This window comes from Ornithodoros turicata, chromosome 3, assembly GCF_037126465.1.
Source record: "Ornithodoros turicata isolate Travis chromosome 3, ASM3712646v1, whole genome shotgun sequence".
Classification (NCBI taxonomy): Eukaryota; Metazoa; Arthropoda; class Arachnida; order Ixodida; family Argasidae; genus Ornithodoros; species Ornithodoros turicata.
This window is the reverse complement of record NC_088203.1, coordinates 44,228,094-44,300,182: the sequence shown is the minus strand read 5'-3', so window position 1 is coordinate 44,300,182 and position 72,089 is coordinate 44,228,094. Positions and strand designations below refer to the sequence as shown.

Sequence of the window (72,089 nt, the reverse complement as noted above, 5' to 3'; positions counted from 1 at the left end):
GAGACGATGTTGGATGGTTGGTTGGCCCAATTCACGTCAATATTCGCCGGGCATCCAATGTCATAGTCTCCCCAGTGACGAGACGGACAGCTTTTGATGCCACGAAGCAATCGGGCCACCGCAATGGAAAGCTGCTTGTATATGTAGCGAACATTTGAATGATTGCGATTACGAAGGGGACGCTGAACCTCTTCAACATACTGGATAACGAGCTCAGTGTCGTTTGAATCAAGGTGTAGCACCATCACAATACGTGTCCACACCGGGGAAAGAACATCCACCTAACCTGCGCAAAAGTGTGAGTACTTTTCATTATTGGGGCTAACAAAGATCTATCAGTCCGTGTGGTCCAAATGCTATCACAGATTTCAGGATTGCCTAAATGGGCTAATTCTCATCCGCGTGACTTGGAACCTTGCGACCGCTTACGGCACACAAGAGGGAGAGAGAGAGTAAAAGAAAGACAAAATATAAGTTACCGAATCTAGACACTAAACTCAGGTGATGCACTGTTGATAAAAATAGACTTTGCTTATCATGATCTTAGAAACCATACTTTAACAGAATATTTATGTAATAACGTGAATATATGTATCGATTCTTTTCTCTTCACTCGTCTGCTTTCATGTTCATGTTTACAGGTAACTTCCTCAGCGGAGCCTGAGACCTCCGAAGTGAGACAGCATGATCACTGCAACCCACTATTCAGAGTAGACCGATGTTGTACAGCCTCCTTCCAGATTCCTCTGTGCAGCATTGTTTTGCCTACCATTTGGGCTTTGTGTGTCGTTGATACGTTCTTTTTTTTTTGTTATTTGATTTCAGTTTGCTTCATCATGTGCACAAATATGATATTGATGATGATGATGATGATTGCAGTTTTTATGGCGCATGAGCAACTAGACTATAATGCGCCAAAACAGTGATGTGTGTGGAAAGATAAAAGTAACTGTTCAATTAAAACCGAATTATCTCAGAATTCGAAGTGTAAACCACAGTAAAAGGGAAAGTCATTCACTTATAGGACATTTAGATAGCCGATATCTCTAAAAAAGTTTAAAATTCTCATGTAGGGTAAAAGCGGTTCATCCCCAAGCAATAGAGCGGGGTGAAAGGGCAGGTGATATTGATAAAATTCTTTAAAATGGCGACGACGGTGATTTTCGTGTAATGGACATGCGATTAGGATGTGCACCACAGAGAGTTGCTCACCACAGCAAGTGCATTGGGGAGGCTCCTCTCCACGGAGTAAAAAACCATGCGTGATGAAAGTATGACCGAGCCTTAATCGAGCTAAAATTACTTCATGGAAACGGTTTCCTAAATTGTTTGGTTGATTCCCTACGGTATCCTTCGTTAGGCGGAGTTTGTTGAGGTCCTGTTGGTTCCAGTGTTGCTGCCATTTACTATTTATCGTTCTTCTTAGGACCGCCACGAGGTCCTGAGAAGGAATATCGAATGGAGTCATGTTAAAAGAAATTGCAGCTGTAGCAGCTGCATCAGCACGTTCGTTGCCGGGTATGCCCACATGACTGGGTACCCAGCAAAAGTTTAAATGGAGATGTTTGCTGATTATTCTACTCGCAAGGCACTGCGCTCTCTGTACAAGAAGGTTCTTTGACATCTGTATGCTACATATGGCTTGTAGGGAACTAAGTGAGTCAGTGTAAATGACCGAAGAGTTGATGTGATGTTCTAAGATGTAATTGAGTGCTAAGATTACACCATAAACCTCAGCGTTAAAGATTGATAACATATTTGGTAGGCGGTGAGATGTTGTAGAAGCCTCCGTTATCATCGCACATGAAACTCCTGTACAGGTCTTCGACCCGTCTGTATAAAAGGCTACATGCTCTCCGAAACTTTGCTTCAGTGCCAGAAATTCCTGCTGTAGCACAACAGGCGGAGTATCCTGTTTCTTATATTTAGTTAATGAAGAGTTATGCTTTGGAATTGACTGCCACGGAGGAACTCTCCCGCTAGCTTTTACAACCTGACAACTATATTCAGAAAAACCATATGACTCAACCTCGTCTTGAATACGCATGCAAAGTGGTGAGACAACAGCAGGCTTATGAAGGAAAAGCCGTTCAAAACGAGTACCGTTGATACTCGGCAGAGCTGGGTGACATGGGTATCCCCTGACTTTTAATGCATAAGAAGATGCTAAATAGAATCTCCGTCGACTCAATGACCACTCGTTACATTCCACGTAGAGACTTTCCACTGGCGAGGTGCGGAATGCTCCCAGTACCAGTCTCAGACCCTGGTGGTGAATGGGGTCTAGACATCTCAGGACAGATTGACGTGCTGAGGCATAAACCACAGAGCCATAGTCAAGTTTGGAGCGAATGATTGATATGTAGATTCGGTGTAGAGTTGCTCTGTCTGCTCCCCACGACCTGTGCGACAGCACTTTCAGAAGATTTAAGGATTTCATGCATTTTGTTCTGAGGTATTTCATATGAGACGAGAAGGTGAGCTTTCTATCAAAAATGACACCTAAGAATTTGCACTCTGACTTGACTGATAAATCATATCCATTCATTTTCAACGTGGGTTCGGGTGTTATCCCCCTTACTCTGGAAAATGGAACACATACTGTTTTGTCTGGTGAGAATTTAAAACCATTTTCATTGGCCCATTTGCTTAACTTGTTTATGGTTAGCTGCAGCTGTCTTTCGCACCGACCAAGGTCAACGGAACTGCACGATATCTGAATATCATCCACGTACAAGGAATAGCTGACAGAAGGGGGGATGACCTTTGCAATGGAATTCATTTTAACGATAAAGAGTGTGACACTCAGCACAGAGCCTTGTGGGACACCGTTCTCCTGTATAAATGGGCGTGACAAGGCCGTGCCGAGTTGAACTCTGAATGTTCTCCCTTCCAGAAAGTCAGCGATGCAGCATAGCATGCGACCACGGATTCCAAAAGAGCACAGATCTCGCAAGATACCATAGCGCCATGCGGTATCATAAGCTTTTTCTAAGTCGAAAAAGACAGAGAGGCAGTGTTGCCTTCTGACAAACGATTCCCTAATAACTGTTTCCAGCCGCACGAGATGATCAGTAGTTGAGCACGCAGCCCGGAACCCGCACTGGTAACGGTCTAGACATTCGTTTTCCTCAAGGTAATAAACGAGACGATTGTTTATCACACGCTCAAAAGTTTTTCCAAGACAACTTGTGAGTGCTATGGGTCTGTAGCTTGATGGATTTGATGGATCTTTCCCTGGTTTTAAGAAGGGGATAATGGTTGCAACTTTCCAACGGGAAGGAAGGTGACCCTCTTTCCAAACGACGTTGAAGAATTGAAGAAGGCCCTCTAGTGATTCCGTTGACAGTCGACAGAGCATCGAATATGTGATGCGGTCTGGTCCAGGAGCTGTGGCTTTTGATGATGATAATGCTTTTAACAGTTCAGTTATCGTAAACGGCATATTATATGCATACTTGTCACCTGTTCCCTTTGGAATATTCTGTTTTTCAGCTTGTTTTTTGATTTTTAAGAACTCATTGCTATAGTGTGACGATCTTGAGATACTTTGGAAGTGTTCACCGAGCGCGTCTGCCTGTTGCTCTATGCCCTGACAGGGTGTACCATTTATTTGCAGTAATGGAACGGAGAAGCTTGCGTAATCACCCTTGATCTTATTGAGTCTGTCCCATACAACTTTGGAAGGTGTGTTATTGTTTAGGGATGATATAAAATTCCTTCACGATTCTCGCTTAGCTTGCCGTCGGGTCCAACGTGCTTTAGCCCGAGTTTTCTTAAATGTAAGTAAATTTGCTGCAGTCGGGTACCTTCGGAAGATTCCCCAAGCACGATTTTGTTCCTTGCGAGTCTTTTCACAATCACTAGTCCACCAAGGTTTAGGACGCCTGGGGACGAGACCAGTTGTTTGTGGAATGGACTTTCTAGCTGCATTTATGATGGTGCTTGTTACAACATCATTTGCATGCTCAACAGATAAAGATCCAAAGGATGACGGCACAAGATTAGCTTCTTTTTCGAATAAAGTCCAATCTGCCTGTGACAACTTCCATCGCGGTGGACGTGTCGTTAAACTAACTGAATTACCACGGAATTTTAGGACCACCGGGAAGTGGTCACTACCATATGGGTTCTCATCCACTTCCCAGTCTATGCACTGAAAGAGACATGGGCTACACAACGATATATCTATTGCCGAAAAGGTCTGTGTAGCTGCATTTACATAAGTTGGAGTGCCTGTATTTAGGAGGCAAAGAGAGGTATTAAGTAAGACGTCTTCTATAATCTTTCCTCGTCTGTCAGCTCTTGCACTGCCCCACAAAGGGTTGTGCGCATTGAGGTCACCTAGGATTAGAAACGGTGACGGCAGTTGGTTGCATAAATCTTCCAGTTCCCTCTTTTTCACTCTGATATTTGGAGGTAGGTACAAGGAGCAGACAGTGATGATTCTTTGGAAGGAAATCTGGACTGCCACAGCCTCCAGATCTGTTACCAGTGGAAAGCTTTTGGTAGGAAGGGATTTTGGTGTTAGTATAGCCACACCACCTGATGAACGAGTGGCATCTGTACGATCTTTCCTGAAGATATTGCAATGACGGATTGGGTTTTCGTGTTTCGTATTTAAGTGTGTCTCTTGCAAACAAAAACAGAGTGTGTCGTACCTGTCAAGAAGATTGTTAACATCATCTATGTTGGAAGTGAATCCCCGGCAATTCCACTGGAGAACTGACTGCCCCATAGCATATGTGTTACAAAGCAAATATACCAGGAAGTAGCAGCCCAGTAAGTGTCCTATTGTGTGATGATGTCTGATCATGTCTTTTTGGGTGCAGTTATTTTCTGCCTTGGAGCTTTCTTTCTGGCTTCTGCCAGCTCTTTGTCGGAAATATCAGGAAGTGAGCCGCTGGCAGACAAGCCAGCTTTATGCTTTCTTTGTGGTTGTGAGCTCAAACTGGCAAAGGACAGTTCAGAGCTCGAGTCCTCATCATTCCACTCCATGGAACCTTCCATGTGGGAATGTGAGGTGGTAGGCAGCACTGTAGGTGTGCTGCGCTGTGTGGGAGGAAAAATAGTGTCGGTTTGCTTTTCTTGTGAATTTGGTACTGATTCTATCTCAGTTTGAGTTGCACATGTTGCCATTTTGGGCTTTTCTTTTATTACGGAAGCGAACGATTTTTCAAAGATAAACGGAGATGCTTTCTTTCTTGCCTCAGGGTAGGTTAAGTTTTGTGTCACCTTGATGTGTAGCATTTCTTTTTCAATTCCATTCAATTCAATTCAATTTCCATTTCGGACATGATCGGGAGTATGCTGGGTGGTCCCCTGAGCAGTTAACACAGCTACAAGAACCCTTGCAATCATTTGTTTCATGCTGGGGTTGGCCACAGCGTGCACAGCAAGGTGAACCTCGACAGGCATCAGCCGCATGCCCGAATCTATTACACCTGAAGCAGCGCAAAGGATTTGGAATATACGGCCTAACTTCTGCTGAGAGGTATCCAATCTTAAGCTTCTCGGGGAGTGTAGGTTGATCAAATGTGACGACTAAGTTTCTAGTAGTGATGTACTCATTATTCTTGCGGATCTTTATCTTTCGCACATCAATGACCTCCTGTTCTTTTAGATTTTCCAAGATCTCTTCTGTTGGCACATCTATCAGTTCTGAAACTGATATAACTCCTCTGCAAGTATTTAGTGTTTTGTGCAACGAGGCTGCTATGGGTGTCCCCATCATTTCTTTGGCATTCAGTATGTAGTTGCAGTCTGCTTCTCATGGACATTTCACTAGTATGTCCCCAGATCTCATTTTCTTGATTTCTGTGATATGCTTTGAAAGTGATCTTATGGCCTTTTCGATAAAGAAAGGCGACATTTTTCCTAATGGTGTGCATTTTTCTTTTCCATCTTTGCTGGTAGATGTAAGAACAAGGTACTTTGGGCTGAAGCCCTTGGTTACAATTGAAAGGTCTTCGGTCCGCGGCCGTTTGGCGGTCGCGATCTTTGAGGAGTTTGAGTTTCTAACCATGCAGGTTTGATACACGGACATTCCTTGAAGTCGCCCACACTTCATGTCCATACATGTGGGAAGGTCCCGGAGTTGTTACAACCCATCAGCCGGGGCTTGACCAAAACCCCGACTGCCACCGTTCAAGGTTTCTACCCTTCACCTTAAATCCCCTCGGCACGGTACGGATAACACCTTGGGACTGGGGGCTGGGGTCCGTGGTGGCGCCACTCACTAAACATCCGCGTACGCTGATGCCCCCTGCGGGGAAATATGATATTGAGGGGGACATTTTATTGTTTACACCTACTACTATTGTTGGGCTTTACAGCGTTCCTATTCTGCACAGGATATCAACAACATCACTAAATACCCTTCCGTCCCTGTTTGCTCGAAGCCTTCGTCGCTGCCTCAGAGTTCCAAGAATGGCTGAAACATGGCAAGTAACGGCTGAAGCTGGTAAACTCCTGGTTGAGGTTCTATGTGAACACAAAAGCGCGCCAAATGAGCAAAAAGAAGGCTCTCGCCATTCTCAGAAAGCTGGACGCCTACATGCTACACCACCCGGTGAGAAGAAAGTTTAATAGAAGACGCATCATCGTGCTCAAGATCAACGACGTGTGGCAAATGGATCTCACCCCGCTTTTCAAAATACAAGAGGTTTAACGGTGGATACCGCTACAAACTCTTGGCGATCGATTCCCTTTCCCGCTTTCTGCGCATCCTCCCGCTAAAGAGGAAACACCGCGCCAAAATGAAAAGGGCCATGATAACACTTTTTCGAGGAGGTAACGCGCCTACACGCATCTTGTGCGACAGAGGAGGGTAGTTTTACAGCAAGATCGTGAAAGAGTACCTGACACGAAAGAAGGTCCACATGTATTCCACCTTCTCTCCTGTAATCAAGGCATCGCAGACGGAACGGGTCGTATGCGCATTACGCGACAGAATATTTCGCTATTTTAGAGTAACCAGAAAATACCACTTCGTTTCCGCGCTTCCCAAGATCGTGCGCGACTACAACTCCACCAAACACAGGACTTTGGGCATCAGCCCGTCCGAAGTCACGCCCGAAAACGAATTCTAGCTGTTCAATTAAATAAATGGGAAGCCCGTCCTACCCTCCGTAGAAAAGAAGCTCAAAGTAAGGGATAAAGTGGGGGTCCTACTACACAGAAAAGGTTTTCAAAAGAGCTCGGAAGATAGTTGGTCACCTCAGATTTTCACCTCCTCCCGCCTGAGAGACACTTGCCCTCCCGTCGTGATCTGGAAGAGTACTGGGGTAAGGAAGTGGATGAATCTTTCTACCCGAGGAGGTACTCGTCGTAACCCGAGACGCCAATCAGCCTTGGCCAGTAACGAAAGTGCTGAGAAAGAAGAAAGTGAACGGTCAGGGGTTCTCCTTGGTTCGCTGGTTCAGTTACGACAAAGAACAGACAGTTGGGTTCTGAGCAGCGACGTGGTTAAGATTGGGAAATGACATCAGACATCTACGTCCACCTCCTCTCGAACGCAACATGGATAAGTTTCCCTCGAAAAAACTCAACGCCTTCACGATAGCTTTCGATAGTCCGCTTCAGCTCTCGAATCGCTATAAAGTCGGTCTGATGGATCTCAGCATAAGCAACGATTTTTTATATATCGGGTATGAAACGCAAGATGCGAAAATCGAAGTTTCTTTCGAGGACACGGTCAGAGCTGGGAGAACTTTTCATGTCACCTCGGATCTCGAGAGGGATTTGGGACAAGCCCTTTCGGAATTTAACATTTCTTTCGCGTACAATAAATCGCGATACGACTTCGCCTTACCCGTGGACGTGAAAGCCGTGGAAGTGGACTCTCGGCTCGCACAGGCTCTCGGCGCCTCTCTAGCATCCCGCGAAGCAGGTCGTGCTGTGAAGCCTCCCAAATTGAGCGAACGCGAAGCCACATCAATCTTATGGAGCACGCTGCACCCGTCGCTTTCGGCGACGTCACTTTGAATTCGGAAACCACCTCCATATGTAACGCACTCAACAAGCAGACGCGCCAGCTGGATGCCTCGCTAGAATTCGCGGATAACGTATGCTCTCTGAAAATGCTGAAAGGGTTGTACGTGCCAGAACCCTTTGTAAAGCTGCTACAGCTCACACCCGCAGAGGGACACGGAGAAACGCTTCGCGTATCTGTTCCCGTAGTGCGCCAATTTTCTTTCACGATCAAGACGAAAACATTTCGATCTTTGCAAGTAGCATTTGCCTCCTTGCAATTATGCGATGCCGCAAGCACTTCTGGATGCGATTAACCAGCGTGTAGGTGAACGCGCGCGCTTCAGCTTTGACGGAACCGAACAGAAATGTAAAATTCAGCTTTCCGAGGGCACCACCACCTTAAGACTTTCCGAGTACCTGTCCGTGCTTTCGGGCTTCGTGGGCGTACCGTGCCCACGAAGAAGGATGCCACGAGTTCCGTCGAGGTACTCCCGGAACCCCCGTTCCACAACATAATCGTCTACACGGATGTTGTGGAACCCACGTACGTGGGGAGCGGGAAAAAAACGATACTAAAAATACTACCCTTTTATTACGAGAAAGACAAGCACGTCGTCACCTACACGTTAGATAACATCCAGTAGTTTAGCCTGTCTCAATTCGAAATCCCCTCAGTGACGAAACGGGAAGACGTTTGTTGTTGCGGTCCAAAGGTGGAACCAATTTTACACTGTATTTCAAATATGTACCGTAATTCCTCCAAAATAATTCCCGCGTACACGGGACCCCTTTTCCAACGAGGCGGCGGTGTGTTGAGCAACATATCCAAGTTTATCGTTCCCAACTGGCAACAAATAACACCGATCGGCAAGAAAACGTTGAACCGCTTGGCGCGGAATTTCGCCGACGGTGAAGGAATATCGCGTGCAGTAAAAAAGACGGCTATAGGAAAGGCGAGAGACGTGCTGGAATCCATGGAGGGCTCTGGAAACAACAATGGAAAGAAACGTCACAAAAGACAACAAAGGATGCCGAGACACGACGCACCTGCATATATCTTTGGTTCGCCGTGAAGGTCACACATTTACTGTGCGCTCCGTACATCATGACGTCAACGAAGACAAAAAACAGTCGCAACGGTCGCCGCTCTGTCTGAGGAGTGACGTGGTGATATTCGAACCCCCTTCCATTCAATACGGCGTGGAAGATATTTCGTACCAACTCTTTTATCCAGTCAACGGGGTAAATAATACAGTGATCGAATTTTCTATTCAAAATTTGCAAAGGGCACACTTGGATCTCTTCAGCAGCTTCGTGTCCTTGACCGCGCGCATTGTTCGCGACGACGGTGAAGAAATGGACGAGAAAGATGGCGTTTTCCCAATAAACCATCTGTGGAGCGGCATATTTAAGACGGTCACCGTTTACGCGAACAACAAGCTCGTCCGTTCCAACGAGTTCTACGCCTACAGGAGTATTTTGGACGTCGAGCTTCATTCCACGTCCATGGTTCAAGAGACCGTGCACGCGGCTGGACCCTTTGTCGAGGACGACGAACATTTAAAAAACGATTACGACGTCTCGTCTCGCGGTCCGAAGCAACGTTACGAAGGGACGAAGGGTGGTCTTTAACCTGGTCGGACATATAAATACCGACCTGTTTCAACAGCCGCGCCTGATGGTGGCTGCCGACGAAATTCGCGTCATTTTCCTGTTAAACAACGACGAACTTAAACTGATATCGGCCCCAAACGACAAGAAAACGTAAAATTACGAGGTGGACATCAAAGAGATGACGTTACACTTGAAAAAGGTGACGCTGGCACCTTCCCTGTTGTTGGAATACGGGTGACGGCTTCAGACCACGCCGGCCATCTACGTCTTATGCGGATTGGAAACCAAAGTGCAGAGTTTGAGTGCTGGCAGCTTGGACGCTCACTTTGAAAACGTTTACCCCGAAAGGGTGCCTTCCAAATAATGCGTCGTCCTGCTCGCCACATCCGACTTTCTCGACGACATCCAATCGAACCCTTACAAATTCCGCCATTACGATCGGTCGCATTCGATGCTCTCCGTGGACGGCCAGCAAGTGCGAGCCGAGTACGACTTTAAGAACGACGTCGTCAAAATTCCCTACATTAACTTCTTGCAGGAAGTGGGTGAAAAACATTTCAAGTACAGCTACGACCGAGTCAAAAGGAACGGGTTCCTTCTCTATTTCAACTTGGACGTGGACAAGTGTTCTTCTCCTTGGCATTTGAATAAGTGGCGAAAAGGAAACGTTCGCCTGCAATTACGCTTCGCTAAAGCCCTTCCACACGCAGTTACCGTCTTCTTGATATCCGAGTGTCCCAAGCCCATGTGCGTCGACAAGGACTGTACAGTCACCTTCCTATAGAACAAATGTACGAGAGCGAAATCTTGGTACTCGTGTCCCAGAACCCTCTCACTTCCTCCATGCTGAGAGGCATTTGCACTTCCGACGAAGCCTACGTTTTACGCAAACCCGGCTATTTAATCATCTATACGGAACAGCGAAGAAAGCGCGGCCAGCACTGGGTGCTCCACCTAAAAAACTAACACGGGACTGCCGTCTTTTTCGACAGTTACGAACTTCCCCCCATCGAAGCAAACCTTCGAAGGACCTTACTAGTGGACGAGTATAACGACAAGTGTGTTCAATCGCCTTTTTCGCCTTACTGCGAGCTTTTTCGTATCTACGTAGCCGCGCAGATGTCGAAACGCTATAGCTTGAAAAATTGTGTATCTATGTTTTCCTGTTACCTCGAAGAGAATGACGAAACAATAAAACGTCTCCTCGTGAGCGAAGTCGTTTCGTAAAATAGTCTATTTATTTTTCTGCGACATACACAAGACGCTTGCGAGACGATCTTCCAACGTGCTGACCCGACGCTCGTCGCCGGTCACTGTGACGTCGAGGGATGTGTGGAGAAGCCAGTAGTGATGGACGATGGGTCGGTCGAAACCCGCGTTGATGGGACACAGGTCAACTGCCTCTGCTCGTCTATGCTTTTCCAACAGCTCGAGCTTGTAATCTATGAAACGCTCCATTTTCTTTGTAATCTTCCCACTGACGGTGAACAGACGAGCGAAAGGCACCCTCGCAGATATCGCCGTGAATACAATCGTGTAATCGTAGCAAGTCTTGATACATTCGCGTTTGCACAAAGGTTGCAAACCTCCGCTCGGGCATCATGACTCAGACGGAATGAGAGTATATACACAACCTCTTTTTATTTCTCGTGAGAGGTTATACATGAGTTAGCCTCCACCTTTGGTTTCATAGCCGGGAAAACAGCCCAAATACGGACGAAGGCTCGAGTCTAGCTAATGGCTGGGATTTCTCGACCAGAGTCCACCGCAATGACATGTAGTCAGCTGATAGCCGATTCGCAAAAAGAAGGTCCTCGGAGGAGGCTTGAAGGTTAGGACCAGGGGTAGATCTCCCGTCAGTAGCCATTCGTAATCTGCATGAAACGAGTGTGAGAAACATGTGTTTTTATCCCAAACACCCCAGGTGAAAAAATAAAGTGGAATCCCAAGTGGGATATAGTGGAACCACTTGAACAACAAAGTGGGTCAAAGTGGAACCACTTTGCCAGTAAAGTGGTTTAAGGTGAAGCCACTTGGTCAGCAAAGTGGTTTGAAACGGAACCATTATCTCTCAAAAGTGGAAGTCAGAGTGGGTTAGCCAGAGCCATTGTGGGCTAAACTGGAACCACTTGCTCCGCAAAGTGGTTCGAAATAGGACCATTTTCTGGCTAAATTCTGTTCACTCCGAAGTCAAAGTGGGTTTTGCCAGAGCCTCGTGGGTTAAACTGGAACCACTTTCAAAATCAGAGTGAGTTAGACAGGATCCGCTTCGGGTATCACATGAGGAACACTAAACACGAAAGCATGCACGAAAGGAAAGGCAATCCAATCCAATTCAATCCAATCCAATACATGTCATCGTTTGAACTTCGTTGAACGATTTCAAAGTTGCGTCGGTTGGATATAGCAATACAATGGGGTTACTGAAAGTGCCCAGCATTATATTCCAAGTTCAGCGTTCTTCAGGCGCATATTGGAGGTGAAACTCAATGCCCCGCCTCGCACGAAACCACCATCGCCGCTGACATCACCCGATTGCAAGTTGCAACAGAACAAGCGTTCCACGCTGCTCGCTCGGATGGAGAACAAAGGAGAATGTGATTTCTGCGTCGTGAGCTGCTTCTGCTAATTTCCATCTCGATTTTGTTGACTTCGCTTCTTGGAAGGGTAAGCCAGTGGACCAACTTACAGTTCGAACATGATTAATATGTGACTGAACTTTTTCTTGAACATTTCAGATTGGGCTTTCTTCATGCTACACTTCAACATTGGATCTCGAAATGTCCCGAGATTCATATCGTACCGGGTCACCTTAAGAAACGCGGTCTGCAGCTAGTCATGTTGTCTGTCCATTGTGTGATACCTTGTGACATTGAAACATTTGTATACGTGTGAAACACTTCCCGACAGTGAGCGCGAGATGTTTTCCATTATCGTGTCAACCTGGATGCCACTTTCAAGGTATGTATTTTCGTAATAAAATATGTGTTGCTCAATACCTCATTGTGTGTGTGTGTTTTATGCACGTCGCGAATGTGTGAGACTGTTTCAGTTTGGACTTCGCTGGTGGCACGATTCCCTTGTCCATGTCAGGTTGGAAGATTGAAATGAGAACTGACAATGTTTGACGTTTGTCAGATCTCGTTCGTACGTGCGCGGTACTTCATATTTTATCAAGTTCGCCGTACCTCTTGAATCATGATTTTTTTTTAATTTACCTGATGTTCGCGTGGTACGTAACCGTTACTGGGCGTAGAGTGTCAGCTGGAAACTGAAGTGGGCTCACTAGCAAGTGGTTCTGCAAGTGGAACCATTTGCAAATAGGTCCCAATGTGGAAAAGCATATGTAAGTGGTTTCCAAAGTGGAACCACTACCAAGTTGTTTCCAAAGTGGAACGGCTTCCAAGTGGATTTTAAAGTGGACAACTTCCAAGTGGTTTCTCTCTCTGGGTATTTGTTTCATAAACAACTTGCAAGTGGTTCCACTTGCAGATATTTTCCACCTGGGACACACACACACATACAATCTTCTTCAATGATAGAGTGACACTGATCGTCCATCTTCTCCACCTTCCTTCAATAGTCGAAGTCCTTCGCAACGTACGTCAAACGGAACCGTCCGACAGCCGAGAAACGGGCGTATCAATCGGTCCGTCCAATGTTTTTGCTCTGAGAAAATGTGACCGGTTATAGAACGTATTAAAAATAATGAAGAAACATACCTTTAGACCACAATCCACAGCAGTTGGTGCAGAAAAAGTGGGCGCTGCCGAAATATCCCGAAATACGTGAGACCGGAAAAAAAAACGACTTCACGCGCAGCAAAAGTGTTGTAAACTGGAAACGAAACTCTTCAAACACTTCGACGATGATGACGACATGGGTATTACTTACGAGGATCTACCAAGCTGAGCATGATGGCACGAGAATGGTGATCAAACGTTCGCTTCGACATTTATTGTAAAGCGTTTCCTCTCTCTCTCTGTGACGTATTTGAACGTGTTTGGACATGTTAAGACGTGTTTGCACGTGTTTTCACGTCTTTAGACACGCGCAGATGCGCGAATCGTCGAAGCTGTCCCTGGACATACTAGTCCCTCTCTCTCACTCACTACCGTGTTTGGACATGTGTGGACGTGTTTGAACATGATTGGACGTGTTTATACACGAACCCCGCAATAGGAAAACGTCATGCAGCAGAGTCTAGTGGTTAGTGTATCGCGTTCAGTGTGGGAGGTCCGAATCACACTCTGGGCCTTCTTGTCTGGGACGGCTACACAGGATGTGCCAGCAGTTCCTCTCTCTCTCTCTTTGTAGGGGATCACTCTGGTTTTCACTTCGCAAAATAAACTTTGAGAATAAACTCCTCGAAATAAATCACGAAAAAATCCACGGTGTAAAGATAAAGCCGTAAAGCTCAACTTTTGCGATACAAACGTTTCAGGTTCAAACTTTCAAAATAAATCGTCTCTGATTGGTCGACAGGCACGACAGCCTCAGAGTAGCGAAGGCTTTTGGCTCCCGCGTCTCAAAATAGTTCCCCGCAGGGTGAGGCTTTTTGCGGTGGGCTGGGAACGTGATTACCGAGTCTCGACGAATCGTTTACTGTATTCTCCGCCGGCTATCAGGATTCTGTTGACACTGCAGTTAATGATTTGTTCTGCTGCTCGCCTGTCAACCCTGTCAAATTTGAGTATGTCGAACTCTGAATTCGTGTCGTGTCACCAAATGAGTTCCCGATGTTGGTTCCAGCTATGGTGGACACCTGCTATATTATGAACATTGTCGCGAACATTGCCATTCTCCTGCAGCTGCCTTGGTTGTGAAGTCGTAGAGTTGAAAAGTGACGATCGACGAAAAAGCCTGATTCCGATACGGTGTGGACGTGTTGTGTTTGTGTGTGTTCCAGCCTCAGAACCGTAGAATCGTGAAATCGGAACCTGCCTGTGGTTTTCCTTGTGAGCTTACGTTCTGATAAACGCAGGGAACAGGTACTGGACAGACTCTCGAAATGCGTTTCTACAAATAAGCTGCATATGAATGTGAAGAAATTGTGTGTTTGTTTGCAAGAAAAAAACTATTTTCTCTCGGATGAATAACTTGAGTCAGCAGAGGTGCCCTAATTTTTTGTAACCAGCATATACGGTAGTCTCAAAGTGTAACGAAATAAGATTTTAATTTCAGGAACATCCACATTAATCCGCGCACCTTCCTAGACAACGATTTGTCATGCAAAAGCTGCAAAAGATGTATCTAGACATAATACTTCGAACACTTTGTTTTCACTGGTCTTTGAATACCCTGGAACCTAAGAATGCCATTTTCTTAAATATTATGAAATTTTCTCACAGAAATTTTTGCATCTTTCTTATTCACGTGGATATACAGTGCAAATACTGGTTATCAAATGTCGGAACCGAAGAAAACCAAGCGCGATAAGTAACTGAAATCAGAAGTGCGAGAAATGAATGGCACCCTCTGTTGTATTTGTTTGCCTTCCTTTCTCTCCTATGATCTTCCTACTCAGAAATCCCGAAGTACGTTTATTAGCAGGTCACTCTTTATGCAAAGCACCCACGCCAAGAACAGGTCTAAAATTTACGGTACCAGCTACTTCATTGTATGGAACCCTCGTACCTATTTTACCAGCTTATAAATATTGTGCGGAAGTATGAAATCACTGTAAACCTTGCATCCTGCGCGACATTACATTAAATGTGCTGCTTGCAGTTCTGCAGCGTTGTTTCTTCCTCACGTTCAAGTGAAAAGGCAAAAAGAACGCTCCGAGAGTTACTCTCAGACAACCATTATTTTGGGGCCATGTCCTCGCACTAAATGGTCACGAGCATACTTTTGAAAACAATAGCGGCACATAGGGAGACCGACGTTGCATTTGCACCGACCTTCTATTTCCAATAATTAAACCAAACCTAATTAGTACATCCACTTCGGATGTTGTCATCCCTTATAACTGCAAAAATATGATCTCTCTAGGAATAAAAAAATCAGTCCATGGACACGCTATATGCGCCGCACCTTCTAGAAATTAACCAGTGCTTGCTGAAAATATACTCGTATTTGTGTCTTATGTGATGTATGACCCACATTTTCTTTTTGACCAGCTATGCCAGTGTGAGAGCTCCTACGCCAGACTAGCTAATCTCTTTGTCCTCCATGCGGTCACATATATGTTACACTACAAGGAAGCTAGCTGGTACCACAGTACCGAACAAATGAATTAACATGAACACAATCACATAGCAGAGTGAATAACAACCACCATTATTGACTTAGTTTGCTTGGTCGACGGCCACTGAAGGTGGCATATTTCTTTCCTGAGATTTTTTTTATTGGTTTGTTCCAGCTAAAGACAGAGGCCATACACTGAGCGGCAGGGCATAAAACCCTCCATAAGCAAAACTTTGCCTCTTTGGCTTTGACAAGCGTGGCTTTGCCTCCACAAGCATGACTTTGACATAATTGCTTTATGCATAATGTAAAAACCCCCGAGACTAGGGAACACGAAGGGACAGACACAACACGAACAGGTTTTTTACATTATGCATCATCTTCACCAGCTCGCTTGCTTCCTAGCCATTTTTTCATTATAATTGCTTTGTCCCGTGATAAAAGGTACTATGACTGTGTTCGCAGTATCATTTAAAACGTTGGCACCTATAGGGCTAGATTGCAGCCCCCTATAGTGTGCAGATATTCTGATGCCTGCAGAGCTGTAAGCTGTTCTTCCGGGTGAAAAAAAGCTATAAGACTGCATACGTTGAGGCTCACTGCCAAAGAGATACGGTTGGAGAAGAAATTACTGGACATAAAGCACAGTGAGGCATGCTCCACCCAGGCCACAAGGAAGTACAATTAATTTGAGCCACCTTCTGTTAATGCAGCAAAAACACCTGTTTCCACTGAAAGAAAGACTGTGGGCTTTTTTTCTGTTGTGGTTGAAGGGCACACGAGATGATAATAAATTGTTTCCAAAAGCTGTTACGTCGCATTCTGACATGATCTGAGCCAATATGGTCAGCTGATGCTATAAGATCTACAGAAAACACATGCCAGCAGATTCTGAACATGCTATAGGAGAGGGTATGCCCTTGAAATGAAGAGATTTGTTCACTTTCCAGATGACTTCAGGTAGGTGAAAACAATCATAAATGTTAACAAAGCTGTTATGAAGCAGCGACTGCTATTAATCTGTAGAGCTGGGCAGAAGAGTTGAATGCAGAATTTGTTCAAAGTGTGCTATAGCGTCATACAGATGGGATATGAATGAGCTGACGAAACATCTTTCTTGCGTAAGAACAAATACACCTGTAGGTTCCCAAAGTGGAAAACCAGAGCTTCGATTTTTGCAGGAGAGAGCCACAAAGGCATCTTTTATTTTTTTTTTTGCTTCCTATAGATGGCCTCAACTGACAGACAAGCTGCGGCACAATATGGTGACAATTTTTTTTTTGTTTTGAAGAAAAATAAACCTGTAGATTTTCTATATGTTGCAGGAGAGGACTAGTTATACAAATAAGGGAAGATTTCTTTTAGACGACCTATATGTGAATATACTATCTGAAAAAAAGTAGATTTTTGCAAGTGCTTGATATTCTCAAACACATGGTTAAACAATGAATATAGATCGGCTTGATATTTTTATGTGAAGCTAGCTAATCACAAGCAATCAGTTACAAGCATAAATAATCTGGGACTCCTTCAAGAATGCTAATTTGTCAGAAATTTATTGTAAACTTGACCCCAAATGTGCTCCGTTCTTGAGTTCTCACCACGTCACCAGATTTATTCTCGTTCTACATACCCTTTGGGATGGCAGACCCGTGCTTCCCCTCTAACACCAGGCAAGGAAAGCGCACAAATGATGTAGATGTAAATGACAGAAGGAAGCTCGTAAGGGACAACTTCATATTTCGGCACAGTTTAATGCGCCCCATTGTTCAAGAAAACAAAATGATGATTTACATTCGATACATGCATCGTCTAAAAAATGCACGCAATTTTTTTCAGTGATATTTAAGAGAGTCAAGCTACATCTCTGGCTGCTTTTGGCTGAAATAGCCCAGGTTGACAGTTACACAAGCTGATGTATGTCAGCATTGAAAATATAAAGGAAAAAAGGCAATTTAAAATTCCTCACTCAATTTACTACTTTTCATAGCTTACACCTTGACAGGTGTTTTTTATCCTAAAATGGTTTCATTGGCAAAATCAACGAGAATGACCGTCATCACATTAACAAGTTTCAACTGTATACCAAGTAATAACAAACATGTGCTTACTTTTTCTGCAATCAAGATGTGAATTACATCGTTGACTTGCAGGCTTCAGTGAAAAATCACTGCTTGTGATGTCAGTGCTGAGTGAGTACGGCACTGCTAGTGACGCAACATGTGATTCCATGACTTTCACCCCACCCCACGTTATTTTGTGAGCAATTAGCATCATAATCAATCAGCTTGCATCATGCACTTATGAAGGGTAATTTCACGTGTGCCGATAAGCATACTGTAGTGCTAATTTACAATGTAGTTTGTGGCTTTGGAGCACACTCATGTTCAGTATGCCATGTGAACTAGAGGAGCATTTTCTGCCATAAACATTAGATGAGCGAAGACCCCAAAAAATGTAAGCACTGTTTACGTGCATTTGACAACCTGTATTTTCATTACTGAGAGGCTCTCTTCGTAGCTAGAGGGTAAGGGTGCTGGCAATGTGGCATACGTTCATAAGATGTAGAACCAGAGACACAGAAAAAAAAATGACAGCATATCATGATCTCAATCATGTCATTGTGTCCGTGTTTCTGTCTCCTGTTCTGCATTTGTTAATCTTTTAGAGTAGTTGCTGGATTTTAGCCTAACAGCAGGGGTCACCAATTAGAGCACATCCAGAACACGCAAGGCATACATGTCCTCATTCTCCGCACTCCTCATTTAAGTAACGTTGAAGAAGTAACCATGCGAAGAAACAATACAACAGTGAAGCTGGCTTCAGTACACTACAACATGTCACATGTAACAATATACACTATGCCTCAGTGTTTCCGAAACCGTGTGTCAGGACCCCCATTGAGGCCGCGATAGCCCAAACGGGGCCCAAGAGAGAGCAAATGAAGTGAGCGCAATATGCCACAAAACCAAGGAAACTATCTTTCTACGACTGCATTATATTGAAGTTGTTTTACAAAAATGCAAGTTTACTTCAGCGCACAATCAGTCGGGAAACAAGCTAACTCGCAGCAATGCTTTCAATCAAGTGTGTCGCAGTATTCCTCACTGTATCATGACGAGACCGTGGACCTACATCAGACGCCACTTGCGCACACTAGTATAACATTCATATTTATTGATTGATTGATTTCGAGAACACCAAGGGTCCGGAGGACATTACATGGGGGGTGGGAACTGGAGCGTAAGATACATTTACAGCAACTTGATAGAAACAAACAAGCAAGCAAAAAAGAACAACACAATTAGCAGTAGGTAAACAGGAAAATAAAGAAAGGACGACAGTACAAACTTATATGAAAACAAGTACTAAAGCGTGAAACAGGGAGTTCGTTCACATAAGTACAGATACTTAACAAGGATAGGAGGATAGAGAGGTAGCAAGCGAGCTGGTGGTATAGATCCATATCTTAAAAACCCGAGACTAGGGGACAAAAAAAAACGACAAACACAGACAATGTCTCAAACACAGCTGAAAGTTTACTTAACAGCACAAACATATAAGGGTTCAAGTGGGTGAGAATGAAGGGTGAGGAGAACGTAAGAACGTCCCCAAAACCAAAGGGAAGGTCAGGGAAGGCTTGCTGACACAGTTCCCAGCAGAGATAATGGACAGCGTTTCCTTCATAAGCCTTTTGTTGAGGTCACTTTCACTGGACATCACAAAGGTTTCATGCCATCTGGCCGCACAACCTCTACAGACTTGTAGGTGTTTTACCAATTCGGAAGAACAATCGTTATTTTTTACTTTGAGGGCATGCTCCCGCAATCGATCATTTAGGCAGCGTTTACTTTGGCCGATTTGAGACCTTGTCTGTGTTTGTCGTTTTTGTGTCCCCTAGTCTCGGGTTTTTAAGTTATGGGTTAACAAATATGATACGGGGGAGGTGAAAATTTTCATAGCAACTGACATACAAGCGTGGTGGTCTTGTGCGTGGAGAGAAGTGAGAGAGGGTGTTACAAAATACTGTATGCTCGATAATAGTTGTGAGAGGGGATGGGAGGTTGTTCCATTCGACGGCAGTTGAACAAAAGAATGATCTGGATAATGCATTGGTATTACAATGAAAGCGTGTGACCTCATTAGCGTGGTCGATGCGAGGAAAAATGGCACTCGGGCAGGTGATGGGCGATTGGTGCGGTGGCAAGATGAAAAAGAACCAATGGGAGAGGGCTAACTTGGCAGGACGGCGAAGATGTTCGAGTGAGTCGAGATTAATATTTGATTTTGATGCAGTTACAGAGGTATCGAATTAGTAGTCGTTGGAAATGAAACGGGCAGCCCGATTCTGGATGGCTGCTATGGCGTCGCAGAGATGCTTTTGGGGAGGGTCCCAAATAGGTGATGCATATTCCAGCTTGCTTCGTACAAGAGCCGTGAAGGTTAAGAGCTTAAGATGGAGGCCGCCAACCTGAGGGTGCGTCTAACAAAGCCTAGGGCGTGAGAAGCGTTAGTCATTATGTGGTTGATGTGCTCGTTCCAAGTTAGGTTGGAGGGGAAAGATGGATTCCAAGATATTTGTAAGAATCTGCTCGGGTTAATGTGATATCACTTAGAATGTTGGGGAAGGGAGGAAGACAGGAGACCAGTCTTCAAGAAAACGACAAAATGAGACACTTTGCAATGATCAGAGGCATTTGCCACTCATTGCACCAACGCCGGATTTGTTAAAGGTCGCTTTGTAAGGTTAGTTGGTCAGAAGGAGAGAGGATTTGCCTGTACACTACACAGTCGTCAGCAAAGAGACGAATCGTGGAAGATATGCCTTAAGGAAGGTCATTTATATAGATAAGGAAAAGGAGGGGGTCGAGGACTGAACCCTGAGGGACACCAGAAAGCACAGGTACATTTGGGGATAGGTGGTTATTGCAAGTAACAAATAACGTACAATTAGTCAGAAGTTGAGCTATCCAACGGACGACATACGGGTCGAGGTTAAACAGATAGAGTTTGCACAGAAGCTTAGAGTGCGGCACCATATCGAAGGCTTTGCGAAAGTCTAAGAAAGCGGCGTCAGTCTGATGATTATGGTCCGCGTGGAGAAAGATGTCTTGAACAAAACTGGCTACTTGAGTTTCACACGAAAAGAGCTTTCGAAACCCGTGCTGCAGAGATAGAAGAAGCATTTTTCTTCAAGGTACTTAACTACGTTGGACTATGCGTTCGAGAATTTTACATACTATAGAAGTGAGTGAAATGGGGTGGTAGTTATTAACGATGTGGCAGCTGCCTTATTTGTGAATAGGGACAATCTTCCGTCCAGTCCTGCGGTAAAGCAGAATCTTGGAGTGACTGAGTAAATATGCAACATAGAATCTTGCTGGAAATAGATCTCGTGTTGTATAGAACCTTCGGGTTAATAGATTCCGGACGAGCGCTTGACGACAGCTTAAGTGACCCAATGATTTTACAAATGCCATGAGTGCTGATATGCATGGGGACCATAGGTGAGAAGGCGCCCAAGCAGTACAATGTACTGAAAGTCGAGTGCAATAGGGGTGGACGGGTAGGTGGAAGGCCTTGAACAGGCTCGTGAAGGTTAAGAACATTGATAAGATACATACCGTCCACCCCTATTGCACTCGACTTTCAGTACATTATGCTGCTTGGGCGGTTACTGATAATGGAGTTTGGGTGTACCCGTTATCGGTGTTGAAAACGGATGAAAACAAGGAAGCGAAAGCGTTGGCGCAGTCGTTGTCGGCGGGTGTCAGTTAGACTGATAAGGTGGGATTTTGGCGGAGATAAAATTTTTCAAAATTGTTTTGGTTTATTCGTCAAGAGAGCCGGGAGGTCGATGGTAAAGAACTTATGTTTCACTTCCTTGATCGAGCGCCTGTATTCCCGTTCACAGTAGTAAAATTTAGCCCATGATACGTCGTCCCCAAGACGCTTTGCCTTCCTGAATATTGTGTGTGTCATAAGATTTCACTCTTATCTTTGGAACATCGTACTCGGTAAGGTAGTTTACGTTGTCACGAAAGAGGGACCAGTTATCCTCAATGGAGTGAGACGAGGTTCCATGAAAGGAATTTTCATACAGAGCTTCAAGACCCTCGTTGATGGCTTGGAAGTTAGCTCGAGCGTAGTCGTATATGGTTTTATCGCTGAATTTATGTACATTTGGACGATTTGAAGAGATATCTTAGAAAATGGCCTTGTGGTTACTGAGACCATCAGTGACATGCAAAGAAGTGATGTGCTCAGGATGGGAGGTTAAAAGGACCGAAAAGTGAATATAAACGTATCGAAACTTTATGTTCAGCGAAAAGCTTGAACCTTCAAAAGTTCAAATATCCAAGAACTCCGCTGAAATCGCTGTAGTGTTTCTGTAATCGAATTTTCCGTGATCGCATGTCCAGGGACATAGTAGGAAACCGAGCAGTCTGTCAACAATTGCATCGCCCCGCGCCATCTGTCGAGGACGCATGTAATACGCGCGCTTCCGGTCGCTAATCTGGCGAAAACGAAAATGGCCTTAGCATTTGTGACCACTTTCTACGTCGAGAATGTCGAACTTCTTGAACATGAGTGCACTGGAATTCCGCATTCGAGAACTATCGCCCACACAACTTCTGTTCGTGCGATAGCGTGCTGGAAAGTGTGTTCTTCGCAGCAGAAGATTCCTTTTCCAGAGATTTACCGGAGTCACATTCGTCCTCACTAGTAGCTCACCGCGCCGTGAAGACGGACTGGTTTGTGAAATTTACATGTATCAGGGAGAAACACTTGTGTAAGCCGAAACAAGGGCTGTTTTTTCGTAGTGCAGGTGTTCATGTGGGAAATGCAAACGGACGGATACCACGGACCAGTGTTTTTGCTGCCGAGAGGTAGAGAATGCATGTAAAAAGCAGAGACAATTGCATCACAACTAACGAATATTTCGAAATACTGTGCCTGGACACCGAAGTACTGCAAGTGCCTTTTACATAGATCCGAGAGACTGAAGAGCACGGCAACATACGCGGAAGTACCGTGTGGTCTTTAGCGCTACTTGAATGACAAACCCTTATTTCTGCAGGAAATTCCGTCATATCACCTGTCGGCTATTCACAAGGAGGATATGGGGTGCTCTGAGAAAGTACAATAGAAAGTATTCTTCCCGCGTGCGTCGTACATGCTATCGAATCTTTCATCTGTATGATGTCAGCAAATTTTCATTTCTCATTTTTTTCTCATTGCTTTTTCTTTGCAGTCACCACAGCATATTATAATTATTAGTTTGTTCCTAGAGCGTTAAGTAACCTGGGGGCATATCTGTATTGATAGATTATACTCGTGTTGTATATATGAGAAGTAAATAAGATAATTTTCATCAGTCTCACTCAGCTGAACTGTGTTCATAACCTTTTAATATACTTCTTATTAACCAGATTTCCAAATGCCAATTAATATTTGAACCGAGATTAGGATTTAACACTTCATTAACTCTGTTTTGCTAAAAGGAGTACTTTTAACTGATTCATTATCATGTCACCAACTAACATTCGTAAAGAAGGACTTCAGGGCTGACTTCAAGTATTGCAACCCTTAATCTGGGTTCAAGGTTAACCATACAGCGTTGGTGTCGGCAATAATACTGCAAATGGCTAAATAATGTATTGTCTAAGTTCTCTGTTACCGTAATCGAGATGTACTTTTGTAAAGTACTTTTGACAGCCCTGCAAATTGAAAGTGGCTTCAGTGTACACGACAAACGCATCGTAACATTTAATTTAAATATAATGTAAGAGCAGAAGCAACATTTTGTCACAACTCTATAGCCTTCTTTTTTTATTGTCCAGGATTTAGGAAACAGAGCAGGACTTCCTGCCCTCTGATGTTTTGACATGCCTGATAGAGTTGTAAAACCTGCAACAAAATAAACAAGAGAAGAATAAACAGTTTTGTCTTTCCCTTTTAACAAGAAAGTTATATTTTACCATTTGTGCACTTTTGTATTCTGTGTTTATGAAAAGATTACAGGAACAATAATGCTTCAGATAGATCCAACCATGACCTGTCATTTTGATGAAGATGAGAACTTTTCTTCACGTGTGCTAAGCGGGACAAAAGAAATGTACAATGAAGGTTGAACAAAAACAGCAAATCTACGTTGACTAAACTTTTATATATGTGGATGTCACCACATGTAGTTAACATCCAAAAGTAGGACCAGACAAGGTTGTTTGGTTGTTGTTGGTAGGTTGTTGGCATGTGATGTGCTATACCGTTATAGGACATCAATATAGATGAGTGGCAAACACAGTAGACAAGCGTGATGTCTGCAAACTCTCAATTGAAGATTTATTCAACACAAGAAGAAACTGAAAGCATGAGTAGAAAAAGGCAGTACCAATGCAGTGCATGGAGAACAACATTAATCTCTGAGAAGGTAGGATCGGGAGAGCAATAAAGAGAACTGACAGTTGTGTCCAAGATAGGGGAACTCTGCAAATTTAGGACCAATATGACGTGGTAACCTTGCATGGCTCACTGCAGCTGTGACACACTTTGAAAAATTCCAGTAGTGGGACTTCAAAGACAATGAACTTCCGCTGTTTCACTGGGAATTCAAGTGTTGAGGATGCATCTCTAGAAAATTAATTAGCGTTCCTTAGTTTACCTCAACAGGAAGTATTCCTCTACCCTTCAAAGAATATAGTAGTTCTCATCGGTTTCTTCTCCTACTGTTGACGTCATACTAATGTTCTGCACCTGTCCAAAGACCCCCAAAATGTCACAAAGTCTGCAACACGTAAAAGATCTAGTGCTTCCATCTGTGGACTTTGCATACCTGTTTTTTCAGCTATTTCTGCCATGTCAACTTGAGTGCCTGGGTCACACACACACGAAGCAGTCTTGCGCCACTTCAACACTGGAAGGCCCCTAAAATTAAATTTGATGATGTTGACAATGTTCAGCACGGGACAAGTAGGATAACATAAGTTAAATGGAATACGCCATCGCTATATTATAATTTATACATGTGTGACACCTCTACATACCTAAGACGTTGTGTTGAACTCGTCACCTCGGTGAAGCAGAATCACTGGTTACCGAACGGCAGTTTGCTTCGGACGTCTTCGGAATTCGCCTTCTGCGGCATCTTCGTAGTCATCGGCGGCAAATGAGCTCAGCACACAGGGCACGACTGCTGTATCTAACCGCCGAGTGCTTCGAACCATATTCGTTTTCGCGCACTGTCCTGAGGAATCTTGTGCTAGAACACGCTCGTCGTCGAAGATGAACGAAGACCATTTTCGCATCCCCGAACACCAAAACTACACGAGGCATATGCAGGTCTCTTTAATACGAGACACAGCAGCCACACATTCACTTCCATTCTCTGTTTCGCGCGACCAACACGACCACCCACGAAGTAGACAATAAACGCGATACACACAGATGGCCTTGCAGATGGCGCGGCGCATCGTAGCTTGTAGCGGCGAAGTAGCTGAATGCTTTATTAATGCTTTATTAATGTAGAAACTATGGAAGCGAGCGTCATTTTTAAAATAGCATTTAGCTGTAAGATAATGTGCGTCAACTTTGTTCTCTACAAAATTAACTCTCACGTGGTAAAGGTTGACCTATCCCTGGGAGCCCTGGACCCGAAACCCAAGTTGCTCTTTTTCACCGTTTGTTGGCGGCGCCGTCCATGTTCCGGCAATCTTCAAAATATTTATACGTACAAAAATATGGCGAATTGAGAAGTAATGCTTTCTGTGTGTTATCAAACAATGACGTTGTGCACGACAGTGGGCAAAAATATGCGGATTATTTTTCACTTTTTGGTCCCTTTAAAACCAAGTCAAGGATTGACTGCGTGGCATAAGTTATTCCTGTAGGATGTGGAACGACACGCGATAGATTAAATGTAAGGCATAAATCCACAAACAGTCTCTCTTGTGAACTCCGGGAAAGATTGCAGTGGGGCAAGTTCCAATTTATTGACCGTATATGTATCAGCGTACATTGAAGCAATATATTACTGTATATGTATCAGGGCAGATTTCAAGCTTCCTGAACGCGCACAGACGGTGATCTCAGTTGTCTCGCGACGTAACAGGCGGAGAAAGACACCGGCTGTCACACACACAGCCATCCCGAAGGCTATGCCCATCTTTGTTGATGCACCCACGAATCCACAGGAAGACTGCCGAACATCTCCCGCTCTTATTAAGTACCTGTAGCTTGAACTACAAACAGTCTGGTGCACACTCCACAAAACGAGAACAGCCGATTGCTGATTTCATGGGCGCGGCCATGCGAGCCGAGAAGGACAGTTCAACAGAGGAGCAATTTTAGGTAAGTTCGAACGTGGCGCCAGTCGTTGGTGCAACGATTTCCAGAGTGAACCGAGCTCGATCAGCTCAGATAACGCTTTCTTCATTCTTTCTTTTTAATATTATTTATTATTATTTGTGATTAATTTCCAATTCTAATTCCAATTCCAGCTCAACCGCTCAGCGCGCTGACACTAGTGCAACGTAGAGTCAATAAATCTCTCGCTTCCCTAAGGAGAAGTGTACTTGAAGTATATTCGTGTTTTGTGATTCCTTTGTCCCTCTCTACGTTCCAGAAACATACGGTTTCTGAGCCAAGACACTATAGTTGCGAGCAGTGGCGTAGCCACGGAGGGGCTAGGAGGGGCTGGAGCCCCCCTACCTGCCACGGACCGATCCACACAAATAGTGCAAATCCGAGAACCTAATATATGTGGGGGGGGGGGCAATGTGACGATCGCGAAAGGTCTTGCAGTTCATGGCGTCTATCTAAGAAGCAGTCTTCAGTGGTTTTCAAAGTATGAGCTTTTCAAAATACTTTCAGTCTCGTGACACCACCTCATTCGTCATGGCAGCCCACACATGTAATCGTATTGCGAACGTCTAAATCAAATATTTTCGTTCGTTTTTTTTTAATCCTCAGTTTGCAGTGTGCACAAGTATGTGTGTGTTGTCGACACAGGATCAGCGGGGGGGGGCGAGTTTTCGTACCGAGCCCCCCCCCCCCTACCTTGGTGGTCTGGCTACGCCACTGGTTGCGAGCGCAGTTGACATACAGAAGTATCCCGTATCGCGAAGATCACCACCCCAAACGTGGTTGCCACGGTTTCGGTTTTGGCTCATTTGCATGTCAAAATTCAGGGATGGATATTTTAATACACGTATGTGTTTCAAATTTTTTAAATGTGGTGTGGATTTTAACTAGGACAGTCTCCCATATCGATATCTGGCTTTTGTTCAAGACGTCCTTATTAGAGTTATTTAATGAATTTGATTGATTAGTCATCCTTATTAGTCATTATAGTATTTCTTGGAAAAGATACACGCCGGTAGAACTCAACTGTGAAAATGACGTGCTCTCGTGACTTTTTTATAAAAATTTGTCCAACCTTAAACACACACACACAAAAAAAAACCGGGTGCCACAAACGCATACTTCGTGGTCGTAGCCATTTTTAATAGATATTTTTTTAAAATAAAACAACTAGGACTACGTGTACATTAGTTTCGCACTTACGCGTATGCGAGTGGAGGAAAACCTTATCTGCAAGGTCTTTTGGCATTCTTCTTCTTCTTTTTTTGGCATTCTAATTTCCATAATTCACTAAGACGTATTCTTCTTTTTTTTTTATGAAGCTGTTTTTCTTTCTTTCGAGAAACAGAAAGAGCAGAATTGCTGGCAATCGTTTTAGATATGAGATGAATCCTTCATTTGTATGCTTCAAATTATTATCCACAGAGGTGACATTTGTTTTTAGTGCACCGTTTCAGGCTTTCCATTATGGAGATACCTCGCTCGCACTAGCTCCGAAGTCGGCAAGGAGGAGCGAGCCCTAACCTAACCTAACCTAATCTGACCTGACCTGACCTAAAGGAGAGCGCTGCGGGACATGAAGTTAGAGATTGAGAAGTACGGCATATACAAAAAGGTCCTTGGAGGGAAAATTCGGAGGGGGGGGGCAGAGCCAGCACCGTGAAAACTCGAGGAGCGGTGGACTGTTCCCCCTGCCCCCACATTCCGATTTATACCGAAACTAAACAGGAGCAGCTTTCCAAGCTAGGGCTCCGGAACGAACCGACAACAGTAAAAAACAATAAAGAAAAAAGCAAAAAGAAGAAAGAAAAGAGAGGAATCAAGCACAAAAAAGGTATATTCGCCTGAACCGAAACAGGACAAAAAAACATTACAAACACGTTTTTCTTGTGCCGGCCTTCGGCATTTAGCAGCCTTTCTGACAAATAATGACATCCTCGCTGCTCATCTATTGGTGCTTTACATCGTTTGAAGTGCAAATTGTTGCGCCCACCATTAGCGCCACATTCGCGTTCAAATTGCTCCGCTGTTGAACTGTCCTTGTCGGCTCGCATGGCCGCGCCCATGAAATCGGTAATCAGCTGTTCTCATTTTCTGGAGTGTACACCAAACTGTTCACAGTTCAAGGTACAGATACTTAATGCGAGTGGGAAAGCCTCGGCGGGCTTCCTGTGGATTCGTGGGTGCATCAACGAAGATGGGCATAGTTTTCGGGATGGCTGTGTGTGGGACAGCTGATATCTGTTCGCTGAACTGAACTTCTATTTTTTAAAAAGAACTTCAATATATTGCAGTTGTAGCGAGATAGTTTCCTTGGTTTTGCCGCATATTGCGTTCACTTCATCTGCTATAAGAATGATGCTATGTGCACTACGGAGTGCGCGCATACCGGAAGTCGCTATTCGCACGATGTGGCGCAGCGCCATCCAGGGAGCACTGCCGGAAGGATAATGTACTCGTCTCGTCTGGGCCACGGAGGAGAAGTAAGGAGACCGAACTCGGCTGGAGAATGACGTCCCAATCCCTCGAGCCTATTGTTGGCCGCGGCGCGGCGCTCGCGTTCCCTCCGGTACTACCTCCGCGAAATCTCCTGCAAGGCAATGCGCTGTTTGTCCTCGAATACTCCGCTAAGAAGCGTTAAATACGAGTGTTTGTGTAATAAAAATTAACAACGATTTCTCCAATAATGAGTTAATGTCTTCTGGTCAGCTCCAATCTGGTTTCGCAATTTCTGTTGCCTCGTTTTCGTGTCATAGGTGGCAACTACTCCAAAGGAAGCAAAGGTTGTGCTGAAAAGCCACATTTAAATGGCGTGGAGGGAATAATATGTTTGAAGATCTGTGAAGTTTCCGGACGCGATCTTTTCAGAATATGTGGGAATTTCTATGTGGTGTCGCCGCATAAGCTGGGGCTGGGAACGTTTTATCTGCGTACGTGTAAAGCAATTAAGAAAACTTCGTGTATGGCGACGTTTAGTGACACGCTGTATGCTACGGTTTTGGGAACAGAAAAGAAAGTCTGTAATGTGTGTTGTCCAACATTGACATCTTGAATAACACTGACTTTGATGTTCAGTTCCATGCCTAGGAGTTTCAATTTACTTCAGCACAAGCATGCTGCTCAAAACGTTTACACCAGCTAGGTATTCTACCCAAGCTAAAAAAGCCACAAATCCCGTAGATATGGGCTTCACACCCCAACCGGACACCAGGATGAAAATCGTCTTGGGGAATCTCTTCCTTAAGCTGTACGGACTCGACAGTACGTGTACTGAGTCCTCTACCGCGTTTGCAAACCTGTGACAGAAAGTGCGTTCTGGCACCTTGGTATTAAATTCGTATATGGTGTCATGTGGAATGTAACTCTATCCTCTGTACCCTAGCGGATGCTTCACAATTACGACAAAAAGCTCCCGTTTCTCAAAGCGTTGTGCACGCGAAGCGGGTGGTAGAAACGCGCGCTACGACGCTGTCGTGCAACAGCTGGAATCCAAATGTGCTCAGTTGCATCATTTCCTCACGCTGCGAGATGTTCGTGGGAAGTAATAATAATCAGTGCACACCATTAACAATGCAGATCTCGCAGTCGTGCCTTGCCAGTCATGCAACTTACCATATCCTGTACAATGTCAAACAACAACCTTTGTGCTCATTCGGGTGTCTTTTGATCTCAAATAAAACAAAACATACTTCTTAACAGCTTCTTAACTGCGAGAGCACTACGCTTATTTAGACATTCAAGCCTCGAGCAAACGCAGATATCCGTCTTGACGGCCGCTTCCCCACATTGTATAATGAAAGCCTCCCGCTTTGCACCAACAACAACTCCAGGCGAAAAATGCAAAGAGAGATCGTTCCTTGATACATGACAATCGTATTTCTTTATCAAAATATTTGCTCCTGCTTGCACTGAACACACACTAGTCTGACACAGCGCATTACAAGCACGTCATTTCAGAGGAGCAAGTACCTGACGGAGCGCGAGCGCCACGCCGCGGCCACAATTAGACTCGAGGAATCGGGACCACACTTTTTCAACGGCGGCGCAGCAGAGTTCGGTCTCCTTGGTCCAGGCATATGCGCAATCTCCTCTCAGTGGTGGTCAATTTCCGTGGTGGCGGCATTGAAAAATGACAAACTGCGCGGTCTTTCGATGCTGTAACCATACTTTTGGTAAAAGGAAACGTGAGAACGACAATGAAGTATCTCCGGGAAAAAATAAGGGCATGAACGGCGGCAGCAGTATTTGACTTCACGTATTCCCTGTACCGAAGCCTGCCATTAGTATATAGGCGGCTATGCCTGTGCGTATTAGCATTATTAGGCTGCGTGCGTCTTTGTATTCGTGCTTGGAGCGAGAATGATGGTGTGCTGCATGACCTTTATTAAGCCACTGCGAGTTCAAGGTGCTGCTGTGCGTCGTGAGACATGTTCTCTTCCCTGTTTTCTTGTGTCTGCCTTCATATAGTGTTTAGTTGACCATTGACCTATCGCGTATCACGCATATTGTCCACGGTGGACCTGCTCCTCAAAAAAAAAAAAAAAACTCGATATGCCCCTTAGGTGCACTCAACGTCCGATTATTGTTCTGCTACAACGATGACACCACACCACCGTTAAATCTATACCTATCCTTTGAAGTTCTGTCTGCTGCAGGATCGTTACTGAGGTAGCATGCAGACCATCACCAACTATTGAGCATATGACTTGCGTGTCCTAATTGCGTGGCAGAAGAATACAAGCGGGCTGGTGGATAGGTGGATGGACGAAGTCTGGGTTCGTTCTCGCTAATGTCCAAACCCCTTACCTCAAACACAAGGAAATGTTGCTCGCTTCACTCATTAACAACTTTATTGTATGGACACATTCTATTCTGTGGCTGTGTCGTCCACACAGGAGCTGCAAAACCAGAACTTCTTTTTGACATCTGATCGCTTTACTGCAGCACAGGCCCTGCATTGGAATGGCGTTAAAGTGTTAGCAGAGATAGAATTTTCGAGCAGTAGTATAGCTCTTACCAGTGAAACCATTCAAGGCAGCGGTCGCAGCAAACCATCTTTGTCTCTCCATCATCGTTTTTGTGGCAGTGGCCACACAGCCACAATTCGTGTTTCTTCTTAATTTCCACTAGAAGAAATGGTAGTCGAAATTTGAATCATGCGTTTGTGTCATCCTGCTATTGTGCCCAGACACAGGCTTTCATATTACTGAGCACAATGATCTGTACCTGAAGACGTAAGTAGATCTTACGCATCCTCCGAGAAGTATGGCTGCAGTTGATGTAGTCGCACCCTGTAATCAAGGAGCCCACTTGGCAGGAGCTCTGGCTTGACCTCAACATCTGCCTCTTGTACTATGTGGCTGCTCTCCAGGACCTTCACAGCTGTGCTGTTCCCCACAATTCTTGTCAGAAGGACTGTATAGCAAGCGACAAGCTTAAGTAAGAATTTGCCAGTGAAATCTAAGTTGAAAATGACTTACGCTTGTGTTGGAGCACTTCAGGAAGCTGTTTAAATGGCACCACAGACGTTGCCTCCCTTCGTCGCTTGCTGGTGCGCGTGGGCTTGCTCTTTGGCCGTCCCCTTGGTTTAACAAGTGGGAGCATAAGCTGGGGCTTGCTGGGCTTGGTACTTGAATCACTATTAGTTTCTTTGAGTATGTTTTCCAGTTGCACAATAGGCACGTTGTTTTCAGTGTTGGTTAGTTCATGGTTCAGCTCTACAGCAGTGCTGACACAGTTTACAGGGGTTTCTGCACTTGATTTGTCACCAAAGTCTTGAAGCACATTTGCCGGTTCTTGTTAGGCAATAGCACTGTTGCTTGCAGTCTTGATGTTTCCAGTGTCTACCACAAGTGCAGCATGGCTAGCAGAGTTCAAAGAGATGTCTACAGAGTTAGAGGAAGCTCTTGTTAGCCAGTTCATGTGAATATCTTCAAGGACTTCCAGTCTAGCAGCAAAAACATCTGGTGAGCAGTCTGCTAAATAGTCTGCAATTGCTTTAAGCGTCCGCATTGCAAAGTTGAACCTCTGGTCCCTGTTCATCTTGTGGAATGCTGGCCCCGGCATAGTTAACATCTCGGGACCTGCGTCTTCGTGTGCCTCAGATGCTTCAGCGTTTGTACCTCTAGCATCTGCAGCAACAAATGAAATGTGGTACAACTTGAACCAGCGTTGTCTCACAACCTTACTCAAGTCTGGCACCCTCTCGGTATTCCGACAAACAGCTAGAATGTGCCGACAAAGAAGTCCCATCTTTGAAAACATGGTGCAGCTGCAGGTGTGTTCATCAGCAGATACCTTATGCACTGCACCAGTGGAATTGGATTTGACAGCATAAACATGTGGTTCCACAGTCTGCTCTATTTCCTGTACTCCCTTTGCCTTGGCTGCCTCCTTGTATATCACAGAACATGCATATGGTGTGAGCTGCTTTGCACACATTTCTTCAATTGGTCCAGACGCACTGTACGAATAAAACGTGCACGTCTTCATCAGGCGTGCACGGTGCTGTGCCTCTCGTGTCAACGTACGTGACAGTCTTAATACTCCACGCAATGCATCATGAAGCTTCTCTGTGCAGGTCAAAACATGCTTGATCTTTGCGTTGTTGTATTATTTCCTGCAGTAAATTCTCTGTCACAAATGTGCCTTGTCCACATATGAGAAATCCCAGCACAGTTATTTTCAAAGTAACTACAGGCTCGTCCATTTGCATGCTGTAAAAACTCTTGCAATGCATCTTGGAACATATCTGCTGTCGGCGCATAGACCATTTGCCCAAAGTTGCCAATGAGTTGTTCCCGTTCCTCTGCTGAGCTTGAAAATTGTCCAGCAGCTGTTCTGAATGCCTTCATCACATGGAATTGGCATAACTGGATCGCTGGCTGTGATGCAAATGTCTCCCGTATCGCCCCAATCTCAGTAAAATCTTTGTCGACAATCACAACGCCTGTGTGTGACGCTTTCACATTCTCTTGAACAAAAGTCTCAAGCAGCTTCGTTATAACATGTTGTTGTTCCGAAGCAACGAAGGCGTATGCCACGACGTGGCTTGACCCTTCTCCATCCTCCACCATGAAAACAAATAGTGGCATTCTGTGCTTGTTAGTACGATACGTTGTATCGAGTAACAGCACTTCAGGGTAGCCTGCGAACATCTTTTTCATCTCTTTTGTTTGCACAAAAAGTACTTGCAGCACATCATTCTCATCCTTGACCACAACAACATGTGCGCCTTCATTTTTACGGAGTTCATTGATAGTTTGTATGAGCTTGTCGGCGTCATCTGTTTTACTCTTGCCCTTTTGCTTCATGTTTTGTAGGTCCTTTGAAATTATCACCTTTCCTGCAAATGACAATTGAGAAGTGAGGAAACAAATTAAGTTATGATTTGGGGGAAAAGTTACATGCCCTTGAAAGAGAAAAAGTTACCCGTATCATCTTTCAGTTTTTGAGCAATGAGGCTCGGCCGGACCTTCATGTCAAGGAGCGGCTGCACAAGGGTTGCTTCATCATTGTTCAGCCGCCTGCGCTCTGGGTACGAGGCAAAGATGTCTGGCGCAGTTTCATGGTTGTGCTCAGTGACCAGGTCTATCACTTCAAGCTCCTGGGTGGCCCTCCTGGCTGCAATAACAATTCGAGCAGGGCATTCGTTCTTCATTGTCCTGAAAGGACGAGAGAATACCATGAAAGCACGGAAATTTGCATGTGTGGCCTGGTGGTGTATTGTGTGCTGCAGTATTTCGAGATTCCTTTTTCTCCTCAGGTATCTCCATACGGGCGCAGGGGCGGTCCCAGCGAAGTACTTTGGAGGGGTAGGGGAGCGACGTCTACGAGCCTTTAGCCAGTCGCTATTCATTTGGGTGCGAGTGGTTCTGGACACGGGGTCAACCTTTTCTCGCACAAAATCCTATCACTGGTAACCCATTTTAGGTCTTACGAGTAACAAGTTTGGGGGTGCACCCTCTTCGCTCTCCTTGAGAGTGTCACAGGAAAAGAGACAAAAACTTACCAGGCTATGCTTTTAGGGGGGGCGACCGCCTCCCCCACCCACCCACTTGGGGCCGCCACTGTAGGGTGTCGTCATAGTCGTCAGTGTCGCCCACCCCGCGCGCAACATTGAGACGATTCAGTCACTCTTGACCGCTCTGGAGCGAACAATACTCCACCACCAAAAAAAAAAGGGCACAGGAAAAGACAGAGCCATACGCAGTTATGAAACAAGGGAAAGGGTGCAGGCTAGCTGGTATAGATCCATGAAGAAGACAGAGAGACACGGACACAGAAGACGACACACGTAGGTTATCAGTTGAACTGAGAACCTACGTGTGTCGTCTTCTGCGTCCGTGTCTCTCTGTCTTCTTCATGGATCATACGCAGTTAGCATGCAACACCATGTGATGACATGGTGGTGTTACGTTCATCGCTGTCGTACCTTTGGTTCGGGCGAATCCCGGCTCCTGTCTTCCTGGGGCTGCCGCCGTGCTTGCACGTCAAGGTCGCGTTGGCGAACTTCAGTTTGGCTTCCAACTTCACCGCACCGGATGCCAAGTGCGCGTTGACAACATCAACAGACTTTGTCGTCTTCTTGACAAACAGTGTGTTTGTTTGCACCTCAAACTTCCGCAAAGCATTGTCAAACTCGTCATACGACGAAAACTTCGCGCCATGTTCAATTTCCATGCCGTCGCGTGCCATAGACGAGACAAGACAGACTGGACAAAAGATAACGTGAGCTAGACGAACTTTTTGGCAGTGCTCCCTGGATGGTGCTGCGCAACATCGTCGTGCGAATAGCAACTTCCGGTATGTGCGCACTCCGTAGTGCACATAGCATCATTCTTTTTTTTTTCGCCAAGTGATGTAACCCCCGCTTTGACTATTGCGGCCTCCCTAAGGTTTATGTGTCAATTTTGGAAACACAGATATTGCTACATGTGACGCATTGTAATGTACTGCAGTCAGCTTCACTGTTTGACTGATAATTTGCACGGTTACCTCTGTAACATTATTTGAATTACTTTCATCTGATACTGTACCATTAAATAGGATAGGAATCCATTATGGTTTATAATTATTTTTCCTTTGTAATGTTCCCACACTGATCTTGGTGACAAGTTGTCTCTCATTAAATTCCTTTTGAGTTGCATTTCACACTGCTTACAGCATAATGTGAGAATGAGAAAATGTATGCTTCACATATTCTCAGCGTCATCTACAGCAACTGCTCCTGGGCTTAAAATCCAGGAACTACACACGAAAAACTAAACAAAAAGCAAATGTATCACAGACGACACATCAAAAAGGACACGACAAAATGATTGGGACTGTGTTATGCTATACATTTCTTGTGTGTGTGTCTCTCTCTCTGGTTCTGCATTTTTGTGAACATGTGCCATGTTGCCGACACCCTTGCCCTCTTGTCACAAAACACCCTCAGGCATAAAAATACAGACAACAAAGTAGAGAACTCCAACTTAACATAACAAGAGAGAACAAAGATGGGGACACAGGAAGCTTCTAGAGTCTTGGCACATACACAGTGACCCCTCGGTTTGTTAAAAAAACCGTGGCCCCTCCCCGAACAATACTCCCATCTCCCTAAATAGTGACCGGTTGTGCAATCTCTCATTCAGTTTGGCATTGATGATGTCCGTCGCATGACGGATGAAACGTCTGAGTAAACCTTGTTATTTTGTTATGTTAAGTCGGAGTTCTCTACTTTTTTGTCTAGTCATGTCGTCTCCTGGCTTTTGGAGTATTTTTGCATAAAGTTGCAGGTTGTGAGAGGCACATAAACACTGCTTACATTGCTAACCTGTCTATCACAAGACATATGAAAGGATTGCAAAGTTAAAATTCAGTAATACAAAAAAAAAAGATTTGAAATACATAATTCGAATCGAAAGGGGGGTAAACATTGGAATAACAGGTAAAGGTAAAGCACTGAAGTGTTGGAATTCTTCTGATGTGCATGATATACTGCTCTATTTAACCCATGACGTATATGTTGTCAAACATTAACTTCTTGCATTCCACATCAAGATGCTATACCTATTCCATCTAAGCGACTCGTCTTTACACGGACACGTGGCACACCATTTTGGCACAAATATTTGATATCTCTACTTGTTGGACATATCAAGCAAATACTGTGCCAAAATTGTGTTACCTACATGACATACTGCATCTGCCGAGACATGTTACGGGAGAAATACTCCTGAAGCGATTAAATGAAGTGCATACGAGTACATATGCTTTGCAAAGTTGTTCCAAAGTTCCAAGTAGTTGTTACAAAGTATGTTCGTGTTGAATTGGCAAAGCATTAGACATCTCATAAAAGAAACTAGTGAGAAATGTGAAGCCGCAAGGCACTGTTGCATGGCCATGTTCACAATGGGCAATGACGCTTTTCACTTTGCGTACCGAGGACTGACTATGCTCAATGAGTGGTTTGCAGTGTTTATGATTGATGTAGGCCATGGCACCTACCGATGAACTTTGCAGAGTGTGCAATGATATATTTTGTGAACGAGACAAACCTCAATATATTCCCATGTAATTTTGATCCTACAATTAATTGAGTTGATGGTTTCAGGTATTTATGTGTGCACCTCTCTTCTGATATTTAGTGGAAATCACACAGTAGTTACAGATCCTCTAAGCCTCTTAAAAAAAATGTCTTCTTGAAGTGGACACGAAAACTACCTTTCGTAGACAGTACGCTGCTGGCATACAAAACCCTTGTACAAAGTGCTTCAGAAACGGTACAAATGACATCATACTGCTCATCATAAAAACAAATGACATCGCACTGTTCAACAGAGCCACTAATTTGGTACAGTTGAGCTACGCTCAAAATTCGGGGGACGAGTTCGCATCTAAAAGGCACGGTCTTGAGGGGATTACGGTGGTCTCTGAGAGAGCACGCGACTTTCAGTCCTACTTTTCTTTCAAGAGGGGGCAGCGAACAAGCGCCCATTCGTGGATCCCAGCCCTCCCCTTCCGATTTGTTACGGTATCAGTCTGTCTACCAATATCATGATGACATTTGTATTCTATTGAGTTTCTTACGTGCTGTCCGGGACATGTATGTAGGTAGGTATGCCAAGAATTTTTTATTATTATTAACCTTTCTTGTAGTTTGAATCCCTCGAAAAACCATTGCACAGCACCAGAACACAAAGGCTACATAATGACCCAGTTTCACCAACCTTGTCAGCATCTGAGCTAAATGAACGGTCATTAAACTATCTGCTTCACTAAAGGAGTTATTACTGAAATATTCACCACATCACCGATGAAAAAAAAAGAAGTGTCTTTCGAGTTCAAGAATTGGCAACCCTTGATATTGGTTCAGTTAACCAGAGTTAGTGAAACCGGGCCTATGGGAGTCACCGGAACATTCATCACCTCACAAACCAAAGTTTGTAAAAAGAATTGAGTGCTAGCATGAAATTTTGGCAATTGTGAGTAACATTTGAACTGCCACCTATGTAGCTGCAGCATAATTACAAGTAATTCAGAAAAAGTAGTACACAATTTGAGGGTGCTCTACTCTATCTTCCTCTGCATGGCACTAAAAACTGTGATGATTCCAAGTGCTCATCCTCTTGGCCCAGATTCTGTAGCAGATTTATCAGCCATTTGTGTTCCTAATTGTTGTACTGTGGCAAACTAGCCACTCCACCCACATAACAGCATTCCTAGGTTACAGATACTTGCAGTTGAAGTGTATACGAAGAGGGGAGTCAAGTCCTCTAGATCACATAAACAACATACAGAAACTGACACTGAAGATTTTTGTTTAATTTGTAGAAGCTTTTGCGTGGAGTTCCACGCTTCCAAAAGCTTGTACAAATTAAACTTAAACAAAAATCTTCAGTGTCGGTTTCTGTATGTTGTTTATGTGATCGACGGGACTTGACTCCCCTCTTCGTATACACTTCAACTACATGCTATGTGTAACCTAGGAATTTTGTTTATATAGCATGTAGTTATAAGAGTGGTTTAAACCACCTCGCAGAAGTTGCAGATGTTGTTCATCAACTCTATTTTGAGATGGACAGGGAGTTTCATTGCCTGGGGCGATACTCTACCCCATAGCTGCTTGTCATGTGAGGAAGGAAATAATGTCTCATGGAGACCAAAACTGCCAAAAGAGCTTTGAGAGCAGGCATTCGTGGGCGCGATTTAGCCATACGCCAAGCAATTTTATCTGAAAATGGCAGTTTGGAAAGCTTGGTAGTGTGGGCAGTGACACAGAATATACTCTGGGTCTTCTACAGCACTGCAGTGACAGTATCAGAGAGAGTCAACTTGCCTCAGATGGTAATGACACTGAGCTGTAAATGCCCCATTGAGTCACAGTGCACCACTTGGCGAGAAGTGTATTGTGGCATCCAAAAACCAAGGTCTGGGTGAACATTGCTCAGTATAGACGGGAGGAGAATGTCAGTTGTCCATTGAGAGGAAGAATATTTATACAATCCATTGATGTGTTCGCGAACGAGATCTGCTGTCTACATGACCACTAACAGTCCTTTGCTATCTTTCACTGTGAATTAAACACCTCCCTCATGTGACGGTGTTCCCGGCACAGTTTTACCTTACTGAACCACTTTCGCGGCTCTTATCAAACATAACATTAGCGGTTCTTCGTAGGCTGAGGCCGAGGAACGCAAGAGACGTTTACATGATGTTTACGTGATTACCATCGTGACAAATGGTCGACACAGCAGTTTTGCGGTACGTTTTATATGTTGCTCAGCCTAGACATTAATCGCTACCCGATTTCCTGTCCAAAACAGCTACGACTGCATCAATGTCACTTCACCCATGAATTCCTTCATGAGTTGCACGCGCGTGTTAGCACCCCAAGTCGTTACACGTCTGAAAAATAAATACCTGACGAAATCGGCAGAAGAAACACAGACTTTATGAGAGCTTGCAGTGATTATCCATTTTATGCAGCACATCCTGCAACACCATACCGCTCCGTCGATACTCTATTTTCTCAAATAGCATCGTCCTCAATGGTGGCCGAACCGCTGAAGCGTTGTTTTCCTAGTACTCATACGCGTAGTTATTTACGCCTGTAACTTAATTAAATTAATGAATAATTGAGAGATGCATGCTGAATACGACACAGAATTCATAAAGACTCGTTATTCTGGACTGTGACCCTCTTAAACACTGATTTTCTCACGTAAAACTATGCTTAACACTGGACTGCATAGACCCATTGTGATTTATTTTGACAGCTTGGATTACAAAGGATTGGAATTTGAAGGGTGGATTTCTTAGCGTGGATTTCAAAAGTTGTATTATTAAGAGTGGGTAACAGGGTACACCCCTTGGTAGTCCTTGGACGTGTCTGGTCCCGAACCCCCCTGTGTCTCCCCCTTCTCGTCGCACGATATTGGAGGAACAAAAGGCGGCGTCTTGTCACAGAAGCAAAGTGACAGATTTACGTAAACGATGGATATGTGGTAAATGTGGTTAGTGCGAGCGTGAGAACCTGTACTATAAGATGGTCGTCTCCCTGTACCCCCCGTCGACTATCCCCGAATCAAGACCGTCGAGACAATGCTGCACACGTTCCAGACAATTGTGGAGCTTCTCGTCCACATTCGCCCCCATTTTGTAAGTGTTTCTCTATCTCTTCTTGTTTAGAAATAGTTCCTTTCTAATGTCTAACGTTTCTCTGTAGGGTTTCACTGTGATGCACATTGTGCAAGTGTTCTTCCAGCTGATAGCCGGTTCAGGGGGTGTAGTACCCCGCTTGGATATGGAGACGTTCATGCAAACGTGCGCCATCGTAGGCGAAGAGGACATAGAGACAGCTACGACAGAAGTGGTCATGGCGTGCTACACCACGGAGTGGCGAGAAATCGCCGTGCAGCGGGGACTAGAGGGAGAGCTCTTTTTCAGAGTGCCCCGAAGGTTAGAGTAACAGACTTTACCGCTAGAAGGCACTGCCCTTTTAAGCTTCGGTGCAGCGGAGCACCTCCTCTACTCCCTGGAGTACCAGTGGAACAGAGCCAGTGCAGTGGGTTGGAGAGAACTCGCTGAATGCTGGGTGGCTACTCTAATACTATGAGTGTTTTTCGATATCGGTTTTTGTTCATAGAATTTTTATTCTGGCACTTTATTACAAGACTGGATCCCTGGGTTTTTATGGAAGAGCACGACTACGAACATTCCATGTAAACGCGAAAGGCAGTAAATGTGTATAGTCTTTCACATCACGCGACTCTCTCTCTCTCTCTCTGCCGCAATACAATAGAAGAATAGGAAACCACAGATCCTGCGTATAAAAGCGAGCATGGGTAATCCGCAGCTAAAGATGGTGTTGGCAATGACGACGAAATGTTGGCTGTGCTTGCACAGGAAGTAAGTGCATTTTTGTGTTTGGATCGTTGTTTGAGTAATGCCTCTTTTTCTCTATTTCGTAGGTTTACTCGGGAGAATTATTTCTAATTGGGGGGAGGGACTTCATGCCTAACATGAGGTCAGATTAGCGAACTTCAGCAGCGAACTTCAAAATTCGGAGGTACATGACCTGCTCTATTCAAAATTAGGAAGGCGCGCAAAGTCATGGCAAACATGAATTCTGATTAGGTTTAATGGGGAAGATTTGGGGGGTACATTTTAATCTGGCTTTATTCAAAATTGAACTTCTTCTTTCATTTTTCGTTAGATTATTTCGAAACGGGTGAGAATTCATGCATAGCACGAATTTCATTCGAGTCCATGTTGATTATGCAAAATTAAGGAGTTCCTAGAGGGAGAATTATTTCAAATTGGGATTACATTAAATCCTTCTTTCATTTTTCATTTGGTTGTTATCGTCGACGTCATATGTGATATTGCAACGCTATCGAGTAAGACATGGAGCGTGGTTCCAAGTACAGACGGCACTGGTGCAATGTGAGGGGAAGGAGAAGGCGCCGCCGATGTTTGCACGTTGTTTTATCGCGCTCGTGTTAAGCCTTTTCTCGCATATTTATCATAGCAGATATTCCCCGTACGCGCATGTTTAGACTTGTTTAGCAGTGACCAAGCTTTTTGTGCGTGTTGTCACATCTTTAGCGTTGTGCGGTTCCCGCCTTGTGTTGTTACCTGCGTAGTGTTGTGCGGTGACGCTGTGGTTAGGCCTAACTGGTCACCTTTTCCCCGATGTGTTCAAAATTATTTCCCGTGCTGTTTAGCAATAGCGGTTAGGCCTTTTCCACGCGCTCTCACATGCCTTGACTTGTTGAGCAGTGTTGCAATTTTACCTGTCGCTAGTATATTTTTTTGTTCTCTGTCTTTCTCGCATAGAGCTATGATGGTGGCGCCATCTGGTGTGGTGCCTTGTAACTAGGTGGACACCTGTGAACGATCTCTGCAACTACCTACCGCCAACAAGCAACATTGCGCGCGCTGGTCACTCGGGCGTCCCGGAGAGGTTTCTTCGCCACGGCATCGTTGATTTTCGAATAAATTGTTTCTCTCCACTCTATCTCTATCTACTTTTTTTTTTCTTTCTATGACCACAAGTATCCGGAAACGCACATCTTGGTCTGGACACAAGTTAGATGCTCCCCAATCAGTGTGGTGACTGCCTGGATGGTGCTGATTACTGTGGGGGACCCAGTTAGCTCTAATTGATTAATTAATCGTGGTTAGACCAAAATGTGCGTTCCAGATAGTCGTGGTCATTCATTACTACTCTTAATCAGCTGATCCATCATGACTAGAGTCACTGGGCCAGTTATATATTGTTCGCGACGGCTGCCTTTTGAAAGGCCGGTTTTGCCGGTATTGTACCACAGAAAGCGTTTGATTGGGAAGTTGCGGAACATTTTGAGAGCCAATGGAAGAAATTTCGGATGGGCTCAACTGTTCCGTGGTAGTGGGACTGTCCTTGACTTTTCTGACGAACAGCGAGTCAGGCTCCGCCGAAAAAAATGCACGCCAATAGGAGGACGCGGAAGGCGGAAACAGCAGCCTCTGCTCTTGCCTGACAGATGGCGCACCGGCAGCGCTTGGCTCGGGATAAGTGACCCGCACTCGTCTGCTTCTTCCGGTGGCGCAGCCTCTGCCCCCGCATAAGAGACGGCGCAACGTTGGCGCTCCGTAAGGCACGTGTGGTCGTGTGATAACGCGTGCTGTGCATATGCTGCGATACGGGAGAAATACCTTGGCCATTGCAGGAACTGAACGGTGGAAGATGTCCTACATCCCAAAGGCTCTTTCACGGAAAGACACTGCAAAATTCGCAGCCTTGTCTACTTTCTCCAGGAATCTGGCCTCCCTCAAAGGCTATAAGGCAGCGTTCACACGGAGCAACTTTTTCCAGCATCTATGAGCAACTTTGGAGTTGCTGTTAGCCGGCAACCTCCAGCAACTCGAGTTGCTCCGAGTTGCTGCGAAACGCTCGCCGACCGAAAACCTGTGTGCACCAGCCAATCCTGAGACGAGCAGGGGCACGTGACTTGTGGCGTCACATTTCAAATTTTCCGCGGCTTTTGGCTCCTCCTTCTCCGGAACGCTTAACGTTTCCTAGCCGTCGAAACCAGAACCAGTGCCTTGCGTGGCCGTTTGCAGCAGATATGGTATGTTTTGCGTAAGATTCGTGACTATTTGACGAATTGACAGGACTCATCTGCAGGCCTCGGACTTCGAGTGGACGCCTGAGCGTCTGATAGCTCTCGTCAGGTTCTTCAGTGAGCGGGAGAACCTGTACGATCTGAATAATATGCAGTACAAAAACCGCACGTTGCGGCAACGGCAGCTAGGAGAAATTGCAAAGGAATTTTGCTGCGATGGTACGTGGACGCATAACAAAGCGTCCCATGCATGCTGCTGTAGTTCTCTAGCTTCTCACTGCCCTCGTTCATTCTTATTAAACTTCCGTAGGAAAAAATGTACGTTGCATGCAATCCCCTTTTTTGTAGCACTGGATATGCATGTTTAGTGGATCCATTACTAACCTTATGAAGATGAACACGTTGCTGTAGTAATATGTCATTTATTCATTTGTTAACATAGCACAACAACCACTTAACAACACGCACTCCTACTACTTCCATTAACATGTGAGAAAGATGAACACAGTACATTGTGCATGCAATATTTCTTTGTAGCCAGGGCTGCACTCGCAAAGTTCAAGAACCTGAGGACATATTTCTTCAAGGAGCACGCAAAAGCTAATGAGAGAAAATCAGAATCTGGGACAAATGAGGTCTATGTCCCAAAATGGGACCTTTACAGTGAGATGTTGTTCTTAGCTGGTTGCTACAAACCAAGAAAGGGAGTTTCATCTCTGAACATCACTGGCCTCAGTGGGACCCTGACAGAGGATGCCGACAGTGAGGCAATATGGGAGCCCCTGCAGAAAACCCACGTCAGGCATCGTGCACTGAGGCTGTTTCTCCGAGCCATGACACAAGTGAAAGTATAAGTGAAATTCTATTAGATGAGGTAAATTGTCATATAGCACATTATTTTAGAGAAGCAAGCAAGCAACCAAATAGCTTACAGTATGTACTAATGCAGCCAAATCCTGAGCCAGTGGAACCACCTCCAAAAAAGAAAAAGCTGCCGAGCTCTAGTGCAGGATCAAAAAAACAGACAGCTCCCACACCCCAAGAAATGCTCAACAAAGCTATGTCTGTGTTGAACGAGCCCGACGATATCCGGGACTCTGACTACTACTTCGGCATGCAGGTTTCGTCAGAGCTCCGCACCTTGGATCCCTTACGAAAAGACATTCTAAAGCTACAAATACTAGAGCTCTTACTTCAAACAAAACACAATGTGTCAATCTCAAGGTGTGTATTTCCAGTGTGCACTTGGCTTTCTCTGCATGGATAAGTGTTCACACTTATGGCTGTTGTTTGGGTCAGAAAATAATTGCAACTTACTGACTTTTCATTTGGACAGTGTTACCCAATCGTTGCAAAAAAAAAAAAAAAAAAAAATGCTGCTTCCCGGGTTAGCATCACAACACTTGTGTACAAAGTCTGTAACACTTTGAGCCTCACCCAAGAATAAAAAACAGAAAACTGCAAATACAAAAATTTGCAGTGAACAGTTTTTAGTTCCTGCTATAGGTGCCTGCACACAGCATTGTCCTATTTTTGTTCGCTTGCAGGCCACAACAGGGTTTCACTCGAGTTGACAAGGCGTGAAATGAGCACCACAGTTTACGCCTTTTGTGCAATCACTTTCTCTAGTCACAAATAAACTAATGTTTGCTAAAGTTGTGTTTGCTCAATGGTAGTGGCAATGGTGTACACATGTGGCTGCTTACACATTTAAACAAGAGGAAAATGTGAGGCAGAATATAGTACACAGAAAGTTACTCCCCATGCAGAACCACTCTTGTCATTTACACAGTTCCAACACATTTTGGAGGATAATCTTCTGAGGGTACTCTTTAAGGGCCATGATGAACTACCCAATACACAGGGACCAAAGGAGACGGTGTACACGAGTCCTGATTAGTGATGATGGAATGTCCAGGAAGGGCAAGAATGATGAGGTATTGCGCCAGGTCATTCAGAAGAACTGCCGGGTGTGTGTGGCCCGGGACACAGCAGTGGTGGTACTGTAAGAGACGAGATGTTCCCATATTACACCGCTCTTGAGCCAACCTTTCAAAGGCATGATATTCGACAGGCCTGTGTCAGACAACGGGACAATGGTGCAAATTACACAAGGGCAAGTAAAAAAGTAAACCTCACGTTTAGTGTGCATCTGGGTGTTTGTCCTGCCAGGGCAGGGCACCACGCTCGCTCACAAAGTATTCCCTGAAGCGGTCCCTCATCGTTCGACCCTCACCTGATGACCTGGCACCATATAGCACCTGGCACCTGGTTGAGGCGAATGCCTCAACCATCCATGACAAATTTAGACAATTCCATCCATGACATCCATGACAATTTAGAGTTCGTCCATGCCTCAACTAGGCATGACTCATGCAGAACTAACCTGTAGTTGTAAACGCGGTTTGCCTTCTGCTGCAGATCTTTCTGAGCATAAGGCCTCAGCAAGTACTTCTTCAGGGGAAATGCAGCATCTGCGATGACAGCAAACCCCGTTGGAACTGTCTGGCCTGTAAATCAAATAATATCTACTAAGCATTTCATTTTTGGGTGATATTTTGAATGGGCCCGTTGAGAGAGAACAATTACCAGGAAGTGTGACAGGCTGAGGGATGTTGCAGTCCCCGCTGTCAAGCTTCCGGAACAACTCCGTTGCACGAAAGGTGATGAAGTCGTTGCACCTCCCATTCACTCCGGCATCCACAAAGATGGCCTGTAATTGAAGAAAACATAATGCTGCTTGCTTCTTTTAGGATCTATTTGTACTATACCTTCTTATCTGCGTCCACAAGTGCCATCAGCACAATACTGTGGTGGCCCTTATAATTAAAGAACGAAGAGCCAGCCTTTGGAGGACACCGAATTCTGACATGCTTGCCGTCTAGAACACCGAGACAATGGGGGAAGTGCCAACGGGCAAAAAACTTGTCGGCAACCTCTTCCCACTGAGCACTGGTAGCCGGCAGCCTCATGTACCTGGGAATAACATTTTACATTTATCACACTGAACTTACTAAATACTGAAATCCATACTCTAGTTGAGTACGATGTCCTAACTCACCGGGGAATCAGGTAGTCGCACAATGCTGCACAGACTTTCTTCACCTTGTTGTGGATTGTACTGGTACCAACGCAGTACTGATAGTAAAGAGAGTGGAACGACTCTCCTGTTAACACGGGAATACGGGACAAATTAAGGCAATCATCCATAAACACTGATTACCTGTGGCTAACAAACGGAGCGTGATGGTCAGCTGCTCCTCTACCGTTAAAGCTGGTCGCATCAAAGTGTCCTCACACTCCACAGCCTCACGGATGCCGGAGATAAGCTCTTCAAAATCAGTCGAGCTGATCCGCAAGTAGCCCCTGAAGTCGTCGTCGCTCAGCCGAAGGACAGGAAGTAGGCTGTTTTGCGCGCCAACTTGTGAATGGGCCTTCGATATCGCCTTCACCCACGGTATCTTCCTTTTTGGCGACCTTTCACTGCCTTCACCCAAAAGCTCAGGTAGCAGTGCGACAACCAAAGCAGCAGCTTTGCGCTTTCGCGGCGAGGGGTTCATAGTTCCTCAATCCCAAACGAAACAAAACACTACATGTACAAAACACTCAGTAAAAACACTCAGTTAACGATTATGCACACGTATTACAAAAATAACAAACTAAATAGGAAATATGATACAATATAAGACACGCAAAAAGTTCAGGGAAACTTGTTGAAGAACGAGAACCGAGAGCGAGAATCGACACGCAGTTAGCAGACGAAAGCGCCAAAACTGGAGGTCTGATCATGCTGATGGCGATGTGGTATGCTTTCGTTCATCCCATACTACGCATACTGCCCTTTCAATAAATTGTATTTATTGAAAGACTGTATAAGCACAGCTTGGGAATATGTTTTTAAACTAAACAATATGAGAGTTTCACAAAAGTATTCTTTTTTTTTTTTTTTTTTTGCGGATGATGTTCTCTCGGCAAAATGTGGTTGCCGGTGGGCGACGCTATCGAGTTGCTGCGTGTGAGCACGGAGAGGCGAAAGTCTTGAGGTTGCTCTGGGTTGCGTCGGTACGAGTTGCTGGAAAAAGTTGCCCTGTGTGAACGCCGGCTAAGTACTGCTCGGACTTCTCGGCAACTCTGCAGTGACAGCCCTAAATCTTAAATTTCGGCCGTCATCATTCCTTCATCTGTTATCACACAATATCATCTCATCCTGGCTATAGTCGTGACGCAGCCCACATACGTGAGACCAACAACGGGAAGCCGGTTCGTTACCACCACCACCACCGTGATAACGCGTGGTCGCCATAGCTTTGAGGCTTGACCTTGAGACTGACCGGTAACCTAAATTCCGATGTAATTACATAAGTATGTGAAAAGGAGAGAAATGTTGCTGCTCTTTGCACTGAAATAAATGGCGGCCGCGCTGCGGGTCCTGCACGCGCATCAGTTAGGTTAGGTGTGGGGACATATTTCGTTCTCGTCAGGGTCCGGCACGAGGGTCAGTGAGGTTAAGTGTTTTGACATATTTCTTTTTTATGACAGTCCGGCAAGAGGGTTGGTTAGGTTAGGTGTTCTGAGATATATTTCGTTCACGTGAGAGTTCGAGAAACAGGAACTAACACCAGAGCATGTGCAATACAGCGGCGATAAGTCTCTCTTGACTGCAATGTACATACGTCGCTGCGCGCTGCGTTCCCAAGGAAGCAAGCACCAAGCACAGAGCGGCTTGCCAGCAGAGAAACACAGCCGCTGCTGCGTTCGAGTGTATCTCCCGACTCTCCACCAATTAGCTGTGTCCTTTTCCTTGCTGCGCTGTGCTGTTTAGTAAACCTAAATACGCCTCCGAACCTCGAGAACAGATAGAGCGGAGGCGGGCTGGGACCGGGCCTGAACATGCAAATAGTGGGATATGGGCTGTGCCCGAGCCGGCGAAGTCAAGCTCGGGCCGGACCGGGGCTGGAAAGGTATTGAAGACGTCGGGCCTGGGCCAGGTGCGGGCCGTAGCAGCCGGGACTGAGCGAGACACGGGCCCGAAAATTAGGCCCGTTCAGTGCTCTATACACGGCACCCCGCCGAACCATTATTTCAGCCTATGCAGCCAGGGGCCATTTTTACCGGAACACGGTGCAGAATAGCCTGCGGCACTTCCTGTTGTGTGAGTTAGAGGACTCAATCATGTTTTCTTCCTACAGTACTTAAAGTAATCAGTTCAAGCAAAAAATATTGAATCAAGTACCATTTAGCTATTTTAGTTGTTGTTTCGGCAGCTGAGTGACCAGTGCGAGCCTCTCTTTCCACTGCTTATGTCGCAAACAAGAGAAACTCCGGACGCGGGACCATTTGAACCCGCCGCTGCTGCGTGAATTCTTTTCCCGCTTTTGTATGCTTCTGACTCAAGTGGACTTTTGTTTCATCCCTTTTTTGTGTAAATTACGTCGTATTTATAAGATTAGTGCTGTCGTACATACGTCGAAATTGTGTTTACCCCGCACGATAAAACGCTTAGAAAGAAACGAGGGGCATTTCCAGTACTGGGTAGCATGGGCTGAAACAATGGTTCGGCAGGGTTCCGTGCTCTCCAAAATACAGGAGCGGCGTTGTGGATAGCTAATGAAACGTATCACACCGACAATGTGACAAGAGTAAGAAGCAATTCTCCAAGGTCCTGATATCTTCTGCATATTTCCATGCAGATAAGCGAACAAAATGTCTCACGTTAGCGTGGGCATAGGAAAAAATGGTCCCGGGTTAAGGAGCATTCTGCCAAATGAAATGTTTGTGCGTACTTTTAGCAGTGCACTGAGGCAGTGTAAGGGTGGATCGAAACGTCTAACTTTATTTTAAAAGTTCGTGCACACGCAGTTTCAGCAGTTAATGCAAATAAATAGCGAAAAAAAAGGCACACACTTCCGTAACTACTCCCACAAACGAAAACACACACACACACACACAGTACAATTATTTAAATGATTTATTTCAGTGCGAGGAGTAGAACAAGCAGCAGCATTAATTTCCTTTTTGCACACCTCCGTAACTACTTACAAAAACGAAAGAGAAAGACAGTACAATTATTTCAAATGGTATATTTCAGTGGGAGGAGTAGAACAAAAGAACTTTACAACAACTTTATTTTGAGATGGAGAGTGGGGTGGTTCATTGCCAGAGGCGGTATTCTACCCCATTGCTGGTGGGGATGTGGGGAATAAAATAATGAGCCCCTCCGCAATAACGATCGAAGTCTCATGGTGTCCAGAAATGTCAAAAGAGCTTTGAGCGCAGACCCTTGCTGGGCTGGATTGGGCCAGGGACCAAGCAATTTCGATAGGGAGAATGGGCGAGAGTCCAGCTGACTAAGAGACTCGGAGAGTGCGGTTAGGGAGTAGAACAAGGCAGCAACATTTCTTCCCTTTTTCCATGAGCTGAGGCAATGTTCACGCATAAGAGTTGAGCGAAACGTCGAACTCGCCAAAAATTTGGTAATAACACATCCATAAAGTATAATTGTCAAAACTACGCAGTAGTGGTTCGCTGTCGCCGCGTCATCTGAATTTAGGTTACCGGTTAGTCTTACAGTCAAGGTTCCAAGCTATGGCGACCACACGTGCCCTACAGAGCGCCAATGTTACACCAGGTCTCACACGAGATCGGAGGCTGCGCTACCGGAAGAGGCAGACGAGTGTGGGGCGCATATCCGGAGCCGAGCGCTACCGGTGCGTCATCTGTTAAGCAAAGGCAGAGGCTGCTGTCTCCGCCTTCACCGTCCTCCTATTGCCGCGCATTTTAGAGGCGGAGCCTCCCTCGCTCTTGGTCAGGAAGGTTAAGGACAGCCAGTAACTGGGTGTATATCGTAACTACCCATTCGCGTTTGTACCCGCCGCCTTTCTACCCGTTCTCCAAACTCCCCTCTCCTTGCGCCCAGCGCAAAACAACCCCTACCGGTTTTCCTCAAAACAAATCATTCGCGTTTGTACCCGTCCCCACTCTACCCACTTTCAAAACTCGTCTCGCCTTGCATCGGCGTAAAACTACCCAGAATAACCGTTTTGTGTCGGCCCAGGACGCATACTAACCCTCCTATCCCCCACTCCTTCCTGCGGTCCTCTCTCCATCCGTCCACATCTGTATGCCGCTCATAGCCACTGCTGCTTCGTGGCGCTAACACCCAATAAAAAAAAGTTTTGCAATTTCTTGTTTATTTTTTTTTTCGCGATGCTGTCGACTCATCGACACCTTGTTAGCGTGTTTGTTTGCAAAGCAGATTCAATTTCAAGGGGAGGCTAGGAAGTCCCTCAAAGAGAAGACACAGCCTTTATTTTGCCAAAAATGCGTTTATAAAAATATATCGGCTAATAAAAAGTAGTATTGGATAAACACGACTTAACGAGCAACATGACACCTTCATCCTCTCTCACCCCCCCTGTTACCCCCAATTTTGCAATTTGCACCCCACCAAATTTTTTTAAAATTTTTTTTTTCAATTTTTTCACTTAAAATCGCTCATACACGCATAAGAATGTGATAATAGAGCGTAGAATATAATTTTCAATTAATAAATTCAATTACTATTCATTCCAACGAGAGAGAGAGAGGAGGAAAACATCAAATTATCGTTAAGTCGTGTTATTCTATAATGAGACACACGAAAAGAAGCGCACATACGCATAAATGCACTTTCTAAACTCATTTAATAATTCAAGTCATTACTATACACATTCAATTCATTAATGTGTCAGTCCAGGTTCGGTAACAGCATCAGCCCATGGGCGCCGCCATTTGCAAAGCGTCACACCAGGCAGGTCGGAAAGCATCACGTCAGGTGGCAGCACCGCTGTCATCATGGGGACTTCCGTGGAATGCAGAAAGAAACAAAACAAAAAAAGTGCTAACGAGGGGAAAACACGCGCGAAAACAGGCACACACACACACACACACACACAAAATTTTCTCCATCGCGAATATGTGCGGGCATGCACCGACGAGTATAGCAACAAGGGTCATTGACAGAATGGCGTACAAGGGAATTGCGAACATGTTTGGGCATGCACGGACAAGAATAATAACAACAACAAGGGGAAGACTTTCTGCTAATCGCAACAAGGTAAATCGACAAACATACACTACTCCAATACACGCTGACAAGTAATCGCAGTTAGGGGGTAGGTAAACGCGTCAACAGAAGAGGAAGTATTAAAACGACAACTCACCGACATCCAAGCATATCTGTGTGCACACACACCGCCCTCCATCTTCTTTACATGACTAAAGAGTTCACCAGCACATCAACGGTCACGATACGAGCGACGCGCCAGACGTCCGCACCCGACGAGAGGCAAACAGAAAACTGAATCTGGCGCCCTCTCCGCGGAGCATACGTCACACGCGCGCGCGCGCGCGCTCGCAGCGCCACCACGTCTGCCGTCGGACGTTTCGGTTTTGGTCTCGTCGCCCTTCACGTCTCGCGCGCTCGCAGCGCCACCACGTCTGCCGTCGGACGTTTCGGTTTTGGTCTCGTCGCCCTTCACGTCTCGCGCGCTCGCAGCGCCTCCACGTCTGCCGTCGGACGTTTCGGTTTTGGTCTCGTCGCCCTTCACGTCTCGCGCGCTCGCAGCGCCTCCACGTCTGCCGTCGGACGTTTCGGTTTTGGTCTCGTCGCCCTTCACGTCTCGCGCATGCGCTTCGAGCACGGTGGTGGCGGTGGTGGTGGAGGATTCGCTTTCGTTCTGACGCCCATTTCTTTACGTTTTTTATTTGGAAGCGCCGTATAAAGGGAGAGCGCGCTATCCGCGCGTTATCATTCAGACCAATACTTGGAAAACACCATGTGTGGTTTATTCTCCTGCGTTTCTCGCCGTCGCCAGGAAAAGACAAAAAACGAAGAACTTCGCGAATTTATTCGCGGCATCGTGGAGGAAGCTTTTCAAGTCCACCGCCTGGAATGGTTGCAAGCACGTCAAGAAATGTGTCAGGACAAGATGAAGACGCTCGACCGCATCTTAGCGGCGGACAGACTGACGAGAAAAAAGTCCACCTTTAGTCTGGATAATCTGTATTGGGAACGCAGTTCGGACCTAGAGGACGACGACGACGTCGTGTAAATAAAAGCGATGTATTTCTCTACGAGTCTCAGTCTCTTCTTTTTCTTCGCGCAACGTGTGCACACACGTCATGTCTAACCCCGAACCTTTTCGTTTCCGCCATCCTTTTCGTTGTATTTTAAGTGGCCCCTCCATGTGCGGTAAATCCACATTCGTAACGAACGTGTTGAGGAACCTGAACAACGTCGTGGACAAGCCTCCCTCGCAAATATTCTACGTGCAGAAATATGCGTCACCGAGCATGCAGGACGAATTTGGGGACTCCGTAAAATTTACCAAGGAGCTACCTCGCGAGTGGGATACGTCGCGCGCCACGCTCATCATCGTCGACGATCATATGACCGACGCCAATTCCTTGAAGGAGGTGACCGATCTTTTCATTCGGGGTTCTCACCACGCCAACGCGTCGATCTTCTTACTCGTACAAAACATCTTTTTCAACAGTAGCCATTTTAGAACTATATCCTACAACGCCAGTTACGTCGTCCTGTGGCGCACCGTGCGCAGCGTGCACCAGATGGAACATTTCGGCCAACAGCTATTCGGTAGAAAAAGATTAGAGTATTTTCTGGACGCATATAAACAAGCGATGTCGTCACCCCACGCTTATTTACTCGTGGATCTTCACAACTATACGCACGAGGACCACAGGTTGCGTAGCAATATTTTTCCGGGAGAACGTCAATATATCTACGCTCCGAAATGAATCTCCGTCCTCATCTCACTTTACTCAAAGTACTTTCCACTTTACCCCCTCCGCGCCGTAGTCACGTCTTGAGACGTTCTTCCTCCTCCGACATGAAACACCTCTCCGAAATTTGTCTCAATGTATTGAACGGAAAAGTGTCGTTGGCTCCAGATACGTTCGCGCGTTTGAAGAAGCACAAACGCTTCTTACGCCGGCTCGCATACAAAAAGATTCACAAGAATCCGCAACGTTTGAAGCACTATCTGTCTCAGCAGCGAGGGCAGGGCGTTCTTTCGTCGGTGGTTCCTCTCCTGCTTTCCGCCGTGTTGAACCTTTTCGACAATGGCCAAGAGAATTGAAGTGACCAGTTCTATCGGAAATATTCTTTCTTCTAAGGAGAGTGACGACGTCAAAGTGAAACTCATACTGCAGGCACTGTACCGCATACTCAAGCAGTACGGATTCGATCCCTACGACAATAAAAACAAGACGTCCGACGCTACAAATGACTTTGACTATTCGCTCCTCTCTCCAGAGGTTGACGAAGAGGAAGCGGAAAGAGTCGTCTCGGAATTAAAAAAAGTTATTTCCTGGGATAGCGAGGGTTGTGTCTCCGTGTCGGGCAAGCCCATCAGACACTCCTCCGTTTACGAACTCGTTAATTATTTGTTACAACGTAAGACGGGGAAGAAACCTTCCTGGTTCCCCAAAGTCTCGAAACTATTGCGCCTGATTTCCCTTCCCAAACCTCGCGAGTCTCAGCAGCAGCAGCAAGCCTCAATTGCGTGGACGACTTATGGAGGGATATGAGAAACCAGAGGGTGGTTTGGGGGGTGTGGAACGTTATAGAAAAGCGCATCACTTGAGCAAAAAGAAGGCTCTTGCCATTCTCAGAAAGCTGGACGCCTACACCCTTCACCATCCGGTGAGAAGAAAATTTAATAGGAGACGCATCATCGCGCTCAAGATCAACGACGTGTGGCAAATGGATCTCGCCGACTTTTCAAAATACAAGAGATTCAACGGTGGCTACCGCTACATTCTCGTGGCGAACTTGGCGATTACACGCGTCTCTACGTCACGCTCGACACCTGTCAGCTCTGCGACGTCGTGCTGTATTTCAGGAAGATTACGCTAGAGACGGATGGGATAGATATCTTACGCACCGTATCCCTCGCCAGTTACGCGTGGAGCAGCGCACTGAAGCTCACCAAAGTCAAACTCGAGCTCATGAGCGATCGTGAGATGTACGAAACGATCGAGAAGGGAATCAGGGGAGGCATTTGTAACAGCTTCCACAGATATTGTCGGGCTAATCACGAGGGATGCGACGATTACGACCCTCAACAAGAGAAAAAATTTATTCAGTACTTAGATGTAAACAGTTTGTACGCTTATGCCATGACTTTCCATCTTCCGACAGGTGGTTTTGAGTGGGTCGATCCTTCCAGCTGGGGCGATATCGATTTTCTCAAAATTCCTCACGATTCAGAAGTGGGATACGTGTACGTGGTAGACCTGACCTATCCCGAAGAACTGCACGCGCTCACGAGGGACTTCCCTCTGGCACCCGAACACAGAACCGTGGACGAGGGTCAACTATCCCCCTACCAAAGGAACTTGAAGGAGGCATTGGCACTGAACGCGCCACCCACGAGGAAATTGTTACTGACATGTTACGACAAAGAAAGTTACGTCGTGCACTATTATCTGCTCGCTCTCTACGTGAGGTTGGGCATGAAAATAAAACACATTCACGCCATCCTCTCGTTCCGCCAAGACAATTTTTTGTCCGCCTTCGTGCATAGAAACCTCGCATTGAGGAATGCCTCAACCACGAAATTCGAGCGTTTACTGTATAAGACCATAACAAATAGCACGTTCGGGAAAACGATTCAAAATGTGAGACGCATGAAGAGGTACACCATAGCCTACGACAAAGAAAGCGCGCTCAGAAAAGCTAGTTCCGTCGACTTCCAGCATTTCCACATCCTGAGTGACAAGTGCATCTTGTACGAGATGAAACAGCGTCGTATCAAATGCACGCACCCCCTTTACGTGGGCTTTGCCATTTTAGAGATATCCAAAGTCCGAATGTACAGCTTCATTTACGAGTCGCTCTTTTCTCGCTTAACCTGTCCAGTGCAGTTGATCTATGGAGATACGGACAGTATAATTTTTGCTCTCACGTGCGAGAGCCTCGTAGAGCAGCTGATGAAAATTCAGCACGAGCTAGATCTCTCCTCCTATCCACCGGACCATCCACTTTTCAACGCCGAGCACGCGAACCAAATGGGGTACTTCAAAGACGAAACGGGAGGAGGAGTTATTCAGGAAGTCGTAGCCATCCGAGCCAAAATGTACAGCATTCTCTTGGCCGGAACACACAAACAGATCGCGAGAGCGAAAGGAGTTAAGAAAGACGTGGTGAGGAGACATTTATTGCACGAAGTGTACCGAGATTCTCTGTTCAATGAAAGGACAGTCTCTCAGAAGCAGTGCACCATCCAGAGCATAAAGCAAACAATGTACACCATTTCGAGAGTCAAGAAGAGCTTGGTCCCCTACGATGACAAGCGCTATCTGGTCGACGCCGTACGTTCCTTTCCTTACGGCAGCTGCGAATACGAGGGTAATTTCCGCTCTGTGTGTCTCAATGCATTGTAACAAAACACTCTCGTTTTTTGCAGCACCGGAAAACCCGGAAGAGAGCCCTCGAACGTCATCGGGGATTGAGTAATACAACAAAGGACCAAGTCTGTGCACGCGTTGTCATAATAATCGAGAGAGTCTAAAAAATAATAAAATTGTAGCTCAGAAATATAGCTTCTGTCTTTCGCGCGCGCAGGAAGAGAAGGTGGTTGGTCATCGTGCTAGCACGATGGTGAAATTGACGTATAAACGACTGTCTATTGCACCATCACACTAGCCCGGTAGTCAAGCGTAAAGTCGACACTGCGATAAAAAGACGAAGACGGGAGGAGCACGGGTCATCGTGGCAGTGTGGTGGCGGAATGGATGTATAAAAAGAATGACCATTCCGACATCGTGCTGGTTCAGTGACCCGCGCAATGACGTCGCTGCGATGAAGATTACCCGTACCTTTTTTGGCATGTCCGATCTTCTCGTAATGTTCTGTTCGTGTGGATCGAGCAAGTCAGGGAGAGTGCGAGCATCTATCGACGTGCTCAAGGAAAGAGTATATGTTTAGATTCAATAAAGATGTTTCCATGAAAAAACAACAGAGTCTCGTCAAAGTTATTCAGACTGTTTAATGCGTTCCATTTCGATGACTAAACGGTATTTCAATAAATCAGTGACAAAATTGACAATGTAGACTGCTTGCAGATGATGTTGGTTCCGCAGTGAATACTTAATATGAGCAACGGCGCGAGCGAGGAGGTCCACGATGTCTGCAGAAACGTAGTTGAATTCGGTGTTCGTCGACTTCAAAAATTCACTGATCACTCCGAAGGGTCCATCCAGAACGCTTATAGAGACGTTCTTGTAACGGGCGTATATCCGACGCACCATTTCCTGTAGGGGGCCTGGGGATATCTTTCCTATATTGCCAAAAGCCACCATGTCTATGACGTAGCGAAAAGCAGAGATGACAAGCTCGTTTCGGGGACTCTCCTTGCTGAAACAGTCATTCTCCAGCTCTTCCCAAGAAGCGTGGATACGAGGACAAGTTTGCAAAGCGTGGTAACTGAACATTTCCAAGTATTGGTCTGAATGATAACGCGCGGATAGCGCGCTCTCCCTTTATACGGCGCTTCCAAATAAAAAACGTAAAGAAATGGGCGTCAGAACGAAAGCGAATCCTCCACCACCACCGCCACCACCGTGCTCGAAGCGCATGCGCGAGACGTGAAGGGCGACGAGACCAAAACCGAAACGTCCGACGGCAGACGTGGAGGCGCTGCGAGCGCGCGAGACGTGAAGGGCGACGAGACCAAAACCGAAACGTCCGACGGCAGACGTGGTGGCGCTGCGAGCGCGCGAGACGTGAAGGGCGACGAGACCAAAACCGAAACGTCCGACGGCAGACGTGGTGGCGCTGCGAGCGCGCGAGACGTGAAGGGCGACGAGACCAAAACCGAAACGTCCGACGGCAGACGTGGTGGCGCTGCGAGCGCGCGCGCGCGCGCGTGTGACGTATGCTCCGCGGAGAGGGCGCCAGATTCAGTTTTCTGTTTGCCTCTCGTCGGGTGCGGACGTCTGGCGCGTCGCTCGTATCGTGACCGTTGATGTGCTGGTGAACTCTTTAGTCATGTAAAGAAGATGGAGGGCGGTGTGTGTGCACACAGATATGCTTGGATGTCGGTGAGTTGTCGTTTTAATACTTCCTCTTCTGTTGACGCGTTTACCTACCCCCTAACTGCGATTACTTGTCAGCGTGTATTGGAGTAGTGTATGTTTGTCGATTTACCTTGTTGCGATTAGCAGAAAGTCTTCCCCTTGTTGTTGTTATTATTCTTGTCCGTGCATGCCCAAACATGTTCGCAATTCCCTTGTACGCCATTCTGTCAATGACCCTTGTTGCTATACTCGTCGGTGCATGCCCGCACATATTCGCGATGGAGAAAATTTTGTGTGTGTGTGTGTGTGTGTGTGCCTGTTTTCGCGCGTGTTTTCCCCTCGTTAGCACTTTTTTTGTTTTGTTTCTTTCTGCATTCCACGGAAGTCCCCATGATGACAGCGGTGCTGCCACCTGACGTGATGCTTTCCGACCTGCCTGGTGTGACGCTTTGCAAATGGCGGCGCCCATGGGCTGATGCTGTTACCGAACCTGGACTGACACATTAATGAATTGAATGTGTATAGTAATGACTTGAATTATTAAATGAGTTTAGAAAGTGCATTTATGCGTATGTGCGCTTCTTTTCGTGTGTCTCATTATAGAATAACACGACTTAACGATAATTTGATGTTTTCCTCCTCTCTCTCTCTCGTTGGAATGAATAGTAATTGAATTTATTAATTGAAAATTATATTCTACGCTCTATTATCACATTCTTATGCGTGTATGAGCGATTTTAAGTGAAAAAATTGAAAAAAAAAATTTTAAAAAAATTTGGTGGGGTGCAAATTGCAAAATTGGGGGTAACAGGGGGGGTGAGAGAGGATGAAGGTGTCATGTTGCTCGTTAAGTCGTGTTTATCCAATACTACTATAAAATGCATATATTAAGATGCGTTATTCTGCATTTTCCTCTTCTTCTTTATTCTTTATTTCAGCTGTTCCCCATACATCAGAGTGTTCCAGTCACCTCAGAATGTTGGTATGGGCCGCATTGTTCGCCATTTCCGCCAGAGTACGTTATTTCACGGTATCCCTCCCCTCCTCCCCCCACAAACGGGGAAACAAAAACTTTGCGTCTCTATTAAGGGGTGTCTAAGTCCAAGTAGCACAATAAAGGTTGTTCTGAGGCTGTACCGAAAGTGAGTGCGTAGGGGTGGACGGGTGCATCACGGTCGACGTCCTCTTGCAATGTCAAGCATTGCAATCGGTAAGACAACCACCAACCACCCCCATGCACCTAAACTTTCCGTACATTGTGATGCTTGGGCGTTGCAAAATACCCTACTGGACATAAATGCTATCCGATTGTAAACGCACAGTCGCGCGCAGGAGAATGCCAACTGCGACAAACCTGGGTACGAAAATGAGTGAAACATTGAGCTTGGACTAACCTAATAATAAACTAACCACTGTTCAGTAGTGCCCGCCCTGCTAAGCCTACCGGCCGTGAGGCTCTCGTTCGGTAACAGGACTTGGACAGACGTCGAAAACCCGTGAATTTGAGTGATTATATTATACGAAGCAATCGAGCATTTTCGTTGTTTCTGGACCGTGAAATCGGGAACTCCGGAATTTAAAGTCGCCTTGAGGACATGAACCCGATCTGACGGGGGGCGAAAATGTTTAGCACGAAAAAAATGGACGCAAAAGGGAATGGTCAGCAGTACGCATGTCAACTTTCTATACAATGGAAAAAGGAAAAAAAACGCTGTTTTCCGACGGCTCTGTGCAATGAAGTCATACGAGAAGGGCGTTTTGAAGGAGGTAGTTCTGATACGGTATAAAACCAGAATGGTCATTTGAAGAAGGGCAATGTGAAAAGGGAGAATTGCGAACGGATAGTTTCCATAACAGCCCAACTAACTAACTTATTAGATGTTATCCGGGAAATACAAAACAGCAGGATTAGAGGCAGTTATTACTCGACTAACTATAAAGCACTCTGAGAAACGAATATACTCGTACTTCCAAATATAAATTGCAAATTTCGCTGTGCAAATGTGCCCTAACTAGAACTACGTGCTTTTTCGGCAGAAACGACACGGCATTCACCTTATCTACATCCGAGAGCGGTGTATGTGGTCAAGGTCAGCGCCTACTACAACCAGCTCCATCACTCCAGAGCACGTCGCCCTCTGCGCTCGAGTAGTGCGTAGTTTGTAGTAGCGCGTTCGCTTACGAAGATGGAATCAACGCTACTCTTACAACTTTTTTTGATTAAACATCTATAACGACCAAGAACGCACCCTGTATGGTATATAAACGGACATTACTTACCGCACTGAAGAACGACTAGCAGGAGTACTTTTAAATGCATTGTCCTCGTGTGCACCCTCATGCATACAGCAGAAATATGCCGTGAAAAAATTTATGTAACCGAAAACCACGACGTCACTTTCGTGCTACCTCGGCTAGCGTCACATAAAGATTGCTTCCTGTTGACATTTACAATCCGTTATTTGTAAACGCACCTATTCTAACACACATTATAGCAGCTGCGCAATTAGCAGCTTCTGCTTAACAGAACAGACACAGGAAATGCATTCATTTAGTACGGAGTGAGTATGGCAGGATCTATTCAATGAGTGTTGGATTTTTCTGCTTATTTATCGCAGCTTTTCAAACATCACAACATTTTATCACAGGGCGACTGGTGATGACTTGTGAGAGATGCAACTACTGAGTAATCTACGTTCTGAAAATACAGCTAGCAATTTGTTAGGTATCTAGACACCGAATGTGGCGCTTATTCTATCCTTACAAAAAAAAAAAACTATTTACTTTAAAATTGCAGTCCATTGACTATGGTCAACAGCATTCGATATAATGTCTGTCATGATAATGTCTGTCTATAATGACTGTCAATGTACAAATGTTTGACTTTTTACTAATTTCTTATTGATATTTGGAAAGTACTTTTCTATTGAATGTCAACTGACTTTCAGCAATTGACTCTTCGCACCCTTTCTATTTATTTGTGCGCGCTTTCTGGAATTGATTTTTGGCACTGTTCCTATTTGTTCTAGTGTGCTTTTTGAGTCTCATATCCCCAAATTATCAGCATTAAAATCGCATGCCTTTGAGTGAGAACCCTAAATGAAACACACCATAAGCAATATAGCACATGCTGTACAATTAATATACGGGATGTTTGCTCTAACGTTCCAGAAATTTTATTTAATGCGAGCGATAAAAGAGCGTTAGGCCGAGAGTGAAAGAGACCGGAGGCGCAAGGTGGGACTAGGCTGTTGGCTGGCGAACAGCTGTGAAAAGAATGAGAATGACTGGGTGGCTGGTGCAGAAGAGCGTGGGCGAGGGCAACACGCGCCTGGTGACATCTTCATCGTCGGCTACGCATAGTGCCACTACACGCCCCCCCCCCCCCCGCGCGCGCGCTGGACCGAAGCCTACGACGGCACGAGTCGCACTGAAGGCGGGCCGGATGCCCAGCGGACCCTTCTCGACGAAGGTGCTGCCGGTGAAGGTGCTGAAGGGTTTGGCAGGGGCATGCGTGACGCTGGGGCCGGGGCGTCCGGCAGGAGGACGGCCGGCTTCACCCTGTCGATGGATACGACCTCTCGGCGGTTTGGCAGTTGGATGGTCACAGTCCTGCCTTGGCGGGCGTGGACGAAGTAAGGGCCGTCGTACGGAGGTTGGAGAGGTCTACGTGTGGCGTTGTGGCGCCGCTGTGGTGTCGGGGGTCGTCATGCCTGCAGGGGCGGCCGCCAGAAGTGCCAGCTCCAGTAGCATATGCAGCGGTATCGGCGCCGGAGCGGAGCAGGGGCATGACCGTCGATAACTGCTGTGAAGGTGGCGTGTTCAAATCACGTTCGGGTCACCCGTTATGTTAGGTCGAGAGTGAAGGAGACCGGAGGAGTAAGGTGGGACCAAGCTGTTTACTGGCGAAGAGCTGTGAAAAGAATGAGAATGACTGGGTGGCTGGTGCAGAGGAGCGTGGACGTGGGCAACGCGCGCCTGGTGACTTCTTCATCGTCGGCTACGCACAGTGCCACTACAAGAGAAACGAGCTCTACTTTTCAGCTACTTTACTAAGAAACAGGTGCTACTAGTGAAGCAGTACCTGTTTCTTACACAACTAGACATTGTTGTTTGACAAATTGACATTGACATGCTGCTCAAATTATTTTTAAAGCGCCTGGACCGACACCAAACTGACCAAAATACAGGGTGAATTTTTTATTCGTCAGAGTTCTTGCGAAAAAACCGAGAGGAGCACAAATGCCATCTTTGCAGATGGGCAGGTGGCCAGGCAGCCACCCCTTCAGAAGGTGTTGTCGGAGATATGCGGGACAGCAGAATTGGAGCCAGACATTTGTTTGAACATAACTATTCTAGTACAAAAATCATCACACAAGCCGAGACTCGACATCCAAATTACCAAAGTTTGCCGACATCAGAACTACCTACTTATACCCCTGCCACATGGGCAGAAAAAATGGCATTGGCGTGTATACGTGTAGCGTGAACGTGATAAGTTCACCGGCATTTCCGTCGTTCGCAACTTTTGCGACGTTCACTGATGTAGTGTGAACGTACCTTTAGAGGGAAGTGTCCATCTAGCTTCCCGAAGGGGATATGGAACGAGAACAAATCCGGTGACGCCGTAAGAGCTCAAGGATGGAGCGCGTTTTGGGCCGAGTTTACGATTAAGTTTCGGCAAGTTAGCAGTGTCTCAGGATTCCGAGATTATTTATGCTCATAAACTACTGTATAGAGATTCGTTTCATATAAAAATTTGAGGCTGACCTGTGTTCATTGCTTAACAAGGCGATCAAGAATATCGGCCATTCGCCTACCGGCCTACCGAAGCAACCGCCATATTTATAATGTATCCAACAGTGCGGAAGGGGACACAGCCACTCGCGTCTGTCTGTGTCAAAACAGTAAGTGATACGTCGAGGAGATGATTGTTTTATTAGCGAAGACTATATTGGTGCATTTCTCTGACTCCAGCCACTTGTTACATGTTTTTCACTCAGTCTCGTATTCTTTTCGTCCTATTGGCACATTACTGTGCATATAGCTTCGTCACTGAAATCTACGTCGTGCGTCCGTTTTACCCATACAAAAAAACACGTATGGTCACAACATATTGTCTGAACTTGTACTGCAGTTTTTCGAATATCTTCAGATGCAATAATGCTAAAGAGATCCTCAAAGAAGAAATTATATATATATATATATATATATATGAGTTTGTACCTCGGCTACCACCGTGGGCTTGCGGCACGACGATTGTGAAATAGTCGGTGCGTAAATAGTAAACGTTTTGGACAACGTAGAACTTCTGTTCTCACTGTGAGACTCGTCATCCAAATTACCGGGAACAAGACCGGCTTTGAGCACTGGCGATGAAACACCTCAATCATTATCTCGAAATAAGTTGCCGTTTGGTCAGTGCATTTAACAGTGATACGATACCCAGCGGCGTTTCACCGTCACGAAAATGACAACTGTAAATCATTAATCATCTTGCAGGTTCATCGAAACTAGAACAAAAGAAATAGAATATGTTGTGCACACCTCACGTAATGACCGAACGCGCGTCAGGGACGCAAGTCGCTGCGACTCTACTGCCCTCAGTGTTATGGGAAGCGTAGAAATGTAGAAATGATGAGAAATGAAGCATCCGGTGCGTAGTGAAGAGTTCTTTTAGGTGCTTGCACAGTTAGCGATGCAACAGTTCCAGTGTGGCCGAAAAAGACGCTCGCACTTCACATGTAAACAAAGCTGGCTACCCGGCGGCAATCACGCAAGGTGCTTTCTCCGAAGGCCGCATCGCGGCGCCACGAGTTTGCCGCACAGTCCATATAGTCCCGGCCGTGCCTTCTATGGGAAGCAGGGGCCAAAGCGGTGCCCAACTTTCTGTTGCAGCATAGTGGCATGCGGTCAACCTTAACACCCAATACGGAAGCAGAGTGAGTTTGATGGATTACATTATCTAGCGCATGGAGAGAGCTAGGAGTCATTTCTGCGTCCAGTCATCTTTATCTGTGGCGCAGTAATATTGTGAAAGCTGACGGACTAGATTTCTCTCAAAGATGAAAGTAACTGAATAGGTTAGGCAGCTGTAGGACTCGAACCCACATCTTCTGGATTGCCGGTCCAGGGCTCTACCAATTGAGCTAAGCTAACACGCCTTCTCAGCGACTTCCGGGGTGCGTCATCTGAAGGGTCAAACCAGCCACTCTCTCTCACTCATCCTTCTTTAACTCTTACATTTTTGCTCACTCACAAACCAGAAGATGTGGGTTCGAGCTGGCTAACCTTTTCAGTTACTTTAATCTTTCATCGTTAATTTCACAGGCAAATTAAGGCTTTGTATGTATTTGTCCATTCTATGTTGTTCCAGCCTCAGAACATCAGTTCTTTCATGTTCATCAATTGCCGCTTGCGTCGATCCCGTCGTATGAATATGTGTATGAGTGAGCAAAAATGTAAGAGCGAAAGGAGAATGAGTGAGAAGGAGTGGCTGGTTTGTCCCTTCAGATGACGCACCCTCGAAGTCGCTGAGAAGGCGTGTTAGCTAGGCTCAGTTGGTAGAGCCCAGGGCCGACGATCCAGAGGATGTGGGTTCGAGTCCTACAGCTTGCTAACCTTTTCAGTGACTTTCATATTTCATCGTTAATGTCTTAGGCATACTGAGGCTTTTTATGCATTTGTCCCTTTTATGTTGTTGCAGCCTCAGAACATCAGTTTTTTCATGTTAGATTTCTTTTCCTCCTTAAGTTGAACACGACTATACCTCTGCTGATTTATCTCCGTGGCTTCAGTTTTTCCAAAATCTTCATGGTGATGAAGAGAAATGACGAAAACAAAGTGCTCTTTAAATGCGTAATGTGTTTACATAACAAAAAAGTCCCCAACAACACAAGGCAGTTCTATGGATGTCTGATGTATGTGCGAAACCGGATATATTGTGAATAATGCGTTTCGCCCGTAACATGTACGCTCACAGGTCCAAGTGAGAGAAATTAGGAGTCCGCAGGGGACGTCCTGCAGACATCTACAGAGACAATGAACGGACGATGGAATCATGTTTTATGGACATTGCTATTCTAGTTGGTTTGGGCGTTTATGCGGAAGACTATTTGTTTATTTATGTGAGTACCTGAAGTTTCCGTAAGGGCACTACATAGAACTTGGAAATAAATTTTAGCAGCAGTGTAGGACAAGCGAACCAAAAATACCCCTACATAATTTTAGAAATATATTTGGCGTGACTTGTTAGCAATATGCGTATAATGCATAGTCGGACGGGCGCAAAGACAGTTCCGGTTCCGATTTCTTCTGTTGCCGTATGTGACTAAACTCACTTGGAACGTGGCATTCGAACACATGTAATATTTTCGCATGAATTTTCAAATCTACAGTTACACCAGGATTACATTTGTGAGATCCCATTGTAAGGCAATAATGCCAGCTTTTAATGAATGTTCCTAGGATGGTAGAACCGATAAATAACCAAATTTGTTGTAACTGTTTGACTAATCTTGCCTGCGGCCGACCATGGCGTGCTGTATATGGCATTCCCATTGATATCCATATTGGACGTTATTCGGATATTGTGTCTTCAACCGCGCTGGATATCTGAGAGATCCCAGTAAACCACGAACGCCTAATGGACATCTAGAGGATGGTACACCGTGGATATTTGGATATCTAATAGACATCCGAGTATGTCCAGCTAACGTGGAATGGATGTACTATGGATCGTCGGAAGCTCATCCATAACTGTATAGGTGGATGTCTTCTAGATGTAACAGCTGGACATTTGCACATTCAGTGGACGTGCTTGTGAGGCATTGCGACGTCTAATAAACACCCTATCGAAGTTTCTGCCGGATTAACATACGACAACATATAGACTAGATTGCAAATCAACTTCTTCTGCTATTTAGTGTGTATGAACAGCGCAAATGCCGTAGCCGTGGCCGTACCCCACCCGACACGGCTTGGGCATTTCACAGTAGCCTCTATTGGCGTACTGGATGGAACATATACTAAAATATCAATAGTTGCGAGAAGTTTGTTAAGTGTAGTAGGGCCGAAAACGTTTGTAACGGTGACGAGGATGTGTTTCTGCAATTAATTCGTACGTCTGCAATGAGTCAAACTGCCCGCTAACATTTCTGATGTTCCTTGCTATCAAATATTGTGTTTGTAATTCAGGCTATTGTCTATGATGAGGTTACCTACTGAGTGGAGCTGTCAAACCGAGAGGTTTCTTGTGTTGGTGCTACGTAGATACTTTGCAGAGAGCAGGACGCAAACAAATGGAAAAAGTTGCTTTTACTCATTCTCCAATTTCTCACGTTCTCGCAAGATAGATTCGCTTTCTTCTAGCGCTATACGTAAAAATTACTATTGAATTGGTAGTCGAAACAATGTTTCGTAAACATACGTCTATATTATCGTATGTTAATCCAGTAGGAACATCGATTGGACGTATATTAGACGTCGCAATGCCTCACAGGCACGTCCACCGGATGCGACAAATGTCCAGCTGTTACATCCAGAGGATATCCATTTATACAGTTATGAATGAGCTTCCCACGATCCATAGTACATCCATTCCACGTTAGGCTGGACGTATTAAGATGTCTTCTAGACAGCTTAAATGTGTTGTTGATGTTTGGATCTTTCTGATATGTCTAATAGACGTTAATACGAGATACAATACAGCAATATGTTAATACAAGACGTTAATAATGTGGTTTACTGGGATATGCTCTATGCACTACTATATCTGAGAGATATCCATCGGAAGTACGAATCATCACGGATGTTAGGACGTTATTCGTACATCCAGAGGATATTCGGTGTTGTTGGGGATCCTATCCTGTACAAAAGCGACGAATACCAATCTGGTTAAGCGACCAGGGTATGTATAATTTTACGAACTTTAATGAGTCATATGACATTATTATCGAAAGTAATGGTCAAAGTAACGCGTTACTGGATTTACACACTACTTTATTACAATTTTAGCCGAATAATTAGTGATGGTAAAAAAATACGTTTGCCACGAGAGTAATAGTAACGGTAATCAATTACTTTTTGCGAGTAACGTGCACAAGTCTGCGTAGTAACAACTACTGGTTTTCTCGTCGTATTTAATTTTCATACCGCGGATTTAATCCTTATACCTTGGAATTTAATCCTCATGTCGCCACGTTTAATCCGTATACCGTGGAATTTAATCCTTATTCTGCTAAATTTAGCCCTCGTGCTTCCAGTTTTAACCCATATGCCGTGGAATTTAATCGTAAATTATCGGGTTATATTTTTATTACTCTTTTCACTACAATGTGATGGTATGGGACAACCTGCATGACTTAGACCTGTTATGACTGTTTCCTTGTTTACACCTATAGATTACTTTTATGACTACGACTGCTCTATGCACTACCATTGGACAGTTTGGAACTATCTGCATGTTATGTCCACTTCATTGTTATATTGCTATAGATGGATATTATATATTGCTATAGATTCACTTTTTAAAACTGCGACTACCCTATGCACTAGTATGTGGTAGCATTAGACTAGTTGCATGATTTATGACCTGTTTGGCTATTTCCTTGTTTACAGCTATAAACTTACTTTTTATGAATATGACTAGTCTGCGCATACTATAAGATAGTGTGGGAATACCTGCATGATTTATAATGTGTTTTGACTATTTCCTTGATTACAGCTATAAGTTGGCTGTTTATGACTGTGACAGCTCTGTGCACTACTACGGGATAGTATGGGACCACCTGCATGATTTATAACCTGTTATGACTATTTCCCTGTTTAGAGCCAGAGCCACAAATTGACTCTTTATGACCACGACTGATCCGTGCACTACTATGGGATAGTATGGGAATATTTGCATGCTTTATGACCTGTTATGACCATCTCCTTGATTACAGCTATAAATTAGCATTTTATGACTATGCCGACTCGATGCACTACTGTAGGGTAGTATGGAATTGCCTGCATGATTTACGACCTGCTGTGTCTATTTCCTTGTCTACCCTATTGAAAAAACCCATATCGAATAAATACGGGTCCGATATATATATGGCATTATTGAGCAGGGGGTATGTGTCATATGGACATATGAGTTATATAGACCATACGTCCACACTTGTGCACAGAAAAAAATCTGTGAAAAGCGTCTGAACTCCAGAATCTCCATATCCAACAATCCTGTATAAACGTCCCATGCAATTCTAATGTGATCCATATACCCACATGATTGCGTGAGCCACAACGGAATTATGAGACCGCTTATACGGGACGCAGAGAGCATAAGGTTATGTACCACGTTGAAGAAGCCGCTGGTCGGGTAACGGTTGTATGACGATAAGAAGTGAAGGTTATACAGGGTGCATCCAGTGACACATAGTGGGGAACCAAAATACACCTACACACAAAGCACCAAAGGGGAGGATACATTGTGAAAGCAGTACAGATCTTAGAAAAATGTAGGTATGACAAGCTGAATACCTTTACGCGAACATAGTGGCAAAAGAACCAGGAAACCTTTCTCTGTTATCCAGTTTATTTGCCTTGTTACATTCAAGGGCACGGTTGTAAAAGCTTGCACTGCCATGAAGCAGACATTGGAGTTGCATTGGTGAAGTGCACACCCTACCTGTTTCGCAGGGAACACGACTCAGTAAAAATCTTTGCAATGAACTGTTGCCTAACTTACCCATACGTCGGGAGTGCGAGAGCCCATTTGTCTTGTGCACAGAAACAAATCTGTGAAAAGCGTCTGAAATTCAAAGATTCCCCTTTGTAACTAAACAAATGAAGCTTCACATGTGACATCTTCACCCGATGTTAAGTGACGATATCAGTTAACGACTACGGCAACAACCACATTGAGTTCAGCTTAAGCTAACGGACTCAAGAGGGTAGCAATCACACTGAGTGCATAAAATAATAGGAACCGACATGCTAGGAATGTTACCAAGCAAACCAGGCATGAATTATGGCACAGCACCTTTCAACTAACCTTTCATTCACGAAATCCAACGGCTTCTGGTCGTATCTTCTAAGGCGTACGAACAGAGAAACATGTCCAGACATCGCTAGCAAGGCCCAAACAGACAGTCAGAACAGTCCGAGCCACCAACGCTACGCCGAAACCCCCCATACAGGAACGATGGCAACACGCGACCGCTGACCTCCGGTGCTCCAACGTCGCCTGAGATGCCAGTGGCGGATGCAGAGTGTGGCGTTGGGAGCGCCACTGTCGCTATACGTGCTATACGTTCCGCAAGTACGTTTCTGCGCAGCAGAAGAGGGCGAGGGTGTAAAATGACGTGCGCGGCGGCGTGCCGCGCTCCCATTCGCCAAGGCCCCTGTCGCCTCCACGTGCGAACCTGAGAAAGGTAAACAGCAGGGAACCCGCCATACGTTTTGTGTGTTTTCCGCTTTGCTAAGTGATACGGTGTTAAACACCTGCTGCATTTATGACTGTACTTCGTCGCATTTGGATGTAGTGTCACTTATTTATTTCCAAAGTGCACACGGATTCGCTGACGGTGGGAGAACGCGATTAACTGTTGCTGCTGCTGGCGGGTTCAAACGGCATTCTACGACCGCGAGAGTGTTTGTGTGCGTTGTGCAGTGATTTACATTGACTACAGAAAGTGTTCAAACACGGTGCACTCCTAAGGCTCTGCTTTCGTGGCAGTGACGAAGAGCGCCGCGGCAGGTCACAGTTTAATGTGCTGTTTTGAGTGGTCTCATAGTAGTTCTAACGCCTAATAACAGTGGAACGAACAAGGAACGAGCATGATCATTGTCTGTTCGGGTGCAACTGCACCAGGCTCCAGTTGCTTCACAGTGGAAGACGAAAGTTCCTACGCGTGCTGAGCCACGGTTGTCGTCGTCCTGTCGTTCACGGTAGTTTAAACCATTGTAGCTGCCATGTGACTAAATTTACCATGTCTACGAGGACACTCGCTGTTCGCCCTAGATAGCTGTCAACTCCGCAAGACCGTAATTTGAACAAAATGGGGAAAATGTTTGCAGGATGCTCGCACGAGCAACGAGAGCCGAATAGTTGGAACTTCAGCAAATATATTGCGTTAACCTTTCGTTTGTCTTTCGTCGATAAACCAAGATCATTCCCAACGAAAAGTGGGACCTCTAATACAGAAACCAGAGCTGTTTTGGCCCTCCCAGGGGCACTCCGTGCATCGAATGTGCCTTTGTTTACCTTCTTGAAGCGCGCACATGGTTCCTTCGGCCAATCGGGAGCGTCCTAGAAACGTCACCGTGACGTCATGCGCACTAAACTCGCGGACTTGCGGAGCGTATATCAAGAGAACGGAAACCGGCGCGAGCACGACAACAATGATGTCGGAAACAGGACGTTTTCCCCGTCAAAACGAGACCTCATTCACCTTCCTACGCCAAGAAACACCCAATATCAAAAAAATGCCCACCGCCCCATCCCATGCAGCACAGCGCGACGACCCAACGTCGGTGCGCCGGCGGGGACCTACCCGACCGGGTCGGCTCCCGACCATGGTCCGGCATACGGTTTGCAACACGGGCATATTAATGGTCCGTTATCGGCAGCCTGTATCGTACCCTAACGATTTCCCGAGGTGCAGCCAATGCACACTTATGGGTACCTCCTATACCCCCCAAACAAGAGTTAATTTGCGCGATTTAAAAAAAAATCAATATGTTATTGCAGAAAACTCTTTATTGCATCATAGGCACAAGATACACGGGTTCTTTAATGCATCGCTTCACCAGCAATGAAAAAAATTAGTGTTACATTGAAAGTATATAACCACCAGTCCCGCATTTGTACTATTTACTTCACAAATATTCACTTAACACAGGTTATATGGAACAGAGATAGAAGTTGGAACTCGTTGCCAGTTAAGTTAGACTGTTGAAAGATGGAAATCACTGAAAAGGTTAGCTAGAACATAATTGTAGGCCGGTTCCCCGTTAGCTCAGACAGGGAGGTCCCATGAACCTCCTGAATTTTCATGATTTTTTATATACATTTAGGCGCTCATCGCAGATGATGATCAACATTGGTAAAATTAATCGTTCGAATACCTTCCGTGCAAAAAATCGGGAAATCCAGCCCTGAATTCGATTATTGCAATTTTGCCGTGTTTGCACGTGTATACATCCAGAGTTTTAAAAGATCGTAGTGCAATTTTTTTCTGCTTTAGTATACCTACCTGCCAGCACTCCGAGCGCAAACTTAGGCGCACAGGTGCAACACTGTGTCGTATAAAAAGCGGCGAGCATGCTCTGCCGCGCAGTTTTGTTCAAACTTCGGCACTTCTTGCTCTGGCTGCAGATATCTCCGACACGTTCGTACGGAATGGGGCCGCGTTTTAACGCGCCAATCAGCACTATACGCCTTTGCAGAAGAAGTTTTTGCGTTAGATGAAAGGCCTAACATCGGGCCATATCCTTGCAAAATGTATACGAAATCAAGTGGGACCTTTTTGAGAAATACACGCGCAAAATCCATGTTTATTTCGAAATATGCCTAAACATTTGTCTATTTCAGAACCGCTAGGAAGTATATGCAGGATAGACCTATCAGATGAAAGAGCATTAAAAGCTGAGTGAACTGACACCAAGTATTGCGATCAGGGACATGTATAGCCAGAGATATCAGGCGTCGAAATTAGGACAAAAGTGCGCGAGAGGGCATGTTCGCCATTTTTTATAGCACACAGCATTGTACCTGCGCGGTAAAATTTGCTCTCTGACAGCTGATCTGTAGGCATAATAAAGCAGCATAAAAAAATTTCACAACAATATCTCTTAATACTCGGGAGGTATGCGCGTGCAAACACGGCAAAACTGAAACATCCGGGGCCGGATTTTCTCGATTTTTTTTTTGCACGAAAGCTATTCGGCAGAAATTTCGATCATAATATACGATGAGCTTATAAATATAAAAAATACTGAAGACCCAGGAGGTCGATGGGACCTCCCTGCCTGAACTGACGTGAAACCGGCCCGTAACTAAATTTCAAACGCAGTTACACGTAATAAAATATAATGAAAATTGAGGTGGAGTTCCTAAGCTACTTTAGAAATGGAACAGGTTACCTTCAAATTATTTTCTACTCGATATGTATACTTTTCAGCTCTTGACCTGTCTATATGGTTAATTCAGACCTTGCTGTCACAATGGGCGATTCAAGACGTTTCAAAATAGTCCTGATATACAAAAATGATATCAATATCTGCTGCGACAAAAGAAGCCTACATTTATAGGCTTCTTTAGGGAGGGATTTGATGGTTTTGATCTCGTAATAAGGCACATGAAAAATGAGCATAAAGCAAGTTTGTGCTCTACGAGTTGTCGCCTACATACGTACCGTGCCAGGTTTTAATCCTGCTACTCAATGCCCTCTATCTTTATCAATACACTGCTTATCGTTAAGATGCGCGATACCTGAGCTTCCTAATGCTCGGCTAAAACATAATTTGTAACATTCACCGTGTAACAACAGGCGTTAGTGGCGCCGTGCACTTGCCATCTTTCATATCAAGTCATGGGGGGAGGACTCAGCCTGCGATGTTTGTAGACCATAATCGAACAAAAGTAACTTTCTTCAAGTTACTTTGACGAGCTTAACCGTCCATCCCCGAAACAAAAGAAAAAGGGAAAGGAAAGAGCTCCTCACGAAGTTACTGGAGCTCAAAAGCAAAGAGCTATGCAAAAAGTTACTGAAACAGGTGATTATGCCATCAATACCCCCTCTCGACATGGATTTCACCATGGAGGAACTCCTCACGGCGATATCATCTTCGAGTAGAAAGTCATCTCCTGGCCTGGACGGTATCACCTACGCTGCTATTAGGAACCTGGATAATCTGTCCCTCAAGGCTGTGTTAGCCATGTACAACCATTCGTGGAGAAGCGGGCAGGTCCCTTTGGAGTGGAAAGTAGGTCAGGTGGTGCCGCTCTTGAAACCAGGAAAGCACCCGTCTCAGCTGTCTTCATTTCGCCCAGTTACCCTCATCAGTTGTTTGGGCAAAGTCATGGAACGAATGGTCCTACGGAGGCTTGAGTGGTGGCTTGAGAGCCATGGATTCTTTCCCCAGGAGCAGAGCGGCTTTCGCCGTTACCGTAACTCAATGGATTCTGTAGTTGATCTCGTCACAGCTGTGCAAGTTGGTAAACAGCGCAGGAAGATTTCCGTCGCCGTTTTTCTTGATGTCAAAAGGGCGTATGACATGGTCAGT

General features: G+C 45.3%; 2 long non-coding RNA genes and 1 pseudogene across 2 annotated transcripts; 1 reads left to right on the top strand and 2 right to left on the bottom strand.

The window, feature by feature from the left end:
* Window positions 1–31,006: 31,006 nt before the first annotated feature.
* On the bottom strand, window positions 31,007–34,821 carry LOC135387666 (uncharacterized; annotated as a pseudogene).
* A 15,576-nt stretch (window positions 34,822–50,397) lies between these two features.
* Window positions 50,398–51,098, bottom strand: LOC135386965 (uncharacterized). Its single transcript, XR_010420742.1, has 2 exons — window positions 50,936–51,098; window positions 50,398–50,574 (listed from the first exon to the last, which is right to left on the bottom strand). It is a non-coding gene; the product is annotated as an uncharacterized LOC135386965 (long non-coding RNA).
* Window positions 51,099–56,677: 5,579 nt separating this feature from the next.
* LOC135386964 (uncharacterized) lies at window positions 56,678–57,378 on the top strand. The gene is made up of 2 exons (XR_010420741.1): window positions 56,678–56,840; window positions 57,202–57,378. It is a non-coding gene; the product is annotated as an uncharacterized LOC135386964 (long non-coding RNA).
* The last annotated feature ends 14,711 nt before the right edge of the window (window positions 57,379–72,089 follow it).